The 72,089-nt window shown below is 34.7% G+C and overlaps 4 protein-coding genes across 4 annotated transcripts in view; 1 reads left to right on the forward strand and 3 right to left on the reverse strand.

Moving 5' to 3' along the window:
• Nucleotides 1–1,090: 1,090 nt before the first annotated feature.
• On the forward strand, nucleotides 1,091–30,821 carry LOC124455810 (nephrocystin-3-like). The gene is made up of 8 exons (XM_047006429.1): nucleotides 1,091–1,907; nucleotides 18,802–20,389; nucleotides 20,447–20,479; nucleotides 20,581–20,590; nucleotides 20,646–20,666; nucleotides 20,739–21,044; nucleotides 22,388–22,459; nucleotides 29,464–30,821. Exons 2-8 carry the CDS (start codon nucleotides 18,824–18,826, stop codon nucleotides 29,742–29,744), a joined length of 2,289 nt encoding a protein of 762 aa, XP_046862385.1. The 5' UTR covers nucleotides 1,091–1,907; nucleotides 18,802–18,823; the 3' UTR covers nucleotides 29,745–30,821.
• LOC124455808 lies at nucleotides 6,771–13,373 on the reverse strand. Its single transcript, XM_047006428.1, is given in 8 exon segments — nucleotides 6,771–6,979; nucleotides 6,982–7,171; nucleotides 9,257–9,370; nucleotides 9,896–11,054; nucleotides 11,147–11,705; nucleotides 11,747–12,225; nucleotides 12,590–12,720; nucleotides 13,137–13,373. Coding segments are annotated over 8 exon segments (3,078 nt in total).
• A 9,225-nt stretch (nucleotides 30,822–40,046) lies between the features above and the next one.
• On the reverse strand, nucleotides 40,047–49,530 carry LOC124455811 (keratin, type I cytoskeletal 9-like). The gene is made up of 5 exons (XM_047006430.1): nucleotides 49,404–49,530; nucleotides 47,637–47,759; nucleotides 47,541–47,588; nucleotides 43,811–44,107; nucleotides 40,047–40,711 (listed from the first exon to the last, which is right to left on the reverse strand). The coding sequence occupies exons 1-5, from the start codon at nucleotides 49,528–49,530 to the stop codon at nucleotides 40,368–40,370; spliced, it is 939 nt and encodes a 312-aa protein (XP_046862386.1). The 3' UTR covers nucleotides 40,047–40,367.
• Nucleotides 49,531–67,698: 18,168 nt separating this feature from the next.
• LOC124455664 (lactadherin-like) overlaps nucleotides 67,699–72,089 on the reverse strand; it is a 9,150-nt gene continuing 4,759 nt past the window's right edge. Inside the window, exons 3-5 of the mRNA XM_047006300.1 lie at nucleotides 71,334–71,509; nucleotides 69,411–69,730; nucleotides 67,699–68,224 (exon numbers count right to left, since the gene is read on the reverse strand). Coding sequence (XP_046862256.1) covers nucleotides 68,087–68,224; nucleotides 69,411–69,730; nucleotides 71,334–71,509 — 634 coding nt within the window. The 3' untranslated portion in view covers nucleotides 67,699–68,086. The remainder of the gene's footprint in view (nucleotides 68,225–69,410; nucleotides 69,731–71,333; nucleotides 71,510–72,089) is intronic.

Genomic DNA, 72,089 nt, shown 5'->3' on the forward strand with positions numbered 1-72,089 from the left:
TCAATTATGTATTGTCATTGTGAATTAGTGTGAAGTGTAATGTTTTTAGTTGATCGTTTGTTTGTATTGTGAATAAGTCGTTTGTAAGGTGCCGGTAATTGCTGTGATCTGTTCAGGGGGTTTTTTTCGAAGTTCGTATAGCAACTTTCTAATGTAAGCCGTTGTCTATTGTCAGTACTGTAAGTAATGCATTTTGCCGAGTCCCAGTCAATGTTGTGCTTTGTGATTCGGGGATGTTCGGCAATGTGATTATTTTTGTCTTGTTTCTTAGTAGCTCGTTTGTCTTCAGTAAGTCTTATGTTTAAGTTCCTGCCAGTTGCCCCGATATAGCAGGCGTGGCAGTCGGAGCAGTTTATTTTGTAAACTGCACCTTGTCGTTCGTTGGGTTGCTCTTTCTCCTTTATGTTCGTTAGTACTTGTCGTAACGTTGTGATTGGTTTATGTGCGACACGTATGTTGTATGGTCGTAAGATACTCGAGATAGTCGCAGACGTACCTTTGATGTAAGGTATCGTTGCTGTTGTCACTGAGTTGTTCGTTTCGTTGGGTTTGTAAGTGTTGCGTTTGATATAGTCAGAGTTATAGTTGTTTTTGTCAGAAACACGTTTGAGATAGTTGTTTTCGTTGCGTAGAGCGTCCGGTGAATCACATATGATTTGTGCACGTCTTGTTAGTAATCTGATTGTGGTGGCTTTGTGTGATGTAGGGTTGTATTCAATCTCGTCTGCATGTAGTGCTATGATTTTGTCATCTACGTAGCGAAACCAAAAAGGCAGTGCATGTTTGTAAGTCGTGAGCGCCCGTTCCTCTACAGATCACAATGACAATACATAATTGACACCCACACATTACAATTAAAAACATCACACCCAAATCACACAGCACAACTAAAAATAAAATATTTCACTTCACACTAATTCACAATGACAATACACATTTCCTGTACACACAATACAAGGACGTAAGAACCAGATAACAAATACGGCTAACCTGACGTTTACTCCTCATTTGACTCTGAAGATGACTACCGCTAAGGTTGTCGAAACGTCAGTCAACAACAACAAAAACAGTCCTTCTCAGGACTATACCAACCTGGACGATCTACATTTATAAACATATAATGTTTCTTGAGTGTTTGCTTTTTCTTAAAAACACCCATTTTTATGATCCGATTTTTGAAGGGCATGCGAGGACAAGTTTTATATTAGTATAAATTTACATGACTTCTGTATGGAGTTGTGCACTTTGAAATAATGTTAATAGAATGGTTGATAGTTTTAACATTTCTGTACATTTCATGACGTTTTCAATGTAATTTTTCGTGTTATATATATTTATAAACAGCTGTATAAATTTTATAATTATTCAAGTACAGCGTTTAAATAATTGTGATATTCACCTTATATAAAGATCTTAGATGTTTTGTTATTTTCACATAACGCAAACAAAATCTTCGAAAGGATAATTAGACTTTATTATAAGTGTTGGATAGTTTTCGCCCCAAATAAAAATAATTCTTGTGTGTTGCCTAATGGTGATGTAAATTAGTTGCATAATGAAAAAGGACTTATCAAAACATAAACTTCCGCACGAAAATAAGCTGAAAATAGCTCATGCAAATTCACTGGAGTTCCTTTCGGTTATAGCTTTTTTGATGGTCATAACAACAAAGCCAATATCACATTTTAATTAACGCCCAAACGATGGGTGGTCACACTCTTCAAGTTTGGTATATACAAAAGAAAGGTCAAGACCATTTTAGGCTTGGACTACCAGGTTCTCCATCAAAACACATCTCCTTTCTGTTACAAAGTAAAGAATACAAGAAGCTAATTTTCGGTAAAGGATTTCATACATTACAGATCTCTAACTGAAAATAGGAAAAGATATATCCCCAAGGCCCAAAGGTTGGTGAAAGTTTTTCTTATTCTCTCGTTAATACACGTCTCATTATAAACATGGCACAAGAAAATAGAATCGGCATTCAATGATTTGAGTTGAAAGCTTACTGCCATATTAATATACTCAAGATCATCTAACACCAAATAAAAAAGGAAAATGTTGTGTACAAAGAAAAACAGCAAAAGGTAGCTAATTTGGTTAAAATTGTGACAGGAAGTTGTCTTCGATTTGACTAAGCCTGAATGCTTCTACTAATTTCGTCAAGGTGAATTCTCATTTATCATTGATGTATTTGTACCCAATCATCTCTTTTTATAATAATTCCAAACGTGACTTGTATATTTTATCGCTTATTTCATGTTTGCTCAATCTTTCTCTAAAAAGAAATGAAACTACATCTCTGACGTTTTCATAATAAGATGTTTCCAAAGTAGCTGTATCCTTCACAAATATGATTCCTTGTCACAAATTAATTTTTCCACAAGCGATCGAAGCGTTGGCGTTTGTATTTGTGCATTTTGCGTCGCTGTAAGGCAGGGATTATTTTGAGGATGAGGATCATTTAGTGAAAGTAAAATCGCAGAAGCAATTGGTATACAACGCTCAATTTTACTTTTACACCACTGAATCAACCACTGAATGACTAGTATATATAGCGTAGACACACTATATATGAATTTTGACAGAATTTTATGTGATTTAAAAAGAAAATATTTTGTACTAAGCCTTTTCAATGTTTTACTTGCGTCTAAGCCATCCATACGACGACATGTGAATTATATATAATTTAAATAAACTACTTCATGATAGGTGAGTGCGTACGATTTAAAACTCAACGTAGACAATTCCTTTCTTACGATGGAACTTAATTGTTCTGTATTTTCCGTTGTTCCTTTTCTTTCGGACCAAAATGTAATGTATTTCCTGAGATATTTACGAAGTTGCTTGACGGAAATGTCGTCGATGCTTTGGGATTTGTATTTATTTCAGCAATAAAAGTTCTTGAAGAAGTCTATGCCCGTATTCTAAAAGCTCACTCACATTCACATATATTGAGAGCGACATAAAAATCACACTCTATCTAATCATCAGCAAACTCATTTCTCCATCTATTGCAAGATTTTCTCCTAGATATTTCAAATCATAGAATCAGTCGAAAGAAACTGGAGATTTGAATATGTATAAAGTGATTTCGAAGCCTCACTCATTGACTGTGTAATGCTTGGCATATTTTCTTTGCGCATGCGTTAAGGCCACCGTTTTTCTGGCTAGTAACTTGACAACAGTGTACTATGAAGTTGTATTGACAAAAAAGTGATTTTGGAACACTAGTCCAAAATATTTTGAAAGATGGCAAAACGTTTTAAGAAACAGGAAAGATATATAAGATATATATACAGTGAGAGCTCATAACTTCATTGCTAACAAGTATGTAAATGTTTGTTCATTGGTAAATGCGAACGTTTCAATGTAGGTTATAGGATTGTAAATATGGTTATGTTAACGAAAGTCTAAAATAGAATTATAAATTGAACGAGACTTAGCTAAAGTCGAGGTTTTATTAAAATTTATGAGTTACTGTTAAGGAACTAGGAAGTCATCTGAGATAAAGCGCGCGATATCAAGATCAGTTTTTAAAAATTTGCAAACGTCTTTATACATATTGGAAGGCAAGTAGTATTTAACATCATTCTAAAAGAAGTTAGTTAGTAGTTGGGTGGGTGACTTCCTAGTTCCTGAACAGTAACTCATAGAATTTCAATCAAACTTCGACTTCAGGTAAGTCTCGTTTAATTTTCTAATTCTATTTCGTCACTGTTCTACGTCACTAGGTAATCATGTGAGATTGTAAAGCAATGTGGACATGAGCAATAACTAATAACAAAATTATATAATTGAAATTTCACATTTCATGACTCACAAATTGCAGAAAATAGATTATTGCCAAAGTTTTTCGCCTCAATTGGTTTATTATAAAATGTTTGAAAAGTTTGTTCATTACGCCATGTAGCTGCATTCATAATAGTGTCCATAGAAATATTCAATGCGTTTGCCGAAAAAGTTGATGCAGTACTGTATGCACTGTCAACCTTAGTATTTAAACCATCATCCTTTAAAACGTATTTTAACCATCGGGAAATGATCGCTTAAGTGACCTAATGATAAGGTTATAAAAGCTCAATAGGAGTTGTCTTGCACCATTTCGTATGGGTGCAGTCGCATTTAGATAATGGGACAAGTAATTGAATACACACAACCCAAGCTCTGGTGGATAAGCCCGAAATTCTACAGGAGCAGCAGTCTTACCAGGTTTAGATGTTTTGAGCAGGTGGTGCACATGAAAATCTATTCGATCTTCTTTCTTCTCCATATGAGAAATATCCAATCCATAAAGTGTTTGGCATCGCTGACCAGATAACAAAACTAAAAGCGTTACTGTTTTTAGTGTTAATGATTTCAAATTGAGATCGTTTGGAGTGTGGAGATTTCGAAGATGTTTGAATACCACTGAAACGTCCCAGACTATGGCATATCTAGAAAGAAATTGTCTAGCAACAAATACACCTTTAACAAACCTGCAACGAGTGGATGTGTACCAAACGAGATGCCACTTGGTAGCATTAGGATAGTAGATAAGGCGCTCCTTGCGGTATTAATACCACTGTAAGATAAACCTTCCTGGTATAATATTGTAAGAAGATTAATGCCCTCTTCTACAGAGGACGCGACAGGATCGATATTGTTTGCGTTGCAATATTGTCACCAACGGTTACGGTGTGTAAGGTATTGATTCTTGGTACTGGTCCGCCAAGATTGCTGGATGATTTGAGAAGCCTCTGGTGAAATGCCTCTATCAGAGAGGAGTTTCCCGAAAAATGGCAAAGTAGTAGCTCCAGTTTTGTATTGGCAGGGTGGATTTGATCCGGATGAGCTTTACAGGTAAAGTCATTCTTCCTCTAGGTAAAACAACGGGATGTGCTATTAGCATCTGCATTAAGGCTGGCAAACAACTTTGTTGGCCAGTTAGGGGATAAGACTAGTCCTTTGCTTTTATCTTGTACTTTTTTATGTATCACTTGCGAAATTATGCTAAAAGGCGGGAACGCATAAAATGTACGATTGGCCCACAATATCGTAAAGGCGTTGACAGCTATAGCTTACGAGTCAGGTTGGTATAAAACATAGGATTTCACTTGATTATTAAACCTTGAAGCAAACAAATCAATGTTCGGAGTTACGTATAGTTTTTGAATGGTACACGTAAACAGAGTGCCATTCAGTTTCTCTGCGTGATATTCAAGATTCTCGATCCGCAGTGACATTTTGTAATCCTGGAATGTGCGCCGCTGTCAACCAAATATCTTACGAAATGCAGCAGGTCCAGACATTGCATGTCAACATAAGAATAGAACTTGAGTGGGCATATGCCCATTTGATTGATGCAAGCTACAGCGATAGTATTATCAATTAACACCTTAACATGCTGACCTTTTAGTTCTAAAGAAAACGACTCGAGGGCAAACAGTACTGCAAGAATTTTCAAATAATTTATATGATTGGAAGCCTTCAAAGGGCGTTTAGTTACCCCCAGCACATACACCATTGAGGGCGCAGCCCCACCCTGTTAACGAAGCATCTGTTGTTAGGCATATGCTAGGTTCATTGTGAGTAAATTGCCTGTAAGTCGTGCATATTGATGACTGCCACCATCGTAAATCATGTATGGCCTCTAAAGACAGGGTCAATGTCTTGACAAAAATACCCTGGTTTAACTTTAGGGCATTACTATAGGGCATTGCTTTTATCCATTTCCAGCCAGCGATAATCCAACTTACCGTATAATATGCCAGGGAGACTGAAAGTTAAATAGCCTAAAACCCGAGAAACATCCCTTTTTTGGGGGGTTGAGAAGCTTGTAGCAGCTCATGACATATGCGTTTTATCTTTTCAGCTCGTTCTTTCGTCACAAATCTTTGCATAAGAACTGAGTTCGAATTGCATAAGAACTGAGTCGGAATTCAAAAAAGGAATCACTTGTGAGGGAACTAAAACTGACTTATCCAGATGTACGTAAAACCCCACTTCACTAAATAAGCAAATGGTATCTCAAATATTCCAAACACATGAAGCATATTTGTTGGATGTCAGCCAAGTATCATCAATAAATCCAACCGAAATATGTCCTTTTTGACGTAAATTTGAAAAAACGGGTTTGAGGAGTTTTGTAAATTTTCGTGGGCAGTTGGCTAGGCCGTTAGGAAACAGACAACTTTGTATAGTTGTCTAACACACCAAAATTTGAGGGATTTTTGATATGCTGGGTGAATAGGTACGGAATAGTAGGCATCTTTGAGATCGATGGATGCCATGAAAAAATTTATTTCCATAAGCCTAACAGCTGACCAAACACACTCCATTATAAAATGGTGATATCTGACATGCATGATTAAGGATTTCAGATAAAGAATCGTGCAAAAAGAACCGTCTTTTTGGGGCAAGTTAAAATTTGGAGATACAAATTTCCCTGGTTCACTCTGAGAAATCTGCAAAACTCCTTTTTTTGCGTAAGTTGTTCATTTCTAATTCAATATTTTTCATGTCAACCTCGGGTAGCTGTATGTACTTGGGTAAAGCTCTTTGATTTGGAATTGTGTCGAATTCAATTTTTTGTCCAGGCACTGTCTCGAAGATTTCCTTAGCAGAGGTTAGTAAATTTCCTAAAAATTCAGTGTTTTTTACTTGCAATCGCTCATTGTGTCCGATCATTTCTTCCCGAATTGGTTCCTTTTCGACTGATAGGGGGTGTTGCCCTGAGGAAGGTATAAAAATGGGTGCCATTGTCGTTTCCGTTGTTTGGAATGTTGCTGCTAAGTGGTATTAGAAGAGCTTGTTGTCGTGTTGCCAATCTTGTTGGATGTGCGAATGGGATTAATTTGGGTTTGCAATTCATCTCCAAACAAATATTTCGTAATGGGAACATACGATGCGCATAAAGTACTAAATTCTCGATTGAGATTGGGACGTATAGTGTCACGTCGTCGTTGAGATAATTCAAAACTTACATGTCCCAGGATCGCAATGTATCAACGTTCATACGAACAAGATTATCAATATTCAGTTCGCTGCTGCTATTGCGGGCAACCAACAGTTCATTGGTAGTTTTTCCTGCTATATGACCGATATTTGTCAGGGCTGGTTGAATGGCACTCAATTGTAAATCACGCCCTCTAGCTTTGGGCTCTAATTTTCCCCAAATTTCGGGATTTACCTTAGGTACAATAAAGTGATCGCAGTTCTTAGGCCTAAAATATTTAGGATGTTTTTCCTTCAGTTACTCGACGCTCAGCTTATTCAGCTAATACTGGTTGATAAATGAGGCGAGCCTCTCGTTGACAATTGGTGAAATTTTCTCAGTTTCATTTAGAGTCTACAAAATCTCTTCAAGAAACGGTACCACTGCTAGTTTTTCTGCTTTAGAATTACGCTTGGTCGAAGGTTCTTCGTTTTGTGCCAACAAGACTTCACAATCTGTATCATGCCCAGATTCAGGGATTAAAGAACTTGCTTTCCTCTTACGAGTAGATTCTACTGTAGAGGATACCGACGTTTGTTGCATTAACCTGAGTGATTCACTCATAGCAGTCATTGCTTCACTCATACTACAAAGGCGGTTGCTAGTTTCAAATTCTTTGATGTGACTTGCACTTCTTCGCTTTCTTTTATCATGTCATCTTGTTCATCGTGTTCAAGCAAAACTCAGGAGTGTTGCTTTATCTCCGACATCATCTCTTGTTGTATACTCTTCACTTGTAGAAGCCATAATTCAAAAAAATTGTAATATAGAGTGGAAAGGAACATTTTTTAACTGAAAGCGGTGACATCTACGCTCGAACTGATCTTGATGTCGTGCGCTCTATCTCACCTGACTTCCTAGTGACGTAGAACATTGACAAAATAGAGTCTCTTACCTTTTCGTTACTTTTAAATTATATCAATTCAAATAAATTGAGGTGTAATTATGAGGTATAATTTACTACAAAGACTAACGAGTGCCGGAGTGCAAAACGTACTTGTACCAACGTCGTGATATTTCATGTTGCAACATGCATGCCAACTTTCCAAACTTACGATAAAGTAACCATTCAATGAACCCAATAATGATTCTCGAGGCGTTTTTATGAAGAGGCCGTTCATTTTAAGAAACATCCAAGTTTACGCGAATAAGAGTGTATTCATTTTAGCATACTGAGAAAATAACAAATCGATGATTGCAGTTCGCGACTGACTTTTATTAACGTTATTTGCAATATTTGTAATGTAACAGTTGTTCGCCACACATTTTTAAAGTACCAGTTAACATTTAAACACGTGATAACAGAGTTGCGTTGGGATCTTTTGTTATCACAGGAACGTTTACGGACGTATTTCCCTCAATATCAAGGAGAACGATATTTGGTTCTAAATATCCATCATCAATATATTTATTAGAGATGTTTAAACTTAAAGATCCTCATAAATTTTAAGTGTGCTTTGTTTCCACAGTTGATTTTCGTTGCCTGAAGAAATTGCGTCAACTTGAATGGTTACTTTTTCAAGGCTGAATCATTTTTCATTCTAGTGAATGCAAAATGTTCATAGCAATATGTGTCTACAAAGTTTAAAAGTCCTCTTGTTTCACTGTTACATTATCAATACTTGATACACAATTACCAAACTCGTTTTTCAAACCTGTTCTACTTTTACCACTTCGTTAATTAATTAATCATATCTTTATTTGCAAAGCAAATTCATACACATTTTTACTGAACCAATTCAACATTTTTTGCACAATCTGTACGAAATGCTGGTTCACTGTTCTCAAGACTTCACTCGAACGATGTGACTGTATTTTGACAATTATATTTAACACTTTGATAGGATATTTACAGTGGTTGTGCACGATTTTTACGATACGGAGTTCCAAACGTTGGTTCTTCGCGATACAGAGTATTTAGATTGATATCGGAAGGATTACGGACAACCGTCAATCCTTAAACTGAGTTTTGAACTTTGTTGCCTTCTGCAATACGTCTTGGAACTTTGCCATTCCTGTTCTACCTACATTTTACCGCAATGACGCATTGCGTTGAGAAAGTGTTCCCTTGACATGGCTATAGTATTTTAGTTTTAGGTACTGGATTCCCACTGAAACCACAATTTTAAACTATCTACGTATTTTCTATCAATCTAACAAAATCAGTTATAATCTATAACATAACACAGTCACACGCTACATAACTTGACATGACAATTTACAACACACTCCCCACCTTGATTGGTCCCACTAATCAAGCATACTCCGTGTCTTCTATACAGAATCAAGAGCAGCGGCTCTCTTGCGTCTACCCTCATCTTTTGCCTCCTTTCCTTTTTCATTCTCTTTTCGCTCGCATTCCCTTTCATCGTGCTTTATTTCGGTAGGAAAGAGCTTTTGGACGGATGATTGAGGTGAATGATTTTACCGTTCTTAACTAGCCTGACCTTAGCACCTCTTGCCACCCCATCTCTCCCTAAAAACAACTCCTCTATTACACTTGTCTTTCAATTTCCTCTTTTGACATTATCCTCATAAGCAGTCACGACATCTTCCTTCTCTACAACCCTAATAGCATTGTCCTTGTCCTGCTATGAAGCTCTCTTAAACCAAACAAATACTCTTTACGCCACCTATTCCAGACATGCATTTTTCTTACTAAAATGCTGATACCATTTTTTTACAGTAACCCTCATCAGACTCCTCTTCATCAGACCCTTTGTCTGGCATGGACAACAACCTTCTTCTCGTCACCAATTGCGACAGAGTTAGTGGTTCACCACCCACCTCGTCGTACGTATAAGTTAATTGGCTAGAATTTAATGTTGCCTCAACTTCTACCATCACTGTCAGAAGTTCGTCAAATGTCAATCTAGCATTTCCTAATACCTTCTTCAATCATCTCTTCACTCAACTAACCATCCTTTCAAAAAATCCACCCCACCAGGGAGCTCTTTCTAGATTGAATTTCCACTCTATCCTATTGTTTCCCAAATATCCTTGTACACTTGCAGTTTTATAGAGGTTTTCTAAAGTCTTGACTGTTGCTTTGAGTATTTTTGCATTGTCTGATACCATTATTGATGGGGTCCCCCTTCTAGCAGAAAATCGTCTAAGACATCTCATGAATTCATTCGCAGACAAATCTTTAACTAAGTCTAAATGTAAGGCCCTAGTTACGCAACAGGAAAACAATGCGATGTATACTTTGTCTGTCCCTCCTGATGTATTCTTCACATATAGTGGTCCAGCAAAATCAACCCCTGTCTTCGAAAATAGTTCCGCTTGCTCTACTCTGAATGCCGGAAGTTTTGCTTTGTTAGGTCTATTATATGATTTACCCTCTAATTTCTTACACACGATACATTTATTGGGAATTGATTTTACCTTCTGTCTGCCTTGTGGAATCCAAAACCTTGACCTTATCTCTGCTAAAGTTGCCCTAACTCCACTATGATGCATCTTTTTGTGGCATTGCTCAACTGTTAATTCCGGCAATCGACCTTCCTTTGGTAATAAGATTGGAAACTTCGTTTCCTCTTCCAAGTCTGATTCTGTTAGCCTGCCCTGACATTTTAGTAATCCCTCATCTTCTACTACCTTGAGTTGTGTCTCCGACTCCTTGAACTTATCCCATTTCTTTAGCCTGTCTCGTGAAGCCTTCAACCAAAGTTTTTCTGCTTCATTTATCTCCTGACTCTCTAATTCCGCGAAGGATAAATCTTCATGTTTCCCTTTGATCCTAGCGATCAAATTCCTGACAAATCGTGTGACCCATGCCGTTACCCGGAATAACTTTTCAACCGTACTGTACCTCTCTATTGAGATCACGTTCTGAATACCTATTTCTTCGTTAGTATCTACTACTAATAGTGCCGTTTGTTTTTCTTCTTCTTTACTCTCCTTAGTTACGCCTACCTCTAATTGCGGCAATTCTCTTTCTACGCTACTCAGCCGCCTTGGTCCTGTCCACCAAAGTGATTGCTCTTGTATCTTCGACGCAAACACTCCCCTGCTTCCTAAATCAGAGGGATTTCCATTCCCGGACAATGTCCCCACTTCTCTTTCTGTGTTATTGCTAAGATTTCATTTACTCTATGTCTAACAAACTGTTTATACTCACCGCGATTCTGAATAAAATATAACGCTGTAATATGATGTAACCAGTACCTCGTTTCTATTTTCCCTAGTTGGCCTACTAAAGCTTTCCGCACATATTCCATTAACTTTGCTAACATCAGCGCGGACATTAGTTCTAAGCGCGGTATAGTAAGCTTCTTCAGTGACGCAACTCTAGTTTTTGCGGTTAACAATTTCACAAAGACTCCAAAACTCGTGAGACAAACAAAATATACTAGCGCGCAATACGCTTTCTCGCTTGCATCACCAAACCCGTGAAGTTCACAAGATTGAATTTTGCCCTTCACACCACTATAGATGCATCTACTTAGCTCAATAGTCTTAACACGGTTTAGATCTTCAATCCATTCAGTGTATGGACTGGCGTGCTTGCTGCTTATCTCGTCATGCCAATCAGTCTTTTCTACGCACAACTGCTGAAACAAAATTTTCATCAAAAATATGACGCAGCTAATTAATCCTAGCGGATCAAATATCTTTGCTAGTGCGCTCAGCAGGTTTCGTTTAGTTGACTTCGTGTCACCCAAGTCTAGTACAAACTTTTGTAGGTCGAACATTATCAGATCATTGTCGCAATCCCAGCCTATACCTAAAACGTTTGCGTAATCATCCTTATTTTGATTCCCAAACTCCATTGGGTGAATGTTTCATCGTTTGGATCTGTCACCTGCACGACATTGTTCTCGCATTCACGCTGTTCTATATGCCCTCGCACGTTTGCGTCATTTGTCATCCATTTCCTTAATATAAACCCGCCTTGAGACATTGTAAATTTCGCCTTTTCATATAAATCGATCGTTTCGTGTACGCTTTTGCCCCCCGAAACTAAGTCATCAACGTAAAATCCTTCATTCAATTTTTGAGCAAGCACTGGATGTGATTCTGCAAATTCCGCTATGTGATGCCTAATCGTGGCGTTAAGTAAAAATGGCGAGGCACTTAATTCAAACACTATTCTGCAAAACCTGTAAACAACAACCTCTAAATTAGCATTAGTCGCATCTCTAATCCACAGAAATCCTAAACACTCACTGTCTGCTTTGTTTACTTCTACGTTCAAAAATGCTTTCTCTATGTCTCCTACCAAGGCCACTTTGTTCTCCCTAAATCTAATTAATATATCAAACAACAACGGCGTTAAGATGGTCCTACATGAAGACAGTCATTCAAAGAAGTCCCTTTCTTACCCTTCTTTGATGATGCATAATACACTATTCGTAGCTTAGTTGTTTTGGCTTCTTTACGTATCACCGCTTGATGGGGAAGATAATGAACATTCATCCCGGTTCTGACTTGTCAACCCTTTCAATGACTCCCATTTTTATTTGATCCCTAATAATTTTATCATATTCTTTTCACAAATCAGGTTCATTTAACAAGCGTTAAATTTGCCTTTTCATGCGTGCTAAATTATTGGCATAGTTACTTGATAAATGCCCATGACCCTGCTTCCACGGCAATTTAACAGAGTACTTATGCCCATTAAACTCAATTTTATCCAACAAGGCCTCGGGAACATCGTCAATTTCCCTGACCCCAAGTGTTTCTAAATCCCACAACTTGTTCACCTGCCTGTTTATGCTGTTTGTGTTCTGCGCTGCAGTCTGCGAAACTAAATTAACATGTGCATTTTTGATTTTCGAGCTTCCTTTCAGTGGACCGCTTACAACCCAACCTAAACAAGTGTTAAAGGCAACTGGCTCATCCTTTTTGCCCCTAATTATTTCTCCTTTCTGTAAGCCCAAAGGTTATCTGCTCCTATCAAAACATCCACTTCCAATATCTCCCGCTTCAAACTTTAATCCGAAAAAAACAGTTCTTTCAAATGAGATTACTGCTCCTTAGCCACCTCAATATGGTCATTTTTTACCGTACAAATACGTGGAACTACTAATGCCTCTAAACAAATTTTGCAATTACCCCTAACTGATGCAACCTCACAATTGACGATCCTTGTCATCTTACCTTTATTTGTTCTACCACCAAAGTTGTTATCCATTCCCGCTTTGCTACATTAAGCTTCGTATCTTGTTTTGCCTTGTTTGTCACGAAAGACTTGACTTCCCGAGTCATCAAGCACTCGCACTCTCTTCCTATTCTGACTCACAAGAATTCCTTGCGCAGTCTGCAAGGCTACTCTAGTCTTTGTACTCACATGCACGTTACTTACATTTACCTGCTCTGTTTTTTCTGCGCTACCACTCTGTTTTTTCAGCCTTCTCTTCGTCCTTTTTTCCTTTGTCACATATAAACACATGATGACCCCACATACAGTACGCTTAGTACGTGCACGACAATCGTTTGCTAATTGACCTTTATTTGGACAAACAAAACATCTTTTAAACTTACGAAGAAGTTGCATAAGTTCTGTCCTTCCTGTTATCTTCTTGCACTCTTCGTGTTTGTGCTCCCCACAGCAGAAAGCACAAAACTATCAATTTTTGCCGCTGGCTCACAATCTGCTATCTGTTCCTGGTTCCCGTTGTCTTCATCGTTGATCTTCGTCCTTCTCTCCAACTGCTAATTTGTGGCATTCCCGCTGCTCCACTTTGACTTGCAACGCGTCGACAAAATCTTTCATGCCCCACTCTAAGTAGTCTCTTCCCCTGGTAATCGTCAGTTTTAATGAGTCCGGTATTTTTGTTAGAAGATTAGGCACGACTATCTCGCAATACGTCTACTCCTTTACACCGTGTGCCACGAGTCCTCGATAATTTGTTTCCACGGCTTCAAAGAACTTGCGCAGCCTCGTCGTATCATTCAGGTTGTACACGGGCTTTAGGTTCATCATATCATTCACAAAATCACTTTGTTCCCGTATCTCCGTTCAAACCCTTTCAGGGCTTCTGCATAATTGATCGAAGTCAGAGCAATTCCCGAAATTGCTGACTTGGCCGGCTCCTCCACCAGTTCCCTCAGATAGGTTAATTTGTCGACCTCAGACAATCCGTCGTTGTTGTGAATTGAACTTTCAAAAGAGTACCAGATTTCACGCCATCTTGTATCTTGCCTGAGAACTTCTTCACCTCTAGTTTGGGCAGCTTTACTCAACAGCCTGCTTGCGTCACTGGATACCGTACTTGACGATGTGTTGGCGATTTCCTCATTTCGCATTTTTGTCTTTATAGTTCTTAGCGATTCGTTGATTTCGGCCAACGCACACAAAACTTCGCAGCTGTATTTCGATAAGCCGTCAATTTCTGCCGCAATATCTTCTTTTTTATCTAACAAGCTCTGAATCTCATCGTCCAACTTCGAAATCGTATCTAATTTATGTACGAGTACAAGCCGCATTTGTTCCAGTTCGACTTTCCTTAATGGCGGATTATCATTTACCATACTTCTCATCTTGTTCAAAACTTTTGTGGCGTACGATTTGTGCCCACTCAAAGACTGTCGCTTTCTTGTCAGCTCTGACATCGTGAAGAACCCTTTATCCTATTTCTATGTTCTTCTTGAATACTGCTACTAGATCCGGCTCGAAGGACCACGTTTCGCACAATCTGTACGAAGTGCTGGTTGACTGTTCTCAAAAACTTCACTCCAACGATGTGACTGTATTTTGACAATTATATTTAATACTTCGATAGGATATTTACAGTGGTTTTGCACAATTTTTACGTTGCGTAGTTCCAAACGTTGCTTCTTCGCGATAAGGAGTAATTATATTCATATCGTAAAGATTACGGACAACCGTCAATCCTTAAACTGAGTTTTCGATCTTTATTGCCTTCTGCAAGACGACTGAAAATTTATCAAATTTGTATGACTAATTCATACACCAATAACGTCAACTTTTCTGAACTCCCGAACCAACGTTTGCAAGCTTTATTTATATATAATTATTAACAAGTGGTTTTAGGCGTTTACATAACTTGCAATTTCGCCATTCCGTTTCTACCTACATCCTACCGCAATGACGCATTGCGGTGAGAAAGTTTTCCTATGACATGACTATATTATTTTAGTTTTACGCACAGGATTTCCACTGAAACCACAATTTTTAACTATCTACGTATTTTCTATCAATTTAATAAAATCTGTTATAATCAATATTCTATAATATAACACAGTCACACGCTACATAACTTGACATGACAATTTACAACAACAATAGAATTCACAATCAAAATAGTTTTTTTCAATTTCTTCATCCCCTTGTTGACCATGAACAATATTGAGCGCCATCAATATTTGTCAACGTTTAAATCAGTTAAGTCGAACTTTGTCCATGTAGCAATATAAAAGTTTTACTTTGTGGATATTTTTTGCAACTCAGAAATGCCTTGATAGAACAAATTCAAAATGTCATTCGATTACGAAAAAACTTTGTATATCTCTCATACTTCGATGCATCGCAAATGCAAATGGTGTAAACAAACAGTAAAATACTACAAATATATTAAACATAAAATGTAAATTAGTAAAGATTTTTCTGTCTATAAAGAGTCCTATATTCTTGCAAAATCATTATTACCGATTCGTTGATATTATTATTAACAAATAAAGCCGTAGCTAGAGCTATATACTTCACAAAACTCGGTGGTTTTTAAAGAAAAAACCTTGGTCTTTTTTTATAACTAAAATAAAATTTAGAATTAAGTCGCACTCTATATTAGTACACACTTACTAAAGCTCACTATTGATGCCAGAACATCACATTAAACACTACTGAAAAGTGTATAATTAACACATAGAACATGCTGAGCTAACTGCGTCAAAATAGTAGAGTGGGAATAAAGAAAGTTGTACCAGATTATTATTTTCTTTTCCACCCGTACAAGATTAAAAGACCAAAGAGGAATGACGGCGGATAACGTTTACCAACGTAAATTTTCGAATATTTTAGGTTTGCGACTTTTTAAATTATAAAAAATTTACGTCATGGGTAGAAGAAGTTATTAAATTCAATTTGACATCAAAATGCTCCCTATGGCCATGAAATATTGCCGTTTGTGTCCTATTGAAAATTGTACGTGCAAGAATCTAATATGTCGCATCGTCCCACATATTATCTGGCTTCACTTTTGTGCAGGGACGCCGGAACGGCAAAATGGCAGGAGGGGCAAGCCTTTGTGGAAGGGCGAATTAGTGAAATATACTAAAAATAATATACAGTGATAAACAGCAAAGAGATGTGCTACATGCCATACACTGTACAGAACCACATCTCCGCAGTGTTGTCGATGAGTATTAACGATAATATAACTATCAAACGATGTAACGTCACTAATTTACAATTTGTCATCACTCATGTATTGTATTTTCCAAAGTATTTAATTCTTCTTTCATTTCTCTGTGGAAACTCTTTGGCAATTACGTCTATTTCCACCATATCCATGTGTTGCTTCTGAATGTTGGAGAACATAATATCATTAAGATGATTTCCTTCAGTGTTTGACCGCAGCCATGTTTTGAGACGACGCATTACGCTGAATGTGCGTTCGCACGAGGCAGATGAGAGTGGCAATGTGTAGTATTGTATAATTAGTTTGTGGATCTCTGAGCGCCTTTTCTTTGCTGACGGCATGACATTGAATATCTTTGCTTTTTTTGAAATACGTGTGACCTCTGTTATTTTTTTTTCTGATCCGCGTTGTAAAGCTCAAGAATGGTAGGAAGATCGTCAAGCTGCATTCTTAGAGCATCTTTATCAATCAAAGAATTGTTTAATTCATCTAACGATACTACTCTTTCTTTCATAGAATTAAGTAACATTTCCTCGATATATTTGATCTGGAAAAGACGGTCTTGTTTAATTCGCGATCCTAGACCTGAGATGATTGCATCAATGGCTTGGTAGTACGAGGTTCGCATTGGTGTTATATTCGCACTGTTGTAAACTAAGGCATCCGTGACGTGAAGGCTTAATTTCTGTTATTAACATTTCTTCATTATTCATTCATCTTGGAACTTTTCTTAGTCTAGTGCCAGTGCCAAAATTTTTACTAGATTCCAGTGGGAACGACATCATTACACGAAAAACTTTCTTAACGTCATCAAGTTTACGCTCAAACTTTTCTTCTCTTCTCATATCATGAAGACGTTGCAGGACATGTCTTATTGAAAATAGAGCGTACTCAGCTGAAATATCAATCGCTTGGAGCTCTTTCGAAATCTTCTCGAGTAAAGCCAATAGCTTTCTTGTTGCGTTTAAATTAAAGGCGGATCTCCACTAGACGATCTTAGAGACGATTTTATGCACGATCGTGAAAAAATTTTGAGACGATTCTTTTAGCAATGGAAATGCATGAATAGGAATAGACGGGGGTTTTTTTGAAAACATGGCGGCCATACATAATCATTACCTGTTATATTTCGCATCATGCGGAATCAGCTATAGCTTAGTTTTTGATTTTGATTACCCAGATGGATCAAAAATCGCGTTTGTCGATTGGGGTTGTCTTTGCAGACGTCCGCCCAGTAACTTAATTAAACAATGAGAAGTCGCAATTTATGATCCACATGAGACTATAAATTCTACGGCAAGGCATTGCTCCCGTCGTATTGTCTAACAGGCCATTGGTCGTACAGAACTGTTGACAATTCATAATCATAATAAATGAAAATTTTGCGGTTTAAATCACTTCTAATCAAAATCATCATGCCTAGAGCTGCTAGGCGAAAACGAGAAAAGGAAAAAGAGCTTGTAGAAAGAGCTAAAAGGATGCAAAAACTGACCAGTTTTTCTAGTAATGCTCCAGCAGAGAACGTTGTTGACCAAAACATCGACTCTAGGTCTAATTTGACAGTGCCGTCAGCTACAGAAACTCCATCAACGTGTTTATCTCCTCATTCTCATTCCAAACCAAAATTTGGCGATCGACTTACGTTTAATAGCTGAGGTTTTGTTCTGAAAAACGAACGTAGGGTTAGATTTTTTGGGAAATGTTAATGAGATCGCATTACTTAATAAAATTGTTCATGTAGTCATCTTAGTTCAATTTGTTAGCACGCACACCGAGCAATAGAGAATACGCAGAGCATTCTAAGAATGTCTACCAATATTTTGCAGACTTTGAAACTTAATCATGATTCATGAAACAATGCATATCTGTAATTTACTAAAACAGTAAGCTGCAAACTCACATGCCCTTTTTGGTCAGTGCCCCCCACTTTTGAAATACTTCCGCGGCCCCTGAAAATGTCCTTTTCAAAGTGTCCTTTTCAAAGTCATCAGTGCTTAGGTGACTGAGCCATTTATGCCAGCAGATGTTTACCACTAAAAATATCTTGCTATACGTCATGTTACTGGCACTTTTTTGGATTTAATAATAATGAAAGGAATTTGCGAAGGTAGTGTGATTTTTATTTGTTCACATTTAAAAAATGACGTTTCACGGTTAAGTAGTCTTTATCTTGGATTAAAAACAATAAATTTTCAACCTGTAGGGAACTTTTGCCCCCCCTGCCCATCTCCAGAAAAGTCAAGGGTGGCCGTTGCCCTCTTGTCCCCCAGTTCCGGCGTCCCTGCTTTTGTGATATCTACAGAAGCTATATAAACAGTCTTTTATCAGATCAGAGGTTAATTGTTAGTTGGCTTTATAACTGTTTCAGAATTGTCAAGCATGGCAATAGACGGTAAACCTTAAAAATTAAAATAACATGAATAAAAACAAAGTAAACCTATATATTGTGTATTTGTTTATAATGAAAAGTACATGAAATTTAATAATATTTTCTAGCGGTGGAAATCTCAGAAAGATAATGAATTTCAAATTCAAATGTTTCAAATTGAAAAAAAAGTCACGAAAGCAAAAAGAGGCTAAGATATTAAACAAACATGGCATGGAGTATTACAAAATTGGAAAATACGAAAAAGCTAAGAAATCTTTTGAGAAATGTCTCGAAATTCAAAAAACTCTACTAGGTCCTGAACATGTTGATGTAGCTACGACTTTAAAAGATCTTGGGAATGTGTATTATCTTACTAAAGAATATGACAAAGCAAGAGAATTTCATGAAGAAGCGTTGAAAATTCGACAAAATTTACTACGTCTTGAACATGTTAATGTAGCTACGACTTTAATAAGTCTTGGTAATGTGTTTTATAGTACCAAAAAATTTGCCGATGCCAAAGAGTGTTATGAAAAAGCGTTGGAAAATCAAAAGAAATCACTTGGTCCTGAACATGTTGATGTAGCTACGACTTTAAAAGATCTTGGGGATGTGTATTATCGCACGAAAAATTATGACAAAGCAAGAGAATTTCATGAACAAGCGTTGGAAATACGACAAAAATTACTACGTCCAGAACATGTTGATGTAGCTACGACTTTAAAAGATCTTGGGGATGTGTATTATCGCACTAAAAATTATGACAAAGCAAGAGAATTTCATGAACAAGCGTTGGAAATACGACAAAAATTACTACGTCCAGAACATGTTGATGTAGCTACGACTTTAAAAGATCTTGGGGATGTGTACTATCGCACTAAAAATTATGACAAAGCAAGAGAATTTCATGAACAAGCGTTGGAAATACGACAAAAATTACTACGTACAGAACATGTTGATGTAGCTACGACTTTAAAAGATCTTGGGGATGTGTATTATTGCACAAAGGAATATGATGAAGCAAGAAAATTTCATGAAAAAGCGTTGGAAATTCGACGAAAATTACTAGGTCCCAAACATGTTAATGTAGCTAAGACTTTATGCAGTCTTGGTAATGTGTTTTATAGTACCATCAAATATGCCAAAGCCAAAGAGTGTTATGAAAAAGCGCTGGAAATTCAACAAAAATCACTTGATCCTGAACATGTTGATGTAGCTACGACTTCAAACTATCTTGGTGATGTATATTATGAGACCAAGAAATATGCCAAAGCCAAAGAGTGTTATGAAAAAGCGTTGGAAATTCGAAAAAAATCACTTGGTCCTGAACATGTTGATGTAGCTTGGATTTTAAACAATCTTGGCAGTGTGTATTATCGTACTAAAGAATATGACAATGCAAGAGAATTTTATGTAAAAGCGTTGGAAATTCGACAAAAATCACTTGGTCCCGAACATGTTGATGTAGCTACGACTTCAAACTATCTTGGTGATGTGTATTATGAGACCAAGAAATATGCCAAAGCCAAAGAGTGTTATGAAAAAGCGTTGGAAATTCGAGAAAAATCACTTGGTCCTGAACATGTTGATGTAGCTTGGATTTTAAACAATCTTGGCAGTGTGTATCATCGTACTAAAGAATATGACAATGCAAGAGAATTTTATGTAAAAGCGTTGGAAATTCGACAAAAATCACTTGGTCCCAAACATGTTGATGTAGCTACGACTTCAAACTATCTTGGTAATGTGTATTATGAGACCAAGAAATATGCCAAAGCCAAAGAGTGTTATGAAAATGCGTTGGAAATTCGAGAAAAATCACTTGGTCCTGAACATGCTGATGTAGCTTGGATTTTAAACAATCTTGGCAGTGTGTATCATCGTACTAAAGAATATGACAATGCAAGAGAATTTTATGTAAAAGCGTTGGAAATTCGACAAAAATCACTTGGTCCCGAACATGTTGATGTAGCTACGACTTCAAACTATCTTGGTAATGTGTATTATGAGACCAAGAAATATGCCAAAGCCAAAGAGTGTTATGAAAAAGCGTTGGAAATTCGAGAAAAATCACTTGGTCCTGAACATGCTGATGTAGCTTGGATTTTAAACAATCTTGGCAGTGTGTATCATCGTACTAAAGAATATGACAATGCAAGAGAATTTTATGTAAAAGCGTTGGAAATTCGACAAAAATCACTTGGTCCTGAACATGTTGATGTAGCCACGACCTTAAACAATCTTGGTAATGTGTATCATTCTACTAAAGAAAATGTCAAAGCAAAAGAATTTTATGAAAGAGCGCAGGCAATTAAAAAAAAATCCGTTTCTTCGGATCTTGCTGTTGTTACTGAATCTTCGAACAGTATTGGTATGTTGTTTTTTATTTTTGTATATTGTAGCATATATAAACGTTTTAAAGTGTAACTTTTGAGGCTTTTGAATTTCAGAAAAATTTTTAGGTTTTTTTGTGTTGGCAAATCATGAATTCTTTTTGCATTAGGTTTGCCTAGATCTGAACAGAAAAAACAATTTTATCAATATTTATAAAATTAGTTAAAGATGTTTTTTGTGAAATTTGGATTTATTTGGAGTAATGATCTTATTTTAGATTTTATAACCATCCTGAGCATTTATCTTGTTAAGCTCTCTTATATATAGTCCATTTGTAGAGCTATCTTAAAAAGATGAAGAATATTTATTTCTTAAAGTTTGATGCAAATTGAGAACAATGTAATGCCCTTCAATAAATATTTAGGTACAAAAATGTTTTAAATCTCTTTTAAAGTATAAACAAAATTACACTGAATTAAACTACTAAAAAACAACGACCCATGCAACGAAAATTTGTTTTTGGTAAATTTTTCCTTGTTTACTTTCCATGATATGCTTTATTATGTGGTTTGCAATTCATGGCTAGAAACTACTGAGAGCCTTTTCCTCCTAAATCTTCCTAAACTGACATGCCTAAATACAATTTGTTTGATTTTCCCTGGTTCAACTATTTTTCTTTTTTGAAGTATCTGCTTTCTACTTAATATAAACGTATGTTTTAAAAAAATCTCAAGTACTCTATTTAAAATTTTTCTTTGTTTTTATCATAGCTACAAGGCTAGAGCAAGTTATTTTTATTACATATTTATTTTGTTTGTTTTATATATGACGAGTTAAAAATTTTTCTACTAATTGCTTTTAACTTTTTTTCGTAAAAATTAGAAAAATTAAAAAAACTTAAGTAAAAATTAGGACATAAATAAAATTATACTTTTTTCAGTTTTTTCATTTTGAATATTTTAAGAAAAATGCCAGATTTACAATATTTGGATTCTAAAAAAATTTTTTACTACTTTTAAAACCTAAAGTAATAAAGTTTATTAAAAACCTAAAGTAATAAATAAAGTTTTACATTTTTTAAGTTTTTTTATTTTTAATATTTTAGAAAAATACTAGATTTACAATACTTGAATTTAAAAAGCTTCTTTATTACTACGAAAACCTAGATTGATATATATCTTTGTTCTTATAAAAAAGTGTAGTTAAATTCTAAAAATTTACTTGAAGAATTGATTCTTAGTTTTTTCTTTTTAATTTAATCCAGTAAACGTTATAAACTCCACTTAACTCAAACTTTCCCTAGAAACATATTTGTTATAAAAAACACCCTTCTATTTTACGCTATGGTTCACCAGCTCTACTTTTATATCTTTTTCAAAGAATTAAAGTCTGATGATACTGCTGATGCTAAATCCCCTTCAAATTTACACGTTCATACGGAGAAAATAGACGGTATGTTTATTATATTAGAAGGTAAATATACAAAATATAGAGCTTTATTAGATGAACTCTTTAAGGAGTCAAAAAGAGGGGAAATCTTGAAAATACTTGGAATCTAGATCAAGTTGATTTCATTGGTTCTTCAAATATTCTTTAACTTTTGTTTATAAATATTGTTCATTTTTATAAAACCAAGCGGTTAGAACATTTTCCAATCACAGATAATGCGAAATGATGCAAATTTTGGTGTTATATTTAGGTTGTAGTAGTTCAAATAACACATGTTACTTTTGTGAATTTAAGATACTTTAAAAAACCAGCATTGATTATAACATATTTTATACATAAAAACTAAAACGTAAAGAACTTCCAGGTGTCTTTTTTTTCCTTATTCCGTTCTAAAAAAAATACAGTTCTATAGGGAGAAATATGGAAGAAAAAACGAAAAATGGTTAAATTGTATTGTTCATTGACAATTTTAATATCACAACTATTTTAAATCAAATTTGAAAAGAATCATTTTACTACATAGGTAATCTATTCCACAAAAAACTCTTCGCTAAAACCAAGTATTTTCCCACATAAAGTAAGATTTAAATCTCAGAACATGTTTGCGTTACATTTTTTATGCGGCAATTTTTTTTTGTTAACGCACAATATCAAACAAACGTATAACAAATTAAAAAACAATATAAAAACTTAGAAGACCTAAAGCTTGGGAGCAAATTACTTCCGTGCATAATTTTTATCTTAAGACATCAAACACTGGCATGACAACATTTATGCTTGAAAAAATTTAGTTTAACCAACTTTTTCATATCTGAACTAAGTTGCACTATTTGCTGTTTTATACGTTTGAAATATGCGAAACTCCTTGAACAAATTTTCTTAAGGTAAAATTGGATTGTACTTCTTTCTTGCCATGAGTGAGGGACGAACGACTAGCATGAAAAGAATACAAATTCAACATGCAGTATTTAATGCAAACCATATACGAAGATGCACGGTGTTATTTTTTGTTGTATTACATAGATTTATGAAAAGGCATGTTATGTCTTTGCTTATCATGATGACGAGTAGAATTAAAATCTATAAATTCAATTTAAGGTATGTCTTGCTCAATTTTTTAATTCAAACTCTTCATCAGCTACGTCACTACGTAGAAACATGATATTTTTAAAGTTTGCCGAAGCTGTTATAGTATGAAATCTATTGTAAAAGGCACATTATTACATTATTTAGTATACACGTAAATAAAAACTGAGCCAAATTTACAGAAAATTTCTTGCTCAAATACACGCACCGACCAAGTATGTTTTAGTTTCTTTCCAGCAGTGAATAAGTTTTTCCTAATTTTGCACAAGTTCTATATAAAACTTATAAAAGGCTTACCATCTTTACCCCCATATAAAGAAAAAGAAGCATAACCAGTTTATGTGTATGTTGTTTCAGCTAGAGTTTTGAGGTCAGAGTTACTAAATTCTGGCAGTCAGTACCTTTCTAACATTGCATATTACTTTATATTTCAGCAAAGCTGGTTTAATTTCTGTCTTTTTACGTAGATTATTTTCTACTTAGTGAAATATATAGAGTATGAGATTCCCTCTAAGTAGAGGCGTAACTAGAACGTTAATTGGGGGGTGCAAATGCAAAAACTATAAGAAATATAAAAACTCAAGAGATATAAATCTCGTGGACGAAATGTTTCGGTGCCTAGTTTTGATACTAAAATCATAAAAAACAGGGATGACAACAGGAATGACGTTTTATAACCATTTCATTTTACCAACTTTCCCATCTATGTACTAGGTTGCAGTTCATGTTTTATATACGTGAAAGGTTATTGATTTTAATTTGAAAACTGAACGAGACTTATCTTAAGTCATAGGTTAATTTTAATTCTTTCTTGTTATGAGTCAAAAACGAAACGGCCATTGGGCTAACTTCGAAAATTAGGATTTTTTCATGCGTCCATTGAAGAACCAAAAAAATTTTAACCATCGTGTTGCTATAGTAGTACTTATCAACTTGAGGATGTATGTCAATTGTTTAACTTGCAGATAAAAGAGAAAAATAGATTATTTTATCTTGAATATATGATCAGATCAGAGAAAGGTAAAATCAAAGTTAAGTTTTTACATCTTTAACGCAAAGAGAGTCCTGCTCTCAACCAATTAGGCAGCGTCGGTGTTAAAAGTCTTTCAATACGCTTGATAAGCAATGGCAAACAAAAAAACTTGCTGAAGTTGCTAACTCGGATGACGAGTTTTTTTGCGTTATGCTTATCAAAATAGTGCTAACTAAAAATTAACATCATTTGCTCTTGGCTCCTTCGTGTATATTTACTTTTTTACTTCTAAATGGAGAAAACGTCCATGTATAATAAGGCAAAATGGCAAAATTCTGGGTATAATTTACGACCTTCACTTTGACAATTTGTCGTTCGCTGAAACGTTTTACTCTGCAGAGTTCTTGTTTTGTACTCATACCGGCGCTCTGCAAATTCCATTACGATTGTTGTATCGTTCTTGCAATGTCCAAATGCTGAGAAGAGAACAAAACAAGCAAATAGACAAGAGAAAGAGAAAAACAAGACGATCAACACATTTTAATTTTTACGTTTGGCGACTAGTAATTCAGTTTACGTGAGATTATTTGGTGCCATGCTGATGAATTTCAAAGCTACATTTCCTTTCAATTTGAGTTTATTACTCGAAATTTACTTCAAATACTACTCAGAATAGTAGTGATTCAACGTTGCCTTTTTTTGTTTATATAATATAAGAAATGAATATTGTATGAATTATTTTTATCATTGTTGCCTCAACCTAACTAGAGCGAATTGTCATTTCAATATTAAACTATAACTTTGATAGATGGTATCTGAGATGTCGTGTTTGCTTTGCTATGTTATGACATTTGTTGAGCTATGAGTGAATTGTTTTAATTTTTCAGCTTTGCTGTTTATTAACTTTTTGAATTGTAATTGGGCTGTCATATCTAAAATTCACAGCTGTTTGCAGTGCTCATAACATCTTTGTTGTAGTTGTGAAATGTCTTTATAGTTGAGCATTGTGCTAGAACTGTTTTAGTATACTGTGCATGCAGTATGACAAGGCTCCAAATCTATATTCGTATTGCAAGTAATGACGCAGACAAGAAGGCTTGTGGACAGAAATATAAACGACTAAAAGACTCTCAAAGTCATAACTTTACACAGTAGATTAAGATCACACGGCTGACTTAGCATTTTTATTAACGAACCGAAGTATAAAAATAAACTTGGAACATGGTATTGATGATTTTTGGTTCAGTCAAGTCGAGACAAAATGCCATTTTTCGTTGGTTCAGTGAAATTATAGTCTAATAAAACTGAAATAGTACTTTCCCCAGTGGCTCGTTGCAACTTTTTTAGTTTTTATCGCAAATGACGTGTATACCCGTGTATTTATAACTGTATAGACAACGCTTAAATGTTATCTATTTGTTAAATATAAACTACCTATGCTGTGAAATTCAGCTGGTTCCTCAGTGGATGCATGTCGATGTTATTTCAGGACGACTTTTTGCGATTCGGCCCATGGTCTAGAAGCAATAAGATAAAAAGCATACACATTCAACAGTATTTTACGCGAACGCTAGCCTAAGATGCAGAGGACTTAATGTAAGTCTTGTTTGATTTTTAAACTCTAACTTTTCATCAGCTATGTCACTAGCTATAGACAGAAACATAATGTTTTGAAGTTTGCATTGATTTTTTATGATAAACGTATTGTAATAAGCATGTTATCACGAAATTTAATATTTTCTTCGATAAAAATTAGTGAAGATCAAAAGATTTTTTTTTTTTTGAAATACTCATACTGACCTAGTAAGTTTTAGCTTGTTTCTATAGTGAGGAATGTGTTTTTCCTGGTTTTTGCAACAGTTAAAAATCAAACTTATGATTGTTATGACTCATTTGTCACCACATAAGTGACAGGCTGACAGCAGCATAACTAGTTTATGTTTGTGTTGTTTAAGTTCGAGTTCTGGCGTCAGAGGTACTAAATTCTGGCATATCAATACTTTTCGAACATCCTATATTATTTTACGTTTTGGAAAAGATGGTTTTATTTCAAATATCACTTTTGCCAATTCTCAAACCAGTCTGCTTTTATTTGAAAGATCTCCCATGTTGCAATTATTACAGTTAATGATGATTTGGCTGTACTAATTGCACTGTTGCCGAGAACTTTAAATAGATGGGCAAGGTAGTTGACGACCTTTTCTGTCATCGCATTGAAAAAGTTAATTTGTTTTTCTACAAATATTTTTTCCACTTAGCGAAATGTATACAATATGGTTTTTTGGTAGCTCCTTTCTAAGATTCCAAAATGACGTCCTTTGCTGTCGTTGAGATTTAATGTTCTATCATTGCCACGATAATATATATACGAAATTTTATGGGCTGTGTTTCTTTAATTTTCATATACCGCACTCAGTCCAGTGAGTGGGACATTGTAGTAATTACTGCATTTTTGCTTCTATGTAAAATCAGGTAAAAGTTTTTCTTAACGTTCTGTAGCCACAAAGTAAATTTGTTTTATAATCATGACCATGCAGTGTTATGTAAGCATAAAAGTAACAATCACTCTACAGTAGAATAGACAATACATGACCCTTGGGAGGCTTGGTGTAATATCCCTGATATTCCTACAACCTCCAGTTTGCTGACCTTATTTAATGCTATTAGATTTTTACAATGCTTTGCAAGAGTAATGGATTTATCATAAGTTAGGGAGATTGTCATGCACGATCAGTATTTTATTGGATTAAATCTAAATATAGGTTGCTGATAAATCAGGTTGCTGCACTTTAAAACCTGCTCAGTCAAATGGTTCTAAGAAAGGGGAAAATGAAACAGCAAATATTTGGCATTGAGCTTATAACTTATTTCGAAAACATTTTATTGCTTAAACGACTGTAGCATTATAGCACACAAAGTCAAATGTATTAAATATGTGAAAAGTGTAAGTTTCCCTGTAATACTCGTGCTTTCATGCTAACAGTTGCATTCTGCTTTTCTTATATCATTCTAAAAATTTTATGAAACACAACATCGTTATGTGCATTACATTTACACACCAGCAATTGTAGTAAGTAGACTTTATACTAAATGTAGTATGATTAACACTGCAGGGGCATGTATAGCTCAATGTAGTATGATTAGCATATGGTTAGTTGTGGTGTAAAATTGACAATACGAAGAATAAAGAGACTCTACAGAGGACTTACCCTAGTAATAGCCTTTTCTTGAAAAACTAAGGAATTTATTTCGCTGCAAAGTCCATAATGACACATTCTTCATGCAGAAATTAATTATTGTTTACATCATCATTGTTATAGTGAGAGACTTGTCAGGCGGTAAACGGATTCGTGTTAAGAAGACAATTGCCTAACATAAAATTCGAAATAAAGCCGTTTTTTAAAGAAATCATATATTATTTGTAACGTTTCAGACAGATAATTAAAATGATCAAGTGTGCGTTTTATATTTACATATTAGAATTGTAGTTATAAGACGTTGTCAAGAAGGAGGCGAACTGTGTTGTCAAAAAGTTGAGAGGGTAAATCATTTGAATCAAAGAGTTTTCGAACCATCTCTTGTTGATTGTGGAAGTTTCCGTATCTTGAGCAGAAGTTGAAAGTAAGTTCTGACTGAAAATACGTAACATCCGTTTACCAGAAACCCACATTCACTGAACTCGTCAACCCCTTCAATAGTTTCATCCCCCTCACTTATAAACGCTACCTTATCTCTACCATTATTCTCTGTGTTTTCAACATCTGCTCAAGCTACGACAACTTCCACAATCAACTAGAGATAGTTCGAAAACTCTTTCATTCAAATGGTTTCCCTCTCAATCTTTGCAACAATGTTCGCCTTTTCCTCGACGACGTCTTTCCTCCCAAACCATCTATTACCACCGTGCCCAAGAAGCTTGTGTCTTTCTGCTTTCCCTAAACAGTATCACACTCTGCAAATACGCACCAAACGTAGCCGCCTCGGCAACGCTGCCTTCCCTCACGTTAACATCAGATTTGTTTTCCGTCCTTCTACACGCATTTCCTCCTTCTTTCCTTTCAAGGATAAGATTGCCAGATTTTTGAAATCTGGTGTTGTTTATCTCTTTGAGTGTATACGCTGCAATGCGTCATATGTTCGTCAAACCACACGCCATTTTTAAACCAGAATCTCAGAGCAGCTGGGAATTTGCCCCTGACAGAAAAACAGTAATTGTGCCCTACCAAATATAGCATCCCACCTCAAATCAACATATCAGGTCACACAGTTCATTTGATGACTTCAATATCATCTCATCCTCACCTTACACTCCTGACTTAATGATTCATGAAAGCCTCCTGTTCTCAAATCTAACACCTACACTGAATGTCCAAGGCAGTTCTATCCCACTCGAACTTTTTAAAATATCCCACTACGTTTTGCATCCATTTCACGCTACATATCACCTCACTGTGATCAAACACTTATAACTACACTTCTAATATGTAAATATAAACGCACACTTGATCATTTTAGTTACCTGGCTGATGATGTCTTGTGTAAAGACTATATGCTACAAATAATAAATAAATTCTTTATGAAAATGGATTTATTTCAAACTTTGAGTTGGGGAATCATCAGTGTTGGCTAATAATTTATAGCTACGTACCGTATGCGGTTTAAATGATGCAAAAAATTACGAATCGATTTCACTGTAGCAAAACGCACTTTGAAAAAACTTCCAATGTAGATCACACAAATTTGGTGCTAGCATTTTGACACATTACTATTAAAAGCACTATTATATTGTTATCCACAGTTGTATTGAAATCAACATGGCACATCTTTGATGAATTTTCACAAGTCTCATGCTATGTATATTTGTATAGTTGATGTAGGATGTCCAACATTTCCTTCCAAAGGAGAAATGCTATTAACTTGCTTTTAAATGTGCGGAGTTTTTTTGCAGGAATTAAGGAAATTCTGCTAAAGTTTGCCCAAGAAATTCCTGATAAATGGAAGCATTTGGCAGTATTTCTGAAGGTCAAAGATGCGAAAATAAAAGAAATTGGACTAAATCATGGTGACGTTAGCTGGCAAGGGTTTGAAATGCTAAAGTCTTGGTTTGAAACCCGAGAAAATAAGCAGTTGTGGTACGAAGAACTTGCCGCTGCTTTTCGCAATATCGAGAAAAACCATTTGGCTGAAGACGTTCTTCATAAAGGTGCAAATGTTGCTAAATATTGTTAAACTGAAATTGAAAGGTCATTTGACCATTTTTTATAATCGCCATTTTTATGTAAAAGTCAGAAGCTAACATTAGATTGGTTTTATTGATTTACACTTTTATAATGTACATGAAAAAAATTCTCAGTTCTCATTGGTTAATTAAGAGCAGTGCAATTTATTGTAAATACCAGTGGAAAAATTAAGAAACACGGTGCAGAAAAAAGGAAATACAGTGCATTTTTTTTTTAAAAATAAATTTGCTCCTGATTGGTTAATGAATCATAGAAGTGATCTAAGAGCCAATCAATCTAAAACATTTCAAAGTCGTGAAAGTTAAATTAAAGTAAACAAAGCAAATGCAATGGCTGGCGCAAGCTTAAGTAAATTTTCTTTAGTGAACGAGCTTACAATTCGCACTGGAACAAAAATGAACACTGCCAAAAGTAGTTACCTTGTTCTAGCTGCGTGTATGTAGGCTTTGGTGTTATGAAAAGTAATATCCAATGGAATTGTTATATACGAGCCAGCCAGAATTGAGAAATTTTTTTATGTATATTAAGCCCTTAATAACTGACCTCGAGGTCTTTACGGACGGACCGAGTTCTTTTTGCACCAACCGAGCCTGTAGTAAAGTACAGATCGTGAAAGCGAGGTTATTAAAATATTTATTATATACGGCATTATTTGACCTGAAACAAAGCTTGCTTTCTTTCTCGTCCTGGCTGTTTTGTAAGGGTTGGCTTTCATCTTTCTATTTTTGTCAGTAAAAATAAATCATTTTTAGTTTTGTATCGTCTGCATAATTAAACTCTTTTCCGAGAGTTTTTCTTTTTACTCACATTCGTAAATAGTTTTTGTTTCGTTTTTTTTTCGTTTTGCTTTTTTTCAAGAACTTTGTTTACATTTTATATTTGACTATAAAATTACGCATTTTGGACTGTGTAATATTCTTTATTTTTCTTGATACGTCTCTGACTCTGCCAGTCGGACTACTACTTATGTACACGACTATGGGTTTCTTATATAGATAAAAAATAGCATAAATGTATATCATTCATGTTTTATATTAATATATTACAACCCTCTTTTTTAAAACTAGTATCCTTGTATTTTTCAGTCTGATTTTTCTATTAATTTCTTTCTAGTTTGAATAAACGATTAACTAATTATTCCCAATGTAAAAAAACTAATGTTCTGATTTTATAAATGCCAATATTAAAGGTTAAACATAGTCTTTTCATTGTATTGGCTTACTTACGATACATCCTGATCTTGTCTTCATTGGTGATAAAGTCGTTCCTGCTAAACATATCGATTGCTCGTCTTTTACTCTTGTTTCTTTAAGTTGGGTTTGTTCTTTTCTGTCTGCTTCATTTTTCTTTGATTGAAAACGAAGGAGAGACTGCAAATTTCGATCATTAGTTTTCCTCAGATGTCTTCTATTACGTCGATATTCTGCACCCTCAGATGTTTTCACATTATAACTTCTAAGGGGTGTCCGCTTTGATTATGACAACGGATGGTTTTCATTTCCCTTCTCTTTCAACATAAATATTTTCACATTCACTCAGGTTTTCGAGGGATTTCGACGATCTGTCGTTGTATTTTTTATGCCGTTTTTGCTTCTTTTCCAATTTTATTTGAATGATCTCTGGATTCACTGTTTTTGGAATAAGTTGTTTTGTCGAGGATGGCATATTTGATCGAAGTCTTCTTCCCATGATTAATTGTGCTGGTGATCCAATGTCATCAATTTGCGTATTTCTTTGCTCTAATATGGCTAAATTTAACTCTCGATTATCTTATCAAGCTTTCGTTCGAGTAGACTTTGCCGTTTGTACCGTTTTCTCTGCTAAGCCATTCGGTTGTGGATACCCTGGGCTGGACGTTATGTGTTCGAACCCCCACGTTTTGAAAAATTCAGCAAACTCTCTTGAAGTGTACTGTAGACCATTGTCGGATTTAACGTTATCTGGAATTCCATGTCGTGCGAAGAGTGTTTTCATTTTATCTATTATTGCAGGACTCTTTGTGTTGGTAGTTTTTAATATCTCCCAGAATCTACTGTAATAGTCCACAACCAGAAGGTAATCATCATTATTCCAATAGAACATGTCTGTTGCCACAATCTGCCATGGGTATTTAGGTATTGTATGTGGTAAGATAGGCTTTTTCGATTGCTACATTTATATTCAGCACAAATTGAGCAATTTTCGACAACTGTCTGAATATCTTTATTTATACCTGGCCAGTATGCAAGCTCACGAGCACGCTGTTTACTTCTTTCAATGCCCATGTGGCTTTGATGAATTTTATTTGAAACACTTCCTTGCAGTGAGGATAGAATGAAGATCTTTTCTCCTTCGAACACCACACATTCAATTACTGTCAATTCTTCTCTGTAGCTCCATAATGGTTTTAAGAAGCTTGAAAGATTTTTCTTATCATTCGGCCAACCTTCAGTAATCACTCTCACTAGCTCTTTCATCATATCGTCCTTCTAAGTTTCTTCAGTGATATCTCTTCGTTTGCCGTCAGAAAATGGTAGCATTGAGATCATAGCAATCGCTTGACAATCCAAATCAAGTGTTTCTCCCGCTGATTTAAAATTTGACAAATGGGCTCTGGACAACGTATCTGCTATGTATAATTCAGTTCCCGGTTTATATTTTACCTCAATATCAAACGGTTGTAAATTCAGTAGCATTCTTTGCAAGCGAAGTGATGATTTATCCAACAATTTCTTTCTGATGGTTTCCAGTGGCTGATGATCCCATTCTACTATGACATGCTTGTTATAAATGTACTAATAGAAGCGATTACACTCAAACACGACCGCTAGCAGCTCTTTTTCTATCTGTGCATATCTTGTTTTTGCTTGTGTCTTGATCTTGAAGCGTATGCTACTGGTCTATTTGATTGAATAAGTACTGCTCCTAGTCCCAATTTCGAGGCGTCTACTTGAAGATAAACTGATTTCATTACATCACAATATGCTAGGATGCAGGGCTGTTGACGTGAGAGTAAGGTCTTTGTCTCTTCAAAATATGAGAATGTCTTTCGGTCCAGTGCCACGATTTGTCTTTTTTTATGTAACTGTCGTAAAGGTGAAGTGATTTCTGATAAATTTGCTACGAATTATCAAACATAATTGACCATACCAAGAAGTCTTTGAATTCGCTTCTTGTGTTCGTGTTGTGGCATGTTCACCAAGTCTTCTAGTTTCTGTGGATCTGGCTTGACACCTTTGTGTGTGACCTGATGTCCAATATACACCATACTCTTTTTTCTAAAGTGACCTTTTTCTAATTTAAACTTTAGATTGCACTCTACAGCTCGACTCAGCGTTGCCTTGAGACGCTCATCATGTTCTTAAAGTGTTTTACCCCAAATAAGAATGTCATCGATGTCTGTTTCGACTGTAGCTATATCATTAAAGATCTCATGTATTCTTTTGTGAAACACTTCTTGAGCACTTCGGATTCCAAACGGCATTCAGGTAAATCTAAAACGCCCAAATGGTGTATTGAAAGTCGTGAGCTTGGAGCTTTTCTCGTCCAGAGGTTTTTGCCAATAGCCCGATTTTGCATCTAACGTCGAGAAGAAGCATGCACCTGGCATTCGAGCAAGGATTTCTTCGATTGTTGGAAGCTGATGTTATTTTCTTTTCAAAATCTTTATTGAGGTCTTAAAGATCTATACAGATGCGTAAACTTGCATGTTTTTTTTGACAGTAACCATTGAATTGACCAAATCCAACGGCTCATCAACTTCTACCAAAATTCCTTGCTTAACTGTATCTTCGAGGGTTTTTGCTAGATGCTCTCGTAGAGGATGTGGAACTTTTCGTGGCGGATGTATGACCTGCTGTACATCAGGGTCCACTTCCATGTGATATAGTTTTGAGAGACAGCCAAAAACTGTAAATACATCTTCATATTTGGTTCGAATTTGTTCTGAATATTCATCTGTAGAAGCATGTTGTGTTGACTTTGACGCGCTCTCATCGGATACTTGTGATTTCAGTCCTTGAGTAAACTTGACGAGGTTTAATTCTTTGCAGGCTACTATACTGAGTATAGGCTCACTGGGTGTATCTGATATAAAGAATTCCAAATCGTACTCTTCTTCTCGTCTTTTTTGCAATGCAGAGTACATACTGCTTTAACGGGAACAGGCTTGCCGTTGTATGCGATGAGATTAACTGCTGGCTTTTTTTAACGGTATTCTTGTAGTGCTTGCTAACGATTTATATGTTTTAACTGGGATGACGTTCACTTCTGCCCCAGTACCTAGTTTTAACTTGGCTTCTGTATTGTTCACGCACAGTGTTGCATATTCCGCCTGATTGTGATTGATTCTTGTTTCGTTTATGTCAGCTTGTATTGTATCGAGGAATAGGAAATGGTCGCTTACTTCTTTTTGATTAGATCCGTTATTAGATCCCTTTGTCTCAATTGAGTTTAATTTTCCACTTGAGCGACACATCTTGGCGTAATGATTGAATTTCTTGCATTTATTGCATTGCCGACCAAATGCTGGACATTTTTGTTTAGGATGCTTGTTTCCACAATGTATGCATTTCTTTTCTATGCTAATTTCATCACGACTTTCCTTTTGCCTTTTATCAACGTGCTGTCTTTTGGAGAAGTTTTCTCGTCGTGGATGACGAGGCCGGTGGATAGAATTTATTTCTTTGTCGTTATTAAACAGTTTTAATTGTTGTAAAGATAATTCATCCGCTTGACAGATTTCAATCGTCCGAGTGAGTTTCATTTCGGCTCTTAAAGAAGTCTTTCCCTGACTCTTTTTAAGATGATACCACTGACGGAAACAGCTTACACACTGTACAGTTCACGCTAGATAGGTGATATTTATTAATAGTTCATAAAATTTCGTTGTTTTTTAAACGAAATCAATTTAGTTAACTGGAATCTGTAACTTCTTTGTCCATTAGGATTATAACGGTTTCATTAAAACGCTTGCTGTACTTGAAGAGCCTAAAGGTGAAGTACTTGTCAGCAGTGTACGTAATCGATTTCATCTTGTGGTCTTTATCAGGGCCATTGGTCAACTCAAGAGTATGATCATCAAAGATGTTTAAATGACTTGGTTTGTCGTTAATGATGACAGACTTCCATGATTAGTTTACTGCGTAGGTTTTTGCTTGTGTTTATGTCATGTCCATTCTTCATTTTAGGTTCTCTTCGCATCACACCCATGTGTCCTCAAGTTTTCTTTTCAGAAGTTGCTTGTATCCCTTTGCCTGAGGAGATTTGGACTTAAGAATATCAAATACCTTGTCGATCATTCTTGTAAATTTCACTGTAGGCTGACTATTTTTGGCTTTCTAAAGTTTCATTGACACATGCCAGAATTCAATGGTATTTGCCATAGATGAGCTAAGAGCCTGGGCTCTGACGTCCCTACTGATTTCTTTTGAAATTCAATTCACTTTCAAAAGAAATCAGTAGGGCACAACGGAATATATGGTATGCACCTCCCCAAATAACTTTCTAGTTACGACTCTTAGCTCAGGTATATGTCCTATTGCGTGTCTCAAGATCAATAAAAGGTCAGCAAACAGGAGTGCCACAGGCAGCCTTGAAACCTTTTTTATGTGCAACCAATTTGCGTAAATATTAATTACTTTCTTTGAGTCATGTGCAATGCTTGTCACACGCGCAATTTCGTTTAACTTCATGCACGTATGTTTGTTTACGCATGTATTCAGACTGCATGGCTAGTACAGTTTTTCAATTAAATGCTGCCAATCTGCGATGCCTTTGAACATTCAAAAACATGAAGGATGACAAGGTGAGTGGCCCTGAATTATATACGTTTTGAAAAATTTTTGCTACAAACGTAAAACATTGATGTTTTTCATACAATAAAAACAAATTTTAATGTTGTTAAAGCTGCAAAAATATAGTATAAACAAATATTATTATGCAGCAGTTGTTTTCTTTGTTTTGCCTCTTATCTATGCAATATTTACGGTTTTCTGAAAATGTTTGAATTACCTGTCTGTAATTTTGTGTTGAAAGTTTCCTACTTTGTCAAAATATAAGACTGCCAAGACCAAATAAAAATTGAAGTTAGGCAAACATATTGCAAATGAATAAGAATTGTTCTTCGATACATAAATCGATTGTATAAAAGACTAAAACGGATTTCTAGGACGTCTTTGGGAATGCCGTAAAAGGTTGTTGACTTAAAGGAAACTCTTAAACTTGCCAGGATAATAAACGGCTGAAAAACAATGTCAGGCATTTTTTGTTGTGTTGAAGCAGGTCATTGATAAAACTTTAAAAATAATGAAAAACAGCGAGACAAGAGGAAGGCGTGGTTGCCTCAAATGTCAACATTAGGCATACGCCAACATCGACAAATAAAGTGAATCCAAACTCATATGCATCCTATTATAGACACTGACATTTTGATTACTCTCCCATGCTAAATTAAAAGTGCAATTTAAAATATCTTGCTCGCGAAAACGACAAAGCTAAAAAGCATTTGAAACATATAGGGGGTAAAATATCGTGCATGTTGTTTACACAAATAAAGCCTTTTTTAAATGTTATTCTTTATTATTTCATTTAATCAAAGACACCAATATTAGCAGGCTTTGCCTTTATAGAAAGAGGGAACCCAAATTTATTGACATTTTATAATTTAGATTTCAGCTTCGATGAGATCCGGTAATGATAACAAGTTATATAGCTGGACTTTAGTCAGAGAAAAGATCTTTCCCGTCCCATATCTGCAACATATTAAATCTAGTTTGGTTGCAATTAATATTCGGATTCAATGTGTGACTTGTTTAAAGTGCTACAGCCACGAATTTTCCGACCACTTTTTTATTTACTTTCTTCAAAATATGCGATTTATGACACATTGGCCGAAAACAGAATTAAGATTGGTCAATTCTAACAGATTTATTGTGTAAAGCCTTCCTCAAAACCTTCTTTTATGCGCAATCGATTTGCGTAAATATTAATTGCTTTCTTTAATTCATGTGCAATGCTTGTCTCGCGCGTAATTTCGTTTCAATCCATGGACGTATTTCTGTTTACACATGTATTCAGACTGCATGGCTAGTACAGTTTTTGAGTTAAATGCTAAGACTGCTAAGACCATAAAAAATTGAAGTTAAACAAACATATTGCACATGAATAAGAATTGGTGTTCAATACATAAATCGATTGTATAAAAAACTCAAACGGATTTCTAGGACGCCTATAGGGATGCCGTAAAAGGTTGTTGACTTAAAGGAAACACTTAACGTTGCCAGGATAATTAACGGCTGAAAAACAATGTTAGACAATTTTATTGTGTTGAAGCAGGTCATTGAAAGAATTTAAAAAATAATGAAAGACAGCGAACAGGAGGAAGGCGTGGTTGCCTCAAATTCAAATTTTGCCTACGTCAACATCAACGAATGAAGTGAATCCTTCATGAAGTGAATCCAACGAATGAAGTGAATCCAAATTTAAAATATCTTGATCACGAAACAGCAAAGCCAAAAAGCATTTGAAACATATAGGGGGTAAAATATCGTACATGTTGTTTATACAAATATAGCCTTTGTCAATATTTTTGTCACGCAAACACATACGCTCCGCTTTTAAATCGTGGGCTATTTAATTTATTTTTTTTAATATGTTATTTTTTATAATCTTTATCAACTAAGGATAGATTTGAGTTCATATTAATCTTAACACCAATAACTGACGATAATTTTTTGTGAATAAGCGCTGTGTTTGTCACTAATTATAGAATCTATCAAATAGATTTCCTCTTAACGAATTTGTTGAATTTAAAGGAGAGAATTTAAACTATAAGTTCTATAGATGGCTGTATATATTACATTGTGTAAACTTGATATTTGATTTGAATAAACTACTTCATGGTAGGTGAGTGCGTACGATTTAAAACTCAACGTAGACAATTCCTTTCTTACGAAAGAACTTAGTTGTTTTGTATTTTCCGTTGTTCCTTTTCTTTTGGACCGAAATGTAATATATTTCCTGAGATATTTACGAAGTCGCTTGACGGAAATGTCGTCGATGCTCTGGGGTTTATATTTATTTTGGCAATAAAAATTCTTAAAGAAGTCTATGCCCGTGTTCTAAAAGCTCACTCACATTCATTATATATTGATAGCGACATCACACTCTATCTAATCATCAGCAAAGACATTTCGTCATCTATGGCAAGATTTTCTCCTAAAGATTTAAAATCAAGCAATCAGTTGAGTGAAATTGCGGTCTTCGAATAATTATGAAGTGATTTTGAAGACCCATTCATTAAGTGTCTGTGGGCTTTTAGAATAAGGAGCGATATAATTTATATCAGACTATTCGGTTTGGACCATTTTTGTGACTCACAGTCTGAGGTTTTTTCAGTGTTGACAGTTATTACATTGTCAATTGTTGAAGCAGAATCAAAATCATAGCCTGTGTTTCCTTTTGCAAACAGCGATGTTATTTTAGATTGACGTGGTTTAGCAGCTGCTTTCGCTAATGCTTTTGCTGAATCTTTTTTACGTCTTTCTGCTCTTGGCATTGCAGAAAAAGCGATAAAATGCAAAAAATATCCCTTTTAAAGTCATCAGTGTTTAGGTGACAGAGCCATTTATGCCAGCGGATGTTTACCATTAAAAATATCTTTCCTATACGTCATGTTCCTGGCACTATTTGGATAATAATGAAAGGAATTTGCAAATGTATTGTGATTTTTAGTTGTTTACATTTAAAAAATGACGTTTCACGGTTGTCGAGGAATCCGCTCCTCAGCTGGTTCATTACACACTCTTCGTTTTGAAACTTTTATTTTACAAGCCAAACAATCTACAAGTACATCACTGGAGTATTCTTACGCTATCTATCAGAGTTAATTATTTACATGTTATTTATACTATTGGTAATTACATAAGTCGAGCTTTCCTTTACGTCATTAGCAGTACTCACTCTTTCATTGCGTTTCAAGTTCTCACGCGTTGCAACAAAAAAGAAGAATTAACTAAACAAACAAAGAACTTACAAAACCTACTTAAAACAAAGAAATGTTAGTTACAACAATTTTAATGCTAAGATCAAAAGAATGCAATATCCCACAACGGTTAAGTAGTTTTTATCTTGGATTAAAAACAATAAATTTTCAACCTGTAGGGCACTTTTGCCCCCCCTGCCCATCTCCAGAAAAGGCAAGGCGGGCGTTGCCCCCTTTGCCCCCCAGTTCCGGCGTCCCTGGATATAAAAGAAATACAAAGAAGGGTAACTAGCGGGTGTAATGCTTGGCATATTTTCTTTACGCATTTGTTAAATCCGCCATTTTTCAGGCTAGTAGCTTGATGTCGGGGTACTATGAGTTTATATAGAAGAAAATTGTTATTTTGGAATGTCAGTCACCTCATACGCAGAAGATTTTGTAAGATGCGGAATGTTGTAAGAAAACAAAAAGATATATAAGATATATATATAGTGAGAGCTCATAATAATTCAATTCCTAACAAGTTGTTAGCAATGAAATTATGAACTTAACAAGTACTTGTGATGTTTACAGCAATGAAAAATGTTTACCGCCCTCAAAGCTCGTATTCTAAAAAGGCTTTGCCACGGAAGATGCAAAATAATCATATGAAAAACCTTTTTAATCAACAACATCTTGTCCATTAATATCTTTCGTAAGCAACGCTGCCATATTTAACTGTGCTTCGTAAAGTTAGCGATGCTAACTAGCTAACTCTAACTATCTTTTAACTACAGCTAGCACTAACTACTTTTTTATACAACTAACCTAAATCAGACTAAGTGCATGAACGTGCTGTAATTAATTTAACCCTTCAATATATAAAGGTTTCTCTTGCGATAATTGTATTATGAAATTTCTGAAGCAATAGCAGGTGACGGCTTAACGCAAAGGGACTGCTTAATAAAGTACATGTATCATTTTGTCAATTGTACATACACCATGTTGTAATAGCAAAATATTCAAAATAGCTGAAAATTTGTTTATAGTTTCAGTATAAATAAATTATGTTTTAGATAGGTATAAATTGGGTAGATGCAGAGCAATAAAGAGCATTTTGAAGTTCACTTCTTATGTTATCAAATTATAAGGTATGAAACACACCATTTAAGCTGAAATAAGGGCAGGGCTATTCACATGTACACACTCGTACCTATGTTTTCTTAAAAGTCCTTGAGCAATTATGTCTTTCAAAAACTGAATGACATAGAAAATATCATAAATTCCTCATTGACATTATCCAAAATACAGACTACAAAACAGGCTTGATTTTTATAACCAGCTAAGGTTTGAAAACATTTATTCAAAGAGTACGTTCAAAATCAAAATTTAGACTTAGGCATTAAAGAAAAAAAATTACCCCTAATGCAACTATGAAGTCTTATTACATAAAAATTGTAGTTTGACAACAATGTTGTCAATACGTAAAATTTTACTCATATTTATAGATATAGGTAAATATCGTGCTAATTCACTTTGACTACCACAATTTGTGTCTTAACAGATAGGCAAACAATTATTTTGAAAAATGCTGTCTTGAACAGTTCTAAACTATACAACAAGATACTAAAAGGTTTTTCCAAAAAATACACAACTTTAAGATGATTTAATCTATCCCTTTCGAGTGATAATGACATATCCGTCCCCTTTGTCATTAAAGGCTGACTTGTTCACTTGATTTTTTCCTGCATTATAAGATCCACCTCCACCAGCACAAGATCCGGACACATTTTCTCCGGATGCTCCACCTGAGTAACCACCTCCTCCAACTGCTCCTCCACCATTACCATATGCTCCACCACCACCTCCAAATCCACCAATGGCATTGTTATTTCTGGCACGTCCTCCTGCTCCTCCAATTATAAAAGCAAAACCTCCTTCTCCTCCATTTCCATACTTACCATCAAAGTGTTTACTACTTCTTCCATTGCTGTAAAATGCACCTCCACCACCACCTAATAAACATCACGAAAAATATTTATAAATTCTATACTGTTTTACTTCTGATTTGATTGCAAACAAAAAATGTATCACAGGGCTAGAATGATTTATATGGGAAAGGTTTGTAATCGATAATAATAAATCTTGGTGTAAAGTAAATGGTTTGAACCCGGGAGTATCGTTACATGTTTGTAAATGCAGATCGTCTTTGTTGGTATAGTCCTGAGAAGGACTGTTTTTGTTGTTGTTGACTGACGTTTCGACAACATTAGCGGTAGTCATCTTCAGAGTCAAATGAGGAGTAAACGTGAAGTTAGCCGTATTTGTTATCTGGTTCTTACGTCATTGTATTGTGTGTACAGGAAATGTGTGTGTCAATTGTGTATTGTCATTGCGAATTAGTGCGAAGTGAAATGTTTTTAGTTGTGATGTGTGATTTAGGTGTGATATTTTTAGTTGTAATGTTTTGTGTCAATTGTGTATTGTCATTGTGAATTAGTGTGAAGTGTAATGTTTTTAGTTGATCGTTTCTTCCGGTAATTGCTGTGATCTGTTCAGGGGGGTTTGTTCCAAGTTGGTATACCAACTTTCTAATGTAAGCCGTTGTCTATAGTCAGTACTGTAAGTAATGCATTTTGCCGAGTCCCAGTCAATGTTGTGCTTTGTGATTCGGTGATGTTCGGCAATGTGATTAGTTTTGTCTTGTTTCTTAGTAGCTCGTTTGTGTTTAGTAAGTCTTATGTTTAAGTTCCTGCCAGTTTCCCCGATATAGGAGGCGTGGCAGTCGGAGCAGTTTATTTGGTAAACTACACTTTGTCGTTCGTTGGGTTGTTCTTTGTCCTTTATGTTCGTTAGTACTTGTCGTAACGTTGTGATTGGTTTATGTGCGACACGTATGTTTTATGGTCGTAAGATACTTGAGATAGTCTTAGACGTACCTTTGATGTAAGGTATCGTTGCTGTTGTCACTGAGTTGTTCGTTTCGTTGGGTTCGTTGGGTTTGTAAGTGTTGCGTTTGATAAGGTCAGAGCTATAGTTGTTTTTGGCAAAAACTATAACTCTGACTTTATCAAAAAACAAACCGTCACTTCACTTCGCATCATGGCCTACTCAAATTTAAACGGCCTGATATCTTGGGTTAAATAGTAACATTCCATATGTTGTGAAAGCCCTTCCCGAGAAACAAATAACTGGGAATTGGTTAAAAGACGAGCTTTTAACCTGTTTGAAAATACGTCAAGAAAATGGATTCCGTGTCAGAGGAATCGTATCGGATGATCATTCTTCGAACGTCAATTCATACAAGGAATTGCGCTCTGCGTGTGGCGCCGGTGTTGATGATCTGTATATCACACTGAATAGTCAGAAGACCTATCTGTTTTTTGACTCTGTTCACCTGTTGAAGAGCATCAGAAATAATTTGCTGAATCGCAAAAGGTTTCTTTTTCCTACTTTCATTTTTACTGTGTTTTATGACCCTATTTCAGTAAGCGGAGGAGAGATTTCGTGGCGGTTACTTTATGTGGTGTACGAGAAAGATCAGAAACTTGAGGCAAATTTAAGGGCAGCGCCTGAACTTAGTGCGAAGGGTTTACACCCGGGAAATTGTAAACAGAATGTACCCGTAGCTTTAGCCATTTTTTCACGTTCAACTGCTACCGGCATAAGACATTATTTTCCTGACAAAGCCGACGACGCTGCAAGTTTCCTGCACCTTGTTGATGTTTGGTGGACAATTTCAAAGTCAAAATCCCGATTTAACACCTCTAATCGCCTTGGGAATGCTGCAGCTCTCAATGACAAAAAACCCAAATTCTTGAGAGCCTTTGCAGACAGTGGGATAACCTTAATTGCCGAATTGCGACAAAGTCAATCTTACTGCTCAAACTAGTCATGCGCTTCGACGCACCCTTCGCTGCCATGATGCTTTAATTGAAGAACTTTTAAGTGAGGTTTATTCATATGTGCTGACTTCGCGCTTCCAGAGTGATCCTTTGGAAAAACGGTATAGTCAGTACCGCTAAATGAGTGGTGGTCGGCTTAAAAGATGTGGTATTCTCAGAAAAGATTCTAAAAATAAAAAGCCTTGTGAAGGAAGGACTGGACATTGATGATGGGGTCAAAGTCACCGATGAAAAATCACCGGAAAAAGTAGCAGAATTTAGAGACTCCGTGCAGCTAATCATATCTGAGTCTAATAGGATATGTGTGACGGATGCTTCTAAGGAATTTTCTGATAACGTTGCTGGGTACATTGCAAAAAACTGATTAAGCTTTGCAATAGTTGCTGTGAGCAACTACTAACCAATAAGGGTGTTTCGCCATATGTGCAGTTACTTTCTCGCGGCAGATTGAAGGAACCATCTTCTGCGTTGGGTAATTTTGTTGCTCATGGATTTGCCGTACTGAATGCAGCAGCAAATATTATTCAAGACTTTAGCTTGACATCGCAATTTGTCAAAGACCGATTTGTTGCACTAAAGCAAAGCAAGCGTTCCAAAGGCAATTGATGTAATTTTATTTATATTAACCGAGACTGCGTTCTTTAAAAGGCATCTACTTTCAACTCGAGTTTTTGTTTCAATTTCAGCATGCAAATGTCTTGTTTGTCTCTGAGACACTTGATCTCTAGTATATACTTCAATCCGATTTCGCATATAAGTGGTAGAAGTCGAAATCAATTAGAAATCGTGAATGCCTTAATGGCCTTGCATTTTTGGCCTTGCAAGATATCAGGCCGTGTAAATTTGAGTAGGTGCACTAATTCACAATGACAATACACATTTGACACCCACACATTTCCTGTAGACACAATACAATGATGTAAGAACCAGATAACAAATACGGCTAACCTGACGTTTACTCCTCATTTGACTCTGAAGATGACTACCGCTAAGGTTGTCGAAACTTCAGTCAACAACAACAAAAACAGTCCTTCTCAGGACTATACCAACCTGGACGGTCTACGTTTACAAACATGTAAATCTTGGTGTAATGGTTAGAGCTCATAAATATTAAATTCAGTATCCCTTAACAACAAAGTTTTTCTCGTAATGAATTCAAATTATTAAAAATGTAAGCCTAAATACCCTAAACTCAAAAACTGCTACAACCTGAATTTCCTGAATCACCCTGCTTTGCTCCTTGCCCATTTACTCCTCCAGCCCAATTTTTGCAAGGTGTGACACATTTATTATTTTTTCCAGATGTTTTAGTGCTCGCATCACAGTTATCTAAACGTTTGTTCAGTCTTTCTATACCGCCACCACCTCTAGCAACCAGTAGTGGAGCATTGTTTTTCCTAACAACAAAAGAACCTCCACCTCCTCCTGCACTTTGGCTTTGAGTATTGAGGGGTGCTTCTTGCCCAACCAGAATTTTAATAATTTCTCCTTTGTTTATTTTAAAGTCTCATTTCATGTAAGCTCCACAACCTAAAAACGATAGATTATCCAATTATAACGTTAAACAAATCAAAATTATTGCTTTTTTATCAGAAATAATTCTATTAATTGGAACTCCATGGCCTCGCATAAAAGCACAAGCTTCTGAAAATGAAAAAAACGGGTACTTTGTTTCACAGGAAAAAAATATTGGAATGAAAAGTTATGTTCTTTGTTTGTATTTTCTTTAGAAAATAGGCTTTTCAAAAATATATTGAAAAGAAATGTTCATCATTAAATTCATCATTTAAATGACGTTTTGTTTATTTTTTCACCATTCAAATTTCCTGCGCAAACCATGCAGTCTGCTAGATTTTCTAGAGAAGTTTCCGTGCATTATAAAGCTATAGAGTGTTTTCATTAGTCGCTATGTTTTGGGAAAATCGCTTATAATGAAAAGAACTTATGTTAATTTCATGTTATTTTGAGCATCGGCACTTTGATGTTCTCTCCCTAACACAGTGAACTAAAATAAATGGAACGCTGCCTGTAATACGAAACCCTAATAGTTATTTAAAGACATGATTTTACCCCAGACACGCGAGATTTCACCCCAGAATCACGTGGTGAAAATCATGGTGACAATTACAGGATTAATATTGAAGTGTTGCTTTTCTCGAAGAGAAAAATAACAAGAAATCAGCCTTTATTTCAAAAAAAAAACAAACACGAAAAAGATATTTTTGGTCATATTGGCGGGTAAGATCTATTGCTTTCTTCTTTATTTCTTTTGACTCAACACAAGCGATAGACTTGACAAGATGTCGTTAGATAGTTGAATTTAGGCAAGAGTCAATCAACGTCTTCTTTATGAGCATTAAAAGCATTGACATCCAAAAAATTGTTGAAAAAGATGGTAAACTATTCATTGCACGTCTTTTTTCAAGAAAGGAGAAGTTGTTTGGGGGGTATTTATATATAAGATTAGTTATATTTGATGTATTTTTCCTTTCACGGGCTGCCAAACGTCGATTTAATAAATATATGTAGCTTCAAAAAACATGTTTTACGTAGATATAGTTTGTTTTCCAAGCATGTTTACGTATTTTTTTACTGTTTCTGTATCAAAAACGAAGTTGTAAACAAGCGAAATTTAACAGATCAATAATCTATTTACGTTAAATGAGAATTAAAAAATACTCATCTTGTTTACTCCAATAGAGCCTAAACAACAACTTTATTACGAACGTTATTATAAGTGCAAAGAAGGAAGCAACTGAATTTGTTTGTCAAATTGATCAAACGTTAACACAAACATGCAACGACAAACACAAAAATGTCTTTTTCGATATTATTGTTGATTTTCTCTTCGAGTTTCTTGTTCAACTAATCAATTTTCACTCCGTGAGAATCTCGAAACATTACACACGCGTGTCTGGGGTAAAACCACGGCTCCAATTATTTTAGGTAGCGTTGCATGTATTTACTCCATTGCCCCCATTATGACCGCTTTGACGTCACGTGCAACAATCCTTAGAAGCACTTTTTTCAAGCATTCGATCAATCAGCGGACGTATTTTTAAAGAAATTTCATAGTTGTTTGTACTAAGAAGAATACAATAGACAATTTATTGTGAGCAACTTTTTAAACTTTTGGGAGCATTTTGAGCATATTTTGACATTTTAGCAAAATTTAACGAAACTGATAACACAATCTAGGCTTGTTAATTTTATGGAGCGTTTGCATGTGACGTCAAATAGCCCAAATTTGGGGAGTACATCAAAGTGCCGATGCTTAACAGTACATGAAATTAGCAGAAATTCTATTTCACTATATGCAATTTTCAAATCAAATTGGCCACTGATGACGACACTAATTAGATTTTCCGAATGATAAATTTTTTTGTAATAAATTGTTACGTCACGTTACAACTTGTGTTGTAAAGTATTCAACTGTCATTATCATTGACGCCTGCGCAAAATGAAGGGTTTCTTGAATATTTTTCATACGAGCACAGTAATAGTTTATGATCAGTCACATTTTTTATACATTATAAAAAACAATCACTTACGAAAGTTTGATAAAATATGACGATTGTATGTTCTAGATACGAAAAAACAAAATAAGCGATGTTAAATCCATTTAGTTTGGTATAGGTTGATGAATTTCGCTTTTCGCAAGAAAAATTAGCGCAGTTTTGAGAATTTGCTAAATATACAGCTGCAAAAGTTATAAAATTTGAAAATTTCATTGCCATGTAAATGCTGCCGAGCATGAACGAGGCAACACACTATTCATAATTCTAAATTCACTCGACCCAGTCTTTTCACGCAACGTATGTAATTTTTAACAGTCGGATTTGTCGTCTGTCCGGCAAGATTTATTTAGGGCACGACGTCACAATTTAGAACATTTTTTGATTGTGGGGAGTGGGTGATAAAAATAATAAGTAGAGCACGCATGTTTTTTCGGTGATAAACATTAACGAACATTTCAAGATTTAAGTTGTTTATATTTTGGACTTGACGAACGAACAGAAAGCAAATTTTCCTCGAATACCTGATACTAGCAGTAGTATGGCTTCATTAACAGCTTCTTATTTGAATCAAGGCGATCCACTCGGATAAAAAAGCAATGTGCTTTCATGTTATTGTTGACTGCATCACATATGCAGGACAAAAGTACACTTTTATTGGCAAAAATATTTCATTAACCGTACAAAAGTACATTTAGCTAATGTGCTATTACAAGTAGACAATAAATATGTAAAAACTCTCAATAGTGACCTTATAGTTTTAGAGTCAATGTTTCATGTAGTATTACTGTTTCAGCATGTCAAATGATTTTTGTCTTAAATTATGTACGTACGTGTAATGGGATGGTCAAAAAATACTTGCCACGTGTAAAGCCTCTCCGTTCACAAATTAAGTATATAACAATGAGTAATATAGTCCTACCATAACAAGAAAATACTAACAAAACTACACGGCCTGTTGCCCCAAAATTAGAGATTCAGTCAGTTGTATATCATCTTGTAAACATGGTTTACTCTTTTCATATACGAAGTAAACTTTGCTCCATTTATTTGTGAACGACAATGTTACTCTTTACAAAGCCTTAGGACGACATGTACAAATGAAGATATAGTATAATCTAATAAAAACGGTTTTCATTCATAATAGCAATGAATTTAATGTTAAATTTTTCGAGGATGTTTCTATAATCGTCGCAAGTAAAACATGGGAAACGGATATACTTATGCTCGCTCGAGCTTGCCGTCGGCTTTTCGTGCGCTTGACTTCATTTCTTCTAAGCACTCGTCCCATGGATGAAAAGGGAAGCCCGAGCAGCACTTTCCCTTGCGATAGTAACTTCTAGTGTAATAATATTGTCTTAAAAAATCGAGTTTCCAATTAAGTGATAGGAAACTACAATAATAGCAAACTTTAAAAACTTTACCTCTATAAGCAGAGCCATACTTATCATCACCACCTATTGCACCAACAGCTGTAATTTCATAAGTTCCAGTGTAAGGCACTGTTCAATACTGGATACCTTTCGATACGTTTACCATATTTTCGTGATCCTGACCATTGTAAAATTGACCAATTGATGTTGGACCATGGCGACCAGTGGCTCCAAGATTTGTAAATATTGCATTGAATTGACGGAACTCAACTATATTACAATACAACTATTGAATTGAATCATTTAAATTGCATATAAACCTTACGTGTTTTTACACTATGCAATGTACATGGTATTAAAAGCTATATTCCAAAATTTTTCTGAAATAAGACAAATAGTTTGCGCTGTAAACTCCGTCAAATTTGCAAAAATATACAATTTTAAGCGCTCGGTTTTACTATGGGACTGGGCCTGCGCGTCAAGCTGACATCATGTAAATAACACGGGTCTGAACTGTCGTAAAGATATATGAAAAGTATAGCAAGATATTTTCATATAAGGCCAACTTAGTCGACTATAACCGGCAGGTTTAACGTTTTCTGCCCATAAGGCAAAGGCCTTCACTCACTCCTTTTAATGGTCCGCCAATTCTGTTGAAATAAGTGGCTCAACTTTGTTGCTAAAGCGAGTAAAATGTCCAATATCAGCTATGTGTAGTATTTGCATTTTACATTTAAGCCCAAGAACTTGACTAGGCGGTATATTTTCATTTGCAAGACAAGCAGGCTTGTGTACAATCTTTGTTCCCAGTCATTGCGGGCCGAATCTTCTCCTACGTATAAGGAGCACAAAAAGCACTTGTTTATGTGACAGCCGGATGGATTGACTCCCAAAACGGGAGATGAATGAGACCTCGGATTTTATACATTTTTTATATGTAATTCTCATTTGTTTGTATGGAACTGGGATGTTTTTTGTCTCGCGCTGGTTAGTCTGGATCGATTTTTATAACCGTGATCTTGGTCAACACGGGACATGTTTTTGGTAATATAAATGCTCAAATTTTTGAACGACGAACAAAACGATTGATTGAAGTCAAAGTTCAGAACGAACAACTATAATTTCTTGTTCGAGTCAAATACAAAGCAACAAATATGCCATTCTGAAAGCGAGATTTGTATTGTCGGAATTTTTTACAAAGCTCAAACGACAAAGTACGGATGCCGCTAAAGACAAAGGCTTTGGCAAATCAAGGCTGAGGAGACGTGGTATGATGTTTTCTTATTCTCAATTACTTTTTGTTTCGTTGTAAAAACTTGTATAAACGTGGGATGTATATATCCCGTCTTAGAAACATCCCGTCCTAATTTCCTATATAAAAAGTAAATATTATGCCACATGGGTTTTTTTCATTGGAGCCTAGCGTTGCTGCTGACAACTACTGTCGAACTCTACGTCAAATATTTCATCTTCTGATGAATCTAACGATAAAAATGCCGACCTAAATAAGTCTAATTTTTCAAAAAAGGACGCTATGGATGATTTACAGCAGACAGTTTGTCTTTAATTAAATAGAGACGTGCGAACAGTGCTCCTTACATGACGTCACGAGATGAACTAGATACCAGTTCTCTTAGTGAAAAATATATATGATAAATTTGGATTTTTAACAGTAATTTCTTAAGGTAGGTTTAATGTAAATCAATTTATTTTTTTGAATTTGTTAATTTGACTAGCTGTTCTTTTAAACCTGTAAGGTTTATATGCACTTCAATGAATACAACTGTATTTTATGTGAAGCACAAGCTATCTTGAGACAAGATGTAATCAATCAAATGTTAAATATTAAAGCACAATCTATTTTTATATTAATTACAAGCATAAATAAGTAGAAATATTTTTCTGTCTACGTACCGTCAGTTCTGTTTAAGCATAATGATGCATACGACCTTTCATATGATTTAACTTCTGTTTTGATGTCATCACAGCAATTAGGAGGAAGTGACGTATTTTTCTTACACAGTACTTGATAAGCATCCATTTTTGAATCAACCAATCTTTTGATTTTATCACAGCACAAAGAATGACTCCTGGTGATAAAAATATCATTTTTCAAACTACTAATTAAACTTGAAAAGATATCATTAATTATTTAAATTTGAATAGAATTTTTTCTGACGCAAATGAGTCTTAAATGACTGTCTTAGAGTTTATGTCATATGAGCAACAACAAATGCCTGGTGGATAAGTTATTATAACAATCTGCGTGTCATTGAACGCAATTGAAAGGTATTGCGACAGGAAAGGCATCTTTCGTAGCTTCAAAAACTTCCTGACCCAATAGGATCACACGATTTCAATGTCCGTTATCATTGCCTTCAAATTAAAAATTGCTGGTGGACATGCTAATTTAAAAATTATGAGAAGAAGAAGAAGTAAAATGCAAAAGGAAAAAAAAGACAGTGAAAAAAGAAAAGTGAAAAATTAAATCTTCAAGAGTGAACGCATAATAAGTAATATGTTGGAGAAAAAGAGAAGTGATATATATGATGGAGAAAAGTCAGATTAAGGTTTCTTGTGTTAAGGAAACAAGATTTAAGAAAGTAAAAGCAACAAACTTAGGATAAAGCTACAAAAAATGTGGCACAATAATGCTGAAAAAAACCGATGAGCATGGGTGCAAAAATGATTTAATGGAGGTAGTTGGGAAATTTAAAAAATAACAGATAGTTTGTTATGTCTAAGGATTGAGAAAAGTAGAATAGTGGTTGACATAAATAGAGCGTTTGTACGTCTGAATAAATGAGTGGCAAAAAAAGGATTCTGACAGGTCTTAGATGATACATATAAAAAGATACTTAAGGTAGAAAGGATTGTGATGTAAGCTGATTTAAAAAGGGCATGTTGGAAAAATTAACAGAAGAAATGAGATCTTGGAGAGCTATGGAATTGGGAGGAGAAATGTTGAAAGACCATTTTTCGTGAAATTTTTGGAGAGAATGGACCTATAGCTGTGTGAACCTCTTTTAAGTGTGTGCTGTGAAATAAGAAACTATATGCTTAATGAAAGGAAGACATTTATAAGAGTGTTGTCAGAACGGCGATAATGTACGGTGTGTAAACTACAACAGTAGCAGCAGAGAAAAGGGTCGACTGGAAGTAACCGAGCTGAGAATGGTCAAGCGAGCTCTTGGAGTCACTAGAAAGACAGAAAGAGGAATTAGAACGTTCAAATCAAACCAAAATTCATAAGGGCTAGTTAAAAATTAAAAAAAGATGCGCAGCAATGTTTGCACATGTAATCAATGGCGTAGTCAGCCTGCAAATTTGGTTATGCTATGTTAATTTTTCCATAATCACTCAATGTAAAAACAATAGATTTCCAAAGAAATGAATAATGTTAATGATCTAAAATTTACATAGCAAGACCAAAACGTGCGGGCTGGTTACGCCACTCTATATAATGATAAAATCCTCTTGATTTTAGTGAAGACAGTTACCAAAGATGATAGTGTCCGTCTAGAGTAAAAGAAAAATGCCATGTAAAAACTGCACAGATTTTGTGAGGAATATTTTATGTATGAGAGAGGTGAGTGTCATGTGTCAAGATGGGATTAAATGAACAGCTGAAAAGAGATAATAACACAAGCAAAAACTTATTATATTCAATAAACATAAAATATGACGAAAAACATGAATCAAACAAACATCAGCACACGAAACTTACATTTGTATAGATCCATAGATAACTACAAGTAGGAGGGAAAAACCAAAATTAAAGTTTGTCATCTTTGTTACAGTTCGTAGTTTCGAATGATGAAAACTAGGCAAAAATCTACATAATTGCAGGTATGTGGTTATTTGCTTAACTGATTTACACATATACATAAGAGAGAAAGAACAAAGAGTATGTGCAAATACATATATTTTGTAGCAATTGCACTAGTAACTTTTTTATTAATTATCTTAATGTCAACGCTTTTGTTTTGTTTTCCTGAGAGGTAAGTCGCCGTTTTTTTCATTTCATCTCGTTTTGTGATTATTGCTCATTGCTCAAGGTTTTATAAAACTTAAGTAAGAAAATATGTTTAAAACGGCATGCCAATATGTGTGCTTTAATTATGTTGTTGTTTGGTGAGATAACTATAAGTAATAATACATTTCTTGCCAAATTTTTGTCTAATGTAGCAGTCCGTCTTCAGTAAGGACTTAAATAAATCGTTCAATCTTCAATTTTATATGTCAAAAGAAAATACAAAAGGTTGCTTTGAAGAGTTTATTTGTTACTAATATCAGTAGAAAATCTAAAAAATTTAAATAAAAACTTTATTGTCTGGAAGTCAAAAAAATTTATAATTTAAATGTACAGCTTGATATCAAAATGACAACAAAAATTAAAATAATCTTCATATAGAAAATGAAGTGATTTTTGCTTTACACGGTTGATTCTAATTAAAGAAAAATCAATAAATTTGCTTTTTTTTGTATATCAAAAGTTTTCATTGTTATATTTGTGAATAAATTATACATATAAATATATGCAAGATTCGATTTTTATACGACATCCAAAAAAACCTTTACATGCGAGCAAAATTTCGTGGATACGCATTGTTAATTGTCGTAAGAGACAATTCAAGTATGATACAACTATTTATTATAATTAGCTTTTAAAGTAAAACCAAATGGGACACATTAGAATACTTACAGAAAAATATTACGAATAATTAAATTTAAAAGGAGTATAAATATCTGTAGATTTTGCAATTTTAGACTTATATCTAGTTGTTATATAGAGCTGTGTAGAGCAAGGAATGACAATAAATATTTTAAAAAGATCACAACACTTGTGATTTAGCTTTTAACTGTTAAATTGCAATCTCATATCCAAATTAAAATGTTCAACAAGATTCATACAATTAGCTACAAATCATATGAAAGGCCGTATGCATCATTATGCTATAACAGAACTGACGGTACGTAGACAGAAAACTATTTCTACTTATTTATGGTTGTAATTAATTTGAAAATAGATTGTGCTTTAATATTTAACATTTGATTAATTACTTCTTGTCTCAAGCTAGCTTGCGCTTCACATAAACCATAGTTGTATTCCATTGATTAAAGTGCATATAAACCTTAAAGGATTTTAGTATTGTTTGAAAGAACAACTAGTGAAATTAACAAATTCAAAAAAATAAATTGATTTACATTAAATCTATATTGGAAAATTGCTGTTAAAAATCCAAATTTACCATATATATTTTTCACTAAGGGGTCTGGTATTAAGTTGATGTCGTGACGTCATGTAACAAAAATTTTATGCGATCATTTGTTAAAGTATCGTAGAAAGAAATTAATTTTTTGTTATTATATGAGAAAATAACTGACAACGTTTATAAAATTACTAGGATATAAATGAGTGAATAGAAGATTAAAGTCACTTAACTATATTAAAGTACAATGTTATAATTCTTCTTATAAAACCTGCTATACTGAAGGCTTAGACTTTCTCCTGATTGTTTCAATAGTCAATGAGTAATGAAAGATATATAAGGATAAAAACAAAAAAGGGTGATTTTGCGTCTTTGTTTTACGACGTAGTACCGATGACATTTACGTTCTTCTCTCAATTTATACTTGAATACGTAATGCCACATTATAAACATATCAATGGTTTTCTTGACTATATTATGAAAAGATGTAGTAGTCATTCGAAGGTAATCGTTTAGCCTAATTGTTTTCTTAGTTTGAGAAAATGGACAGATGAGAGCAGTTGCATGGGCAGCAAAAGCTTATAAATTTTTCTTCTTTTTGTTTTTTCTTGCGTTTTGCTGTTTGCTTTACGAAGTTTGTTTATACTTGAGTGTAAAGTTATGCATTTTGGATCGTGGTCGATTGCGGGAGAATAATGGACCGGATTCAATCAAAGCGCGCTATTTTTGAAGAAGTGGCGCTTGCCATATAATAAAAAGAAATATTCTGCATCTTTTCTTTCATATCATGAATCTTAAGTTTTTCTCTTTTTTATAATTGATGTAATTGGCTCAAAACTACTGTCGTAAATATTTTGTGTAAATATTTTGTGTAGCGATACGTTGATGGGGTATCAGTACGATCCACTTCCGTATTTTGTCTTTTTACGCTTTACACGTCATCTCTCATGCTTTTAAAAGTAATGTGTATCTGTAATATATTGCATATAAGCACCTGCATTGCATAAGAGTTCATACTGCAACAAAGAACAGGCTTACCAAACTAAAGCGCCAATTTTAAATAGCAAAATATTTACATAGGAGCACATTTCAATAAAAATGTAATAGAAATTGACTACAAATATACAAAACAATTGATAAAACACATACTTGTTTTAATTTATCCGCAGTTCTCTTCAGGAAATTTTTCCAGGGAGCTCTGTTCTTATTCGAGTTTTGCAAGAAGTGCAATCGTCTCAAACAAGAAATGAATTTAAAAATTAAAAATGCAGGAAATTGCAAGTGCTTCAATATTTGTGTTCTTAAGCCCATTGCTTAAACGGAAGCCATCATATATTTGTATAGGGTTTGTTAATTCAATTGCACGAGTTCCTTTTTATTTCTTGAAGTGCGAAAATTTCGCATGATTTGGTTCACACAGTGACTTAGCTACTTTATCTTGGCAAAATACAAAGTTTGTGACTCTCTAAAAATTGTTAAAAAATCATGAATCAATCTTTAAATGCATGTACATGCTAATTAATATTGAAATATTCAGAAAATATTTGATGAAACAGTTAAAAATAGTTAATTGTCAGTGTTTTCAGGAACTCCACATTTTATTAGCTATACACGATGAATAAATTATGTTAAAATGAAATTATTGTTTTAAGTATCGCATTGTTTTTTCTAAAAATTATTAACTTTTCAAAATTTTAAGTTGGTAATTGTCGACATATTGATATATTATAGTATATTCAAGAATAAACATTGTTATTGTTAATCATAAGAGAACATTAGTTAAAAATCACATGAGCGAAAACGTATATCGAACGATTATATCATCATAGTTATTATTGTATCTTCCACCGCCAAGTTATATACATTGTCACTTACCTAAACGAACTTTCTTTCTTCAATAAACGCAAATATTTCATTAAATGTTAACAGTAATAAGAAATCATCAAAGCCAAACATGTCTATGTTTCTTATCTTTTCTTATCTTTTACGAGTATTTGTTTTTCTCATTGTATGAAAGTCGGCATGAATTGCTTTTGGTTGATTAAAATTGCTTGACGTGGCAGTTAAATTAAAATAAGAATCGACAGTTTGTGTGTCCAACAAACGCTGACATATTTACTAATACATCGATAAAGAATACATATTATTTCGACATTCATACACATTAACATATTTCCAAAAGAAACGCATTTTTAAAATGCATAAATTTGTGTGACATGCATGCAAACAAAGCTTTATACATTCGGTAGCTTTAACGAAGAGATTTCTCGGTATTAGAATTTATTTAGTTTCAAATTTGACAAATTATTTTTACTTACTATCTGCTTTTTGATTATCTGCTATAAATCTTTCTTTTACTGTCGTGCAATAGTTCACAGAAAACTGCTTGGCTTGCACAACATTATATTTATAGTTGTGAAGTCATAGTCATGTATATTGTTGTCATAGCCATGTTGTCATAACCATTTTGTGGTGTCATAGACATACACTGTTGTGGTGTCATAGCGATATATTACTGTCAAAGCCATATATTTTGCATACCGTGAGTTTGATGGGGATCAAAATAAGCTTCTTTTCTTCTGTATCGCCTTCCAGTGAGTTCTATTTCTATTGAAACTTTACAGTAAGTGCGTGCGTGTCACACAAGACATGTATTCAAAATTTAAAATTACCTGGAAATTTAATCTCTTCTGTTTATTTTCTTGGGCATATTGCTTAGAGGGAACCCTTCGTATTTATATAAAAGTTTTTTGAATTAAGTAGGGTCATACACAATGTTTATTTTAGCCACTTAGTCTTTACCAATGCAAAATATGTGACTCTTTAAGAACAATTAATGTCCAACTGTATGTATCCATGCAATTTAATTTTCATATACGTGTGAAAATTAAACACGAAAATTTAAAAATAATTGTAAAACTGAGAAATATAACCTTGTTCAAGCAGCTGCACGTTTCATATATGATGAATTAATTAACAAAAAAAAGAATATTTTTAACCTTAAGTATCTCATTGTAGTTAGAAAGATTTGTCAACTTATGATCAAGAGAAAACATTAAAATCATTCACAAACATTAATTTCCTTTTGTTTGACTTTTTTCCCTTTTTGTGTCGAGGTCAGTAGCTACAGATTGCTTTAGGTTGAATAAAATTTGCTTGACGTGGCATTTAAATTTTCAACGTTAAAAATAAATATTAATTAACATTTTACATCTTTAAGTGTGCCTAAAAAACCTTGAGATATTTACTATTACATCGATGAAGAATCGATAATATTACTTAACATCTTTGCACATTTCAGAAGGAGAGACAACTCTAAAATTCAATAATTTTCATGACATGCAAACTCAGGCTATGGCGTGTACATGTATATTACACAGATTTAACGGACCTCCAAGGACTATCTTGAGGAAAATTCATAATTTATTGTCATTTGATCAATGTAACTAGCTGCCTTGAATTAGGGCCTGGTCATATGAGCCCGGTTAGCGAGACATCTCATCTATATATGTTCTTGCTTTGCAATACATTTTCTATTGATGTTCACGTCGTGTTCATACGAAAGAGCTGGCTGGCCCGGTTGCCGAGGTCTCGCCTGTAGGAGACGAGATCATAGGTAGGCGGGATGAAAATCGATCCTGTGAATGGCCAAGCTCAAGCGTTCACACTTAACTCTGACGCACACGTAAACCGCGCTAGTTACCTTGACAACAAAGTGTAATATTTATTTTATTGCAATCCCAATATTAGGGACGAAGTGATCGCAACCATTTTCAATATTACATCTGAATCCCACAAAAAGATGCGATTGCGTCGTGAAAGGAGAAAGAAATATTTTTTTGAAACTGTGAAAACAGCGAAGTAAAAGAAGTTACGGCCAGTTTTATTTTTGGTTTATTGGCACTCTAGGAAATAAATTAATGAATGAAAGACGTTTCTTGGTGGATGCAAGCAAAAGACCTGTTTGTTCTGGGGAAAAACTATCCATGTGTGGAAAAATGATGGGTTGTGGCTAGAAAATTTTCGTATGTCTAAGGGAAAATTCGATTTCATTTGCGACAAGATCAATGACACTTTTTTGCGAGAAGATAAACATTTCAGAAAGGCTATCCCTATGCCAAAAACAGTAGGAATTTGTCTTTGGCATTTGGCTACCAATGAAGTTTGCGTTCTTTAGCTTGGCGTTTTTGGTATAGGAAAAAGTGCAGCCAGTGGAATCGTGAACGAGGTTTGCCATGCTATTGTTGACGTGTTATTGCGTCTTGTTATCAAATGGCCAACGGGCGATAAACCGCAGAGTATCGCTGATGCCTTTCTACCGACATGGGGCTTCCCTCAATGCGCTGGAGCCATTGATGGCACTCATTTTCAGATTGTGCACCTTCAAATTCTGCACAAGGTTACTAAAATCGAAAAAGATTCTACTCTATTGTTCTCCAAGCTGTTGTTGATCATGAATACAGGTACAAAAACGTACTGCTTTTGTCAGGGTTGACTTAATAAATTTTTGCCTCCCTGCTATGCAACTGACATTTTTCACGTTTTAACAATTTTTAGATCCCATGGGAAAGTTTAACAGTGACTGATGTAAAATAGGTTTCTTATTAATTTTGACATGTGTTTCAACTAGTTGAGTGAGTATGTTACACAAAGTGAATTAAATTACACACACTTAAAAAATAAAAAAATATTAATTTAAAAAATTTTGAAGGTTCACTGACATTTGCATAAAGGCACTGCTTTTGACATTTGCAAAAATGGCCAGGTCGAGTCCATAATGCAAGAGTTTGGTCTAACTCGGGAGTGTTTGCAAAAGCTGAAGCAGGAAAACTTTTCCCATATGTAAGTTTCCTTTTCTTATAATAAAAAGCTTATGTTTGGTCAGAGGCAAATTTCACTGCATTTTTGATAATAGCCACTAGAAAATTCATGGTCTTGATATACTCTAAGGAGGAAAAGAGAAAGGTAGTTGCACTGTTACCATGGTTGGTGAAGAGGCATCCTAACGATGGCAATCTCAGTCCTGCTCAAAAGAAATTTGATTGCTACATAAGTTGAGCAAGGCAAGTCGTGGAGTGTGCATTTGGCCATTTAAAAAACAGATTCAGATGCCTACTTAACAGAATTATACAAATTTAGATCATTTGCCTATGAAAATTGCAGCATGTTGTGTTGTACACAATATTTGTGAGAGTAGAGCTGACAAACTTTTTGCAGATTATGTTGAACTTATTCCTGATGATGAAATTTCAGAATTTGTTTTACAGAACACAGACACAAGTGCAGAGCAAATTAGAAATTCTTTAACTGAGTTTTTGATTACACAATAAGCTAATGATAGCTAAATTACTCATGCTCTGAAATTAAATCAAAGTTTGTATTATGTTTGTTGAATTTCAGGATAATGGTGAACATTGTAGAATTGTTGTTGCACGGGCTGAGACCTCATTGTTATTGCATTTAAATAAAGGGACATTGACTCCTTATAAACATTAAGCTCTTCCTTTCGCAACTCTCGCTCTTTTTTTGCTTCTTTTTCATTTCTGACAAAAACATTTTATCGGACTCCTCGAGATATTTGTTATGCTCTTTCATTGCATTCTCGAATGCCACTTGCATGCTGGAGGCCTTTGCCTTTCCCTTTCGTATTCTTTTCCTTGGCATTGATTTGTTTTCACTTTGAAATTGTTCGGATTCCTCATTTGCTTCACTAGGTAACTTCTCATCTGTGTTACTGACTTCTACATAACATATCTCATAAATGTTACGACGTAATAAAAAAAAATAAAGTACACACATGCAATGCTCTACTTTTCACCTGCTTCAATGCAATCGCAAAATGGGCAAACAAGTCTGTCATGATCAGCGTATACTGCAGTGCTGTTTCCAACATGGGCTCCTGCTGTCCTAAGCTCCCAAACTCATCGCACTGAGGACAGTTTTTTTCAATGATCCTCCCGTGTCCATATTTTCTTGTAAGCTCGTCTACTATGAAACACAAAACCAATATTTTCTTTTGCAAAAAAAACACTCGATATCAACTCTTCCACGATAACTTACCATCATCATCATGCACGTTAATGCTTTTTATTTCAGCATCAGCTGATGAACATGTTGATTCATCAGATGTATCGATGACGTTTTTTAGACCCCTGGCTTCTGGTCTGTCACCCAAGAAACTGTCCATATCTTTAAAGAATTTAGGTTCCTTGCCTCTCCCAGCTCCTGATCGTGATAATGTGTCTTTAAACGTTTTGTATTCAGATTTCATATGCTTAAATTTAGTTCTACATTGCGTCCAATCACGATCTATCCCTTTTTTTTTTCATTATAATGCTGATTTTTTTATAAATATCAGCGTTTTCGTGGGTACCTTTCAACTTTTGTTGAATTTCTTCTATACCGTACGTTGAGAGGAGGGCTAAACAGTCTTTTTCTGACCAAACCTCTCGTTTTTGCGCAATTTCGAAGCTTTTTTCTCTGTTTTGATTTTAAATTTTGAGAAAAATTTGCGTCTGCGTTTTTGCGGAAACGTCATGTGAGCGAAACTGTTCTATCGAAATAAGCTCACTTACGTTCACATATAAACCGGATCGATCTGAGATCGATCGCAAATTTTAGCGAAAGTTCACACTTAGCTCGCTTTACGTTAGATCGATCTCAGATCGATCTAAACGACCAGTGTCTAAAGGCCCTATGTGTCTATTTTCATTTTTCGGCTCTCGTAATTCTTTAATCATGTTGTTGAATAGTCCAAGACGATCACGTCGTTTATTAATTGGATGAATCCAGTATCGACGTTTGCTGTTGCTTGTTTTCAACTTTCAAAGCAGTAACTTTTTCTTAAGAAGAAGTAATCTTTTTCTTTTAGAGATCGCCATTGTTTCTAATCCGTCAAAAATGCCGCTTGCTTATTTATGACTTCTTGATCGAATCACCTGGGAATTTAGAAATAATGTATTAAATCTGAGTTACAAGAAGAAAATCTTCTAGATTTGCTAAAATATGGCTGCAAATCAACAACTGGCCTTTTCATAATGTTCTTTCGAAAACTTGAAATTATAAAATAATGATGATTTTTTGTGTAGCATGTCGATGTAATCCCAAAGACTTTTTATGTGAGATTTAGAAGTCTTTGCATCTTTCTTTTCAGCATCTGAGAGCCAACCCATCTGCACACGTTCGTGCTCTGAATCCAGTAAAAACGTACGAAAACGCATGGAGACATGATGATAGGCGAGGAAATGTAAATAATACTCGTTGAATTCGAAGAATAGTGGATACTGACGTAATATCTGAGAACATAAAAAATATGTAGAAATGAGTAATTTTTCCAAACTTTCCTGTAAAAATAAATAACTGAGAACACAAACAATCCAAGAAAACTTTGAAGATAATGACCACGAAAGAATTGCTTTTAAGAGTTAAATGTATATTTCAAAATTATGGCGAGAAAAGCGCCTTAACTTCATGACTAAAAGTTTTGATTGAATAAAATTTTCAAAAAAAAATATATGCTTAAAACTCAAGCTTTTGTCAAACGTTTTTCTTATGTATTGTATAAAAAGAAAATTTTGCACAAGACTCAACCAGACCATCTTAACCCCAATTTTTTTATGATGTCACCTACAAAAAAAAAAGGACGTCACCAACAAAAAAAAACATGAAGTATTAACTGTAATTGTTCGTACGTAAAACAGAGACATTGACAGTTTGATCATTGGGTGGAGAGGGGAGTGGAGAATATTTATTTATGCATATTAAAATGGAACTAAAAAAAACACATTCGATTTCAAAAGAACTGGAAACAACAAAACGTAAGATCTTTCGCTTGGGTATTGAGGGCTTACACAACTATCGCCATTGACTATCGCTAAAATAATAATTTAGATAATAAACACACCAAAAAAGATTACACTATAATAATCTGATGTGTGAATTTTTACTTCTTATGTACAACAAAAGTCCAAACTTCACACTACTAAAAGGTGATCTTACATGAAGTATGGCCCAATATAAAAGATGTTTTGCTAGATCGCGATGTTTTATAGGAGCATGCGTAACAAGTAAATTTTGTAAATAACATGAGCTAGGTGCTTAAATGAAGCTTACTTGTGTTGTAATGTCCCATCCATCTTCAAACGAGACAAGAACAGATGATCCCTGAATGTCCAAAAGATCCACGACAGCACCGGATATCCGAAGTACAAGAGATAACTACAAATAAAATAGGCATGACATACACCAAAAAAACAAAATCTATTTTTCAATACTTTCTTCTGCATATCTTTCAAGAACGTTCTCCTGGCCAAAAAATATACTTTAACGAGATTTAACCGTTCTAACGATGTAACCAAGAACGATGTAACCAAGTTTAACGAGAGCTGAAACCAATTTGAGCAAAGAACGCGAGCCATTTTTATGTGGAATATTTATATCTGCAAAAGCCGCCATTGGCAACGAGTTTTCGAGCAAAACGAAATATCGGCACTTTTCGTCTTGAGCTCTGGAACTAGTCTCAACTGATGGTATCTTCATCTACCCCTTCCTGAAGTGTATCAATACGGTGTTATAAAGGAACACACGTAATACCTTCCTACGCAATCTTTAACAATACTTAGACCACCTTAGCTACACATACCCTACTTTATCTATACTTTGTAACCAGGGGCGGATTATCCAGTAGATTGAGTAAGCTTAAGCCTAAAGGCTCAGGCTTTCGAAAGGCCCGGTGTATCTACACACAATTAGGATTTTAATGTTTTTGCTTTAAGGGCTAGCTAAACGCGCTTAACTTTGATAAATTACGCTGTTGAATTTATACGAACAATTGAATTCAGAGAAAAAATGGCGTTCGTACTATCTACTTTTCAAATCTTTCAAATCTTTCACTTCAAAAAGGATTAACGTTTCCTATTTCCAGACAATGTCAATGATTTTTGAAGTTTTGTTTTAACCTTTAAGTGAACTTTTCCCAATTTTTACCCTATGGAGTTACCAACAGGAAATGCAAAGCAAAGAAAAACTGAACTTACTCTGAGGAATAGCTATCGCTTAAAGGCCCTTCATTTTGTCTTAGCCTACAGGCCCCGTAATGAGTAATCCACAACTGCAGTTACACCTAAATACCTAAGATTTGCAAAAGGAGATGCCTTTAATAAAAAAACTTATCATTATTGATTCTTTTAGAAATTTGCATAGCACGACAAAATGAACTATATAATCATAGTACCTAGAACATTAGAACTATAAAACTGTAAAACTTTTTTTAATGTAAAAAAAATCAAACTAAATCACAAGTATGAGATCAAACATAAATATCTGATTTGAGCTTATAATGAACTAACTTAGTCACTGAACTTAAGTTTCGAATCAAAAAACAGCGAAGAAGCGTATAAAAGAATCTATATGATAATGACAACGATAAATATGGCTGAAATTTTACTCTTTTCGAGGCAATGGATTCATGATCTTACTATCAATGCATTCAAAGACCTTATGTGGATCTTGATCAGCGTTGATGTGTTGTACAATTCGTTCGTAAAAATCTGTAACACCCTCTATATGCTCAAGATAAGTTAAAAGACGTTCGAAAACTCTCTCTTCTTGATCTTGCGGATGCTCTAATAGTAAATAATAGCGAAGTGCATGAAATTTTATTTGAAATTTTTGATTCAATCAAAAAAAAGAGCAATTCCAATGCTTTTGTTCTCAGGGATGTATTTTAGTGACACTGCATCGTTTCGTTGAGGCATTTACTTTCTTAAAGTTGCGTACATGATAAAGCAAACGAAACAAGATAATCGTAAAATTTTACCATTTTTAACCGATCCTTAACTTCACCGGCACGAGGAGGATTGTAGAGAAGATGATATCTGAAAAGAGGCAAGACAAAACACACAATCAATAACAACGAAAGTCAAATTCCTTGAAATTCAGTCTGTGCTACTATGACAAGAGAACGCGAAAAGGCTGATGACAAAAAAATCACACTTAACCAAAATTTTTCAAAAGAAGAATTATAACTTATAACGATTTGCTTTCAAACACAATTCTATCAAAATAATTGATGACACAAATGCACGATACAGAGAAAAACCAAAAATACATCAATGCAAAGCAAGAGTATATATTCATTATATTGACAAAACTGGAAAATATCACAAAACTTTGCGATTACACACACCTTTCCCCAGTCTGTTGATCTGTACTGCTTATGATCAAACGTTCTAACTATGTGTCTTTAGGAACATCAAGAACCAATACTCTGTCGTGGCATATCATACCATCAGTTACACAATAGTACAGCAAAGCATATGGGTAAATTATGGTGAAATCATCGAACAATAAAAAACACAAATATTAGGGTAATAATTTGGTAGAGAAAGTGACACACAGACACAAAGTGTTACTAAACAAAAATATGTTCAAGACGTTTAAAAACAACTTTCATATTTTCCATTGTACGTACTTTACTGGTAGCTATATCATTGCTGCCTTTAAAATGAATCGTTTTAACCCGGGAGAGTCATTACATGTTTATCGATGTAGATCTTCCAGGTTTATCTTCATAGCCATGTACACCGCTTAAGATGTCGAAATGTCAGTTAACACTAGCACCAGCAGTCCTTCTAAGGACGACACCAACCCAGACGATCTACATCTACAAACATCCAATTGTTGCTTTTGTTGTTGTGTCTACTGGTATATCGCGAAAATCACATTGGATGTTTCACTTATTTGGTTCAAATTCAGAACTTTTTAAACACTCAGCTTGTGCTCGTGTCTTTCGAAAACCATGCAACACTCAACCGTAGATAACACAATCCAGCTGACTCAAATCGCTTGCGTAGTAGTTGACTTATTAGGTCATCTGGAACTATAGAATGGCAGGAAGATCAAAGACGACCGAAGATCGCTTGCAGTTAATTTTGCAAGTCATACCATAGCATTGATATTACCGAACTAGATATGCTAAAAAATATACATAAATATTTGCGTTATATTATTCATCTCCAAAAGTTGAAATGAAATGCGTACATGAAATGCGTCTCGGCAAGGACTGCTTTATTTCATGTACCAATTGTATATAATGGACTTTGGGAAACGAAACAATGAACTCTTCTCAAATTGATTCATATTGTGTTCTATGTGCAAGGATTTAAATATTTAAATGGCCTTGCTTTTACAGAATTTAAAACTGGGAGATTAAGGGTAACAAAGGAAAACGTCATTTTGTTTCTCTTTATAACAGCTGAGTAAAATGCTTGAAAGAAATGTGTTTGAAACTATTTTTTAACTGCAAAAAGTGTAGTTAAAAAGTAGTTAAAAGCTTTATATAACCAGTTCCTGAACAATAAAGACGATCATAAAACGAGCTAACAGTCCAGACGACTTTAACGTTCGATTTGTCTTGACAGAAGAATCAAGGCCATTGAATAGATAATCTGGTGAAGTTTCCGTGACCGCAAATTCACGATTGCTTCAGTAATGTTTCAATTAATAAAATTTGCATACATAATCACGTACAGAACATTTCAGATTCATTTAGTCCATGAATTCCCAAGTGAGATAAACGCGCGAGAATACAATACAAAACCTTCAAGGCATAAAGCAAAGTTCTTACTTTTGTCTTATCGAAATGGGTAAGAGCAACCGCTTCCGGTTCTCCAAAGTACTGAGTTGACAAATCACACAAATAGCAATCCATTTGAAAATTTTCTCGCGTCATGACGACAGAAATAGGATATAATATATTACTTCAGTTTTATGGACACTTTAAGTACAAGTAAAAGGTCAAAATGGGTACGCTATGCGTACACACATGTTAACTATCAAAACATTTTTTGAGAGTTTTTTTTACTATGCCTATGGCATAAATACATTATACATCTGGTTGTTGATGAAATCGATGATTTAGAACCCAATCCCATGGATATTTTCATACAGTGTAAATATTAGGCAAGGATGCCATCTTGAAAGGTAGCAAAAACAAAAACTCTTAATAAGAAGTAAGCTATAAGAAAGTTCAAAAAACCAACTTTTTCAAACATTTAAAAACCCAAACCTAAACAATCAACTTTACTACTACATGTCATTGCAGAAGCAAATTTTAGTCGTAAACATGGTATGGGAGGGGCGGGTGGTGGATGCACATCCTTGTGGGCAATGGTCAACAGGAGATTATGAAGGGATGCACATTGCAAAAAATTGAGAAAAAATTCCATCTTACTTTTAATGGAAAAGCATTTATTGACTATATCATTAAAGTTTTTTGACTGTCAATATTATTTATTTTAATCAAAAGGCGTCAATGATATTTATTTTTTTTTAACCAAAATGGGAACTAGTACCCATTTCTAATAATGAGTACATTAATTAATAATTGGTCTCAAACCACTGTACTTTAGCTGTTCACTAAGCCCCGCACCACACACACATTTCCTATACACAATATACGTTGACGTAAGAACTAGATAACAAATAGATAAATGGACAAGGAAGAAAGCAGGTAGATTCAGGAAATTCAGGTATAATATAAGATTTTACAATATTTGCTTGTATCGTTGAATTAAAATACATTGAACGCCATTTAAGCAAATAATTGAAGGCAAATCGTACATCAGACACGCCATATTTCACCACAGACACGCATGTGTAGTGTTTCGAGATTCTCTCGCGGAGTAATAATTAATGACTATATGTTTCGGTAAAATCTCGCATGTCTGGGGTAAAATCACGGCTTCAAAAACTTATTAAGATTTGTATTTCAGGAAGCGTTCCATGCATTTTAGTTCAATGGTTTGTATGGTAATTTTTTCGTCAATCAATGACAAACACGAGAAGTGCTTTTATTTTATGAAATCTGGACAATAAATTGACGGCAAAACAAAGTGAAACTTACACTATTAATTTCATGTTTATGTAGGAGGTGGGGGAGGTAGATTTTACAGCAATGGAAGAAGTAGTAAGCAGTTTGGTGGAAAGTATGGAGATGGAGGAGAGGGAGGATTAGCCTTTATAAACGGAAGAGCAGGAGGATGTGCCTGGTATAACAATGATGTTGGTGGATTTGGAGGTTGTGGTGGAGCATATGGTAATGATGGAGGACCAGGTGGTAGAGGTGGTTAGTCAGGTGGAGCAGCGGGGATATTGTGAATGGATCTTATTGTGGTAGAAGTGGATCGTAAAATGTGGGAAAAAATCAAGTAAACAAGTCAGCATTTAACAACAAAGGAGACGGATATGTCTTTGTAACTTGAATTTCTTAGAAGAAATTCGTCTTTATGTTAATTAGTATTGACTCAATCTCTTACACTCTATAAAAGTATATGAACTTGTCTAACCTCTTGCTTTGTAAAAAAAGTGGAAAAAACTAGTTCCTGATGATTAAACTGCATGATTAAATGGTTATAAGTTTATGTTATAAAAAGATGAAGAAATCTAATGATATATTCTTGTTCTACTTGTGCATGCATAATGCATATGTCGTTCATCATTCATAAATGAATAACAAAAAAATATATAGTGTACAAATCACAACAGCCTCTGAGATTTCATAGTCTTCTGAACTGCATGTAATACTTATAACGTTTTAGTATATTTGATTTTCTCGTATTGATTTATGAAATTGGCGAAAATGTTAATAATTATTTATACACTTGAATTACAATAGTGTTTATGATTCAAGGCAATGAATACACAATTGTGTTTTTAATACTTCAGTGAATAAGTAATTTAGTGAGCCATCCTTTTCTCCTTTTTATTTCCTATTAGCGTTGTAAGTGAAAAAATTTGATTGAATAATACAGCTTTTACCTAAATAACAAATTTCCCACCCGTATTTAATACCGGTTGCTATTCGATTTTTCGAAACATCGCCATATATTAATCACTGCACGCATTTTATTCTTTTATTTTTAATGATATTTTGAATGTGGGAGAGCTCATATTTATATACTCATATATTGGATTTTGAGCAATAAATAAAATTAGAATTAATTCCAAAATTAAAGTAACTACTACAACTTCGATAATATATGACCAGTGACAGACAATATGAAGAATGGGTGACATTTGCTAGTGATGGTTCCTGCAGATACAAGCAAATGATTTTCAAGACCATAAACTATCATTTCAGCCATCTAATTTGTACTATCGTAGTAAATAATTTAATAAAGAGGTTATTGAATTTTTGAAAAAACAAATGTACAACAACTTCTCTAACTATAAGGTTTATTTGGGTCCAAAGAACTAAAGACGAAAAACTACTTCATTTGATTTGGAAAATTAAACTTGTTTTCAGAAACATTAATTTTGAAAAAAATTTTATTCAGTAATAGTCAATAACCTCAGACCTCAAAGTTTCCTTTTACAGAGTATCGTTTGTTGCATTTTTATAAGAACATGCTTAGTCTGAAGAACAGTATCATTGTTTTATGTGGGTATTATTGAGTACAAAGTAATGGCTACATATGAATATGACAGTTAAGTTAGGAGATTCTAATATTATAATGTAATCATCGTTTCACTTTCTCAGTCTTAACAACTGGAGTCTTTGCTCCACCCATTTCCCCCATTATGAAAAAGGGATGTTTATTGAAAACAATAAACCTTAAAATTTTTTACGTCAAAACACAAGACGTTGTATAAAAATATATAACAGAGCTGTGAAAGCACCAGCAATGTTTACATTTTTACCACGTGACATGCAAAACCCTTACATGCTTTCTTTGATGAATTGATGGGTTGCTCTACTTCTGATGCTATTTAGTTGCTCAATGGGGGACACTTGACTCGTGTTTGTGTTGAAAATTTCTGCTTAACCTGCAGAGTTTTCTAACATTAAGAAGTTGCTATTATTTGTAGAGACTACATCCAAGAAAACTAAATTGTCTTCATGGAAGACGTGTTGATAACAGCATTGAAATTCACATTTGGAATCATTGTGAACAAAACTCGTTCATCGTTGGCAGCATACTTGAAAAAGGACAATGTAAACTCTCAAAAACTTTTAATATGATAGTTATTAAGTTGCAAAATATTAATGAAAAACTAGATTCTCATGCACGAAGAAAATTATTAGTTTTATCAATTTTATGAAAGATGGGATGAAAATGTTAAAAAACGTTATTGATGAGCGTTATCCATCGAAATCACTTGAAAGTGACAACTCCAGAATAATTTCTTCCTATGGCGGTGTCATATTAACAGAGCTTATAGCATATCCTATAAAGTAATTTTGCTGAAATGGTAATTAAAAACCGCAATAAGATGTTTTCACAACCACCATTTATTACAAAAATATGCCCAGCATGTTTTTACAATTGAAAAAACAAGAAAAGAAAATGTCGTTAAAGTACACAATTATCATTTTTAGAATTACTAGCAGCCATAGTACTCAACTCTGAGGGTTGGATAAGAATAATAAGTATTACTATGAAGACGGATGAAGCGACTCTTTATTGGAGTTGAAAGGTAATTCTTGACAATGCCTGTTGTATTGCTGTTAGCCTGAAAGATCTATAAAACATACAAAAAAATTTTAAAGGTAGACCCAGAATTAAAAATCTTAGCTACAACATGTGATAATCTTCTTGAAATGTGATCCTATCATTACTATGCCACAAAATTTACACGTGCTAAATAACTAAAACAATAGCAGTGCATTAATAAATTTTTTATTATACAGAAAGACTAAAATTTTCCAAAACAAGCCACGAGTGGAACAAACAAAACAGGCCTCCCGCACGAAAATAAAGAAAATCAGAAATAAATTTTATTTTTCCTTCTTGAAAATATAAGCCATTTAGCCTAGTTTATCAAAATTTCAAGCAATTTGGATAACAACTTGAATTTTTAGCGTTTTCCCTACTCCAATAGAGTTTGCATCGGCAGGTAAAAGAAACCTTGGCTTTAACAATTCTTCATATCATACTCAATCTCATTCAATAGTTGTTGGAGATTCGTTCGAGAGCACACGTTACTATTATGTTTAATAAAACCAAAACAACAGTCGAGTTTTCGCCAACAAATTATCATTGGTCACATTTTATAAATTTTCATTGAATATAATATCAGCATGGCGAAAAGGAAAATTCCAAAGAATTTTTGAAATTGTAAAATAATTGAATTACCATGTAGCTAGTGTATGCAACATATATTATACAACATAAAGTATATATTTGTATTAAGATTAAAGAACAGGAGGACCGGCAAAAATAGATACACCATGAAACAATTCACGTACATCAAAAGTTGTCCTCCATATAACGTTGATAATTTTGCTTTCTATTTGCCTGCAGTGCATCACATTGATTTGAAATGCAATTAATACACGATGCTGTTGTTCTTCATTCTTCCTTTTAGAATAACAAGCATTTTTTTTTACGTGAGCGTAATTATGCGCATATTCGTGCTAAATTATGCTGGTATAAGGCAAGATCAGATATGAATGATCTCTGAACCTTAATTGTTGTTATCGTTTGTGTACCAGGCTATGTAAATGATAGATAAGATTTAATCCTAACTTTGTAATTTTATAGAACATGAGTTTTAAGAAATTACAATTCTGAAGATCTCGTTTTTGTGGGTAGCCAATGCGCGTGGACGGCTTTCCACCATGCTAATGAAGTGTCTAAAGGCTGCTCTTGATATTTGGTAGGTATCGGCATACTCTCTTTGCCTATCATTTCACTCGATTTTATACCTTTATTGATCCATTTTCTTTGTAAGGTGACCAATTTTTTCCATCATTACTGTATGAAAAAGTATAGGTCTTCTGAAATCCGATCCCAATGCAAGATCCTTGAGTAGCTACCCCAGTTATTATTTTAACTTTACCAAAATCAACTTGATGCCAAGAGTTCATTCTGTTTCTTGCAGCTGGAGCCCAAGAACACTTTGATGAGCTTCTTCTCAATCGAGCAAATGGCGCTAGATACTTATCACTGTACACTGATGACGCAGTTATGGCCCTATCTGGTATGTTACCATTTTCCATTCCTAGTGGCTTTGGATTCTTGCAGACTGCAATAAAAGAAATTGATTAAAATGTAGCTACAATTATTTATATCCTAATAATTTGACAAGTTTCGTATCTGGATATTGAAAAATTTAAGCATTTATATAACCAAAAAACAAAGTCCCGTGTTGACCAAGATCATGGTTATAAAAAATCGATCCAGACTAACCGGCGCGAGACAAAAAACATCCCAGCTCCATACAAACAAATGACAATTACATATAGAAAATATATGAAATCCGAGGTCTCATTCATCTCCCGTTTTGGGAGTCAATCCATCCCGGCTCTCATACAAACAGGCGCTTTTTGTGACCCTTATACATAGGAGAAGATTGGGCCAGCAATGACTGGGAAGAAATATTCTACACAAGTTTGCTTCTCTTGCAAATTAATATATACCGCCTAGTCAAGTTCTTGGTCTTAAATGTAAAATGCAAATACTACACATAGCTGATATTGGACATTTTACTCGCTTTAGCGCAACAAAGTTGAGCCACTTATTTCAACAGAATTGGCGGACCATTAAAAGGAATGAGGGAAAGCTTTTGCCCTATGGGCAGAAAACGTTAAACCTGTCGGTTATAGTCGACTAGGTAGGCCTTATATGACAACATCTTGCTATACTTTTCATATATCTCTAACGACAGTTCAATCCCGTGTTACTTACAAGACGTCAGGCCCAGTCCCATAGCGGTAAAACCGAGCGCTTAAAATGGTATATTTTTGCAAATTTGACGGAGTTTACAGCGCAAACTATTTGTCTGATTACAGAAAAATTTCGGAATATGGTCTTTGATACCACGTATATTGAATAGTGTAAAAACACGCAAGGTTTATATGCAATTTAAATGATTCAATTCAATAGTTGTATTGTAATATAGTTGAGTTCCGTCAATTCAATGCAAGATTACAAATCTTGGAGCCACTGGTCGCCATGGTCCAACATCAATTGGTCAATTTTACAATGGTCAGGATCACGAAAATATGGTAACCGTATCAAAAGGTATCCAGTATTGGACAGTGCCTTACACTGGAACTTATGAAATTACTGCTGTCGGTGCACAAGGAGGTTACGACAAATATGGCTCTACATACAGAGGCAAGGTTTTTAAAGTTTGTTTTTTTTGTAGTTTCCTATCACTTAATTGGAAACTCAAATTTTAAGACAATATTATTACAGTAAGAGTTGCTATCGCGAGGGAAAGTGCTGCTCGGGCTCCCCTTTTCACCCATGGGACGAATGCTTAGAAGAAATGAAGTCAGGCGAACAGTGCTCCGTACATGACGTCACGACATGAACTATATACCAGTTCCCTTAGTGAAAAATGTATATTGTAAATTTGGAGTTTTGACAGCAATTCCCCAAGACAGGTTTAATGTAAATCAATTTACTTTTTTGAATTTGTTAATTTCACTAGCTGTTCTTTTAAACAATACTAAAATCCTGTAAGGTTTATATGCACTTTAATGAATACAACTGTATTTTATGTGAAGCGCAAGCTAGCTTGAGACAAGATGTAATCAACCAAATGTTAAATATTAAAGCACAATCTATTTTAAAATTAATTACAAGCAGAAATAAGTAGAAATATTTTTCTGTCTACGTACCGTCAGTTCTGTTTAAGCATAATGATGCATACGCCCTTTCATATAATTCAACTTTTGTTTTGATGTCATCACAGCAATTAGGATTAAGTGACGTATTTTTCTTACACAGTACTTGATATGCATCCATTTTTGAATCAACCAATTTTTTGATTTTATCACAGCACAAAGAATGACTCCTGGTGATAAAAATATCATTTTTCAAACTATTAATTAAACTTGAAAAGATATCATTAATTATTGAAATTTGAATGGAATTTTTTCTGACGCAAATGACTCTTAAATGACTGTCTTAAGCGCGGGCCACACTATCGTCGAAATGCAACGAATTTCGTGACGAGTCTCTCGTCAACGAGCCGTCGTGACGAGTACATGTGCCACATTGTAACGATTTTCCGTACAAGCATGGACGATTATCAGCGCAAAAAAAAACTTCTATTATTGAAGAGAAAAATTCTACTGCTTCTAATTTCTGCAAAACGACGTACATACAAAAAGAAGGTTCTGGGTACATCCCATAAATAAAAGGCAAGAAGAGAAGGGCTTGTATGACACGTTGTTGCAAGAGCTTTGTCAAGCTCAATTGGTCGCAACTTTCAGTTCCCGAGCGACATCCTTCCAATTATTTTTCTTTATATTGCCAGTATCTTTATAGTCAGGATGAAATTTGTCCCACAAACATCGCCTCTCTCTCACTAGCTCAATTAATATTTCTTACCAATCCGCCATTTTGCCACAGCACAGTGAAAGCAAACATTA

Source organism: Xenia sp. Carnegie-2017, unplaced genomic scaffold (genome assembly GCF_021976095.1).
Source record: "Xenia sp. Carnegie-2017 unplaced genomic scaffold, XeniaSp_v1 HiC_scaffold_4, whole genome shotgun sequence".
NCBI classification, from domain to species: Eukaryota; Metazoa; Cnidaria; class Anthozoa; order Malacalcyonacea; family Xeniidae; genus Xenia; species Xenia sp. Carnegie-2017.

What these genes read in the sequence shown, in the direction of transcription:
- LOC124455810 (XM_047006429.1), top strand. Translation starts at nt 18,824, where the DNA reads ATGAATTTCAAATTCAAATGTTTCAAATTGAAAAAAAAGTCACGAAAG. An exon ending in TTGGTCCCAAACATGTTGAT is followed by an intron (nt 20,390 to 20,446) that starts GTAGCTACGACT and finishes AAGAAATATGCC; the next exon opens with AAAGCCAAAGAGTGTTATGA. An exon ending in TGAATCTTCGAACAGTATTG is followed by an intron (nt 21,045 to 22,387) that starts GTATGTTGTTTT and finishes TCTTTTTCAAAG; the next exon opens with AATTAAAGTCTGATGATACT.
- LOC124455811 (XM_047006430.1), bottom strand. Translation starts at nt 49,530, where the DNA reads ATGGATGCTTATCAAGTACTGTGTAAGAAAAATACGTCACTTCCTCCT. An exon ending in ATGCTTAAACAGAACTGACG is followed by an intron (nt 47,760 to 49,403) that starts GTACGTAGACAG and finishes ATTGTAATATAG; the next exon opens with TTGAGTTCCGTCAATTCAAT. An exon ending in GTATGGCTCTGCTTATAGAG is followed by an intron (nt 44,108 to 47,540) that starts GTAAAGTTTTTA and finishes ACATGAAATGAG; the next exon opens with ACTTTAAAATAAACAAAGGA.